This window comes from Ylistrum balloti, unplaced genomic scaffold (genome assembly GCF_031769215.1).
Source record: "Ylistrum balloti isolate Yb309-2 unplaced genomic scaffold, AGI_CSIRO_Ybal_v1 Utg370450, whole genome shotgun sequence".
In the NCBI taxonomy this organism is placed as follows: Eukaryota; Metazoa; Mollusca; class Bivalvia; order Pectinida; family Pectinidae; genus Ylistrum; species Ylistrum balloti.
In genome coordinates this window covers 2198738-2270826 of record NW_026782299.1, presented here as the reverse complement: position 1 = coordinate 2270826, position 72089 = coordinate 2198738, and the positions used below count along the sequence as shown (strand labels likewise).

At 35.8% G+C, this 72089-nt stretch overlaps 3 protein-coding genes and 1 long non-coding RNA gene across 4 annotated transcripts; 3 read left to right on the top strand and 1 right to left on the bottom strand.

Annotated features, from left to right (window-relative positions):
• Positions 1 to 2931: 2931 nt before the first annotated feature.
• On the top strand, positions 2932 to 3360 carry LOC132554953 (snake venom metalloprotease inhibitor 02A10-like). Its single transcript, XM_060219282.1, has one exon. It carries the CDS (start codon positions 2932 to 2934, stop codon positions 3358 to 3360), a length of 429 nt encoding a protein of 142 aa, XP_060075265.1.
• A 26090-nt stretch (positions 3361 to 29450) lies between these two features.
• On the bottom strand, positions 29451 to 30546 carry LOC132554914 (uncharacterized). Its single transcript, XR_009554408.1, has 3 exons — positions 30484 to 30546; positions 30058 to 30155; positions 29451 to 29577 (listed from the first exon to the last, which is right to left on the bottom strand). It is a non-coding gene; the product is annotated as an uncharacterized LOC132554914 (long non-coding RNA).
• A 4428-nt stretch (positions 30547 to 34974) lies between these two features.
• Positions 34975 to 53459, top strand: LOC132555025 (phosphoenolpyruvate carboxykinase, cytosolic [GTP]-like). The gene is made up of 10 exons (XM_060219362.1): positions 34975 to 35050; positions 46829 to 47089; positions 47702 to 47886; positions 48185 to 48388; positions 48828 to 49015; positions 49204 to 49417; positions 49843 to 50047; positions 50789 to 50892; positions 51264 to 51359; positions 52826 to 53459. The coding sequence occupies exons 1-10, from the start codon at positions 34992 to 34994 to the stop codon at positions 53284 to 53286; spliced, it is 1977 nt and encodes a 658-aa protein (XP_060075345.1). The 5' UTR covers positions 34975 to 34991; the 3' UTR covers positions 53287 to 53459.
• A 7832-nt stretch (positions 53460 to 61291) lies between these two features.
• On the top strand, positions 61292 to 62986 carry LOC132554913 (uncharacterized). The gene is made up of 2 exons (XM_060219244.1): positions 61292 to 61765; positions 62786 to 62986. The coding sequence occupies exons 1-2, from the start codon at positions 61292 to 61294 to the stop codon at positions 62984 to 62986; spliced, it is 675 nt and encodes a 224-aa protein (XP_060075227.1).
• Positions 62987 to 72089: the final 9103 nt, after the last annotated feature.

The following is a 72089-nucleotide window of genomic DNA, read 5'->3' as shown; positions in this document are numbered from 1 at the left end:
AGGCCATCTCTTTCATCACTATTTGACATTGAATCACTGTACATTGTACATATATTTCACCTCTTACTCCCAGAGTTATTGCCTTTTTCTGTCCCGGCCACGCCAACTCTTTCATCACTACTTGACATTGAGTCAGTGTACATTGTACATATTCCTCCTCTTACTCCCAGAGTTATTGCCCTTTGTTTTATCTTGTATATGGAGCTGGAGGCACTTTAAACCTATGTTGCCTTGGTAAGGTGTGAGGTTGATTACACACGAAATTTTCTAATAATTTTCTTTCCTATCTTTTTCTTTTGTGTGCTATTTTCATCACATTTTGTACACATTACACATGTTAGAATAGTGAGTATCACAGAAATATAAAGAATACAGGATTATCGCCTCATTAATAGTGTAACCAGCCTTTTATCAAGAGGAACTATAATTTGTAAACCAAAATCTTGATTTTCTTCTCTCATTTTCAGAACATTTTCTTTATGATCGAGATGATTGCTTATTACAATTGTATAACGTTATCTACCGTGTTATTTTAAACTGATCATGTGATCGCTTTGAAATTTACATGTTAGTGGAGTGTACGGTGGTAAAGATGTGAGATATGTAGTACAAAAAGCCCTAAAGTTGAATAACGATACAATAACACTTGAGGCGTCAATCGTTAAACTAGATGCAGTAACTCGATTTGTTCCTAGCCAATCAGTTGTCTAAACAAACGAAGTGTTTGCTGCATATTGTTTCAAATGTTCGGAAAAAAATCCACTGCAAATTAAATAAGGACATAACAAATTGCAGACACATCTAAGGCAAATGGTACGACAGTCGTAAATTGTTCGCTTATTGTGGAAGTATATACATTTTAATAGATAATGATAGATCATGATCGAACGTTATTAGTTGAATATAGTATGACAATTTGCAGAAAGTTGGTTAAGAGATTTCGTCTAAATTATCATTCCACAAGATATGAACAGATCTAACTTCGAGAATGTATAAATATTTGCTCCCATAATCACATGACATCACTAACCGACCCCAGGACAGATCCGGATGTTCGGATAAGGAAATAAATACATAAGGAAATAGATGCAAAACGTTCATAAAATTGTGTTAGATCGTAAGAAGTATACATTTTATGTATATTCTGATTGTTCTATGTCCGCCGTGACGTGATAATTACAATGACGTCATAATACCCTTTACACACATTTCGGGATAGCTCATATCTTTATACACGTTAGCAATGATAAAGCCTGCGTCCTCTTTTCTCTCAAATTTCACTTTTTTCACGTGATACGAAGCCTGATGATGGGATGTAAAAACAGCAAAGTAGTGAATACCTGCAGAAGAAGATCTCGCAGTTCGTCAGAGTCTCCAAGGTCAGTAAAATCAGAGGAATCTATCGGGCAGACCAGTCTCTGTTCATCCATTCGGATGATAGAAGTACATCCTTATATACGACCAAGCAGCCCGGTCCCACCTCGTCTCGCGAGGTCAGTCAGCAACACAACATTCATCGTCAACACCAGAAGTCATTCTGATCAGACATGCACATCAATCTCAGACAGTGAAGGCTTCTCCGTTGACGGAAGAGACAAAGTTAACATTCAGTGTGACGGAAGTGGAGAGGCCGGGAAACCATCTCCCGTGTTGGACGGCCGTCTGACCAGGACAATCATCCGACAAGTAGAGGACTACAAACGGTTCAACTACATCAACAGTGATCATATTTCAGATGTCGTGGAGATCTACAAATATTCCGACGACAGCGACGATGACGACGAGGTCCCAAACATGAGCTGTAGTGGATCGGATTCTGACCCGATGCTGGCCAGAGGAGATCGGACACCAGAAATGATCAGGAAAGTACGTGCGTTTGACAAGGACGTCAGCAGTCTTATGGTGGCACAGTCTATCCCTGGGTGTTCTACATCGGACGCAAATGTCCGTCCGAAAGCGGCCAAGGGAGTTCGTGAATGTTGTGACACAGACGCACAGAGCCAATGCGAAGACCTGTTTAACCCATCAAGTCTAGTCAGCTGTCCAAAACTTTCTTACCCTCAACTGACCGTGGCCGGAATGGGAACCACGGCGGACGAATGCCTCAACTCATGGGTGTTGAGACAGCAATGCAGAGAGGAGGCAGAAGGAAATGCATTTGATGGTGTGTTAAAGGAGGAAGGTGTGGGATGATGAGGAAGTGAACAGGAGGAAGGTGTGGGCTGATGATGTAGTTAACAGAAGGAAGGGAGGGGATGATGATGTAGTAACAGGAGGAAGGTGTGGGCTGATGATGTAGTAAACAGGAGGAAGGTGTGGGCTGATGATGTAGTTAACAGGAGGAAGGTGTGGGCTGATGATGTAGTTAACAGAAGAAAGGTGTGGGCTGATGATGTAGTAAACAGGAGGAAGGTGTGGGCTAATGATGTAGTTAACAGAAGAAATGTGTGGGCTGATGATGTTGTTAACAGAAGGAAGGTATAGGCTGATGATGTAGTAAACAGGAGGAAGGTGTGGGATGATGATGTAGTTAACAGAAGGAAGAGGTGGGCTGATGATGTAGTAAACAGGAGGAAGAGGTGGGCTGATGATGTAGTTAACAGGAGGAAGAGGTGGGCTGATGATGTAGTTAACAGAAGGAAGGTGTGGGCTGATGATGTAGTAAACAGGAGGAAGGTGTGGGGTGTTGATGTAGTAAATAGGAGGAAGGTGTGGGCTGTTGATGTAGTTAACAGTAGGAAGGTGTGGGCTGATGATATAGTTAACAGAAGGAAGAGGTGGGCTGATGATGTAGTAAACAGGAGGAAGAGGTGGGCTGATGATGTAGTAAACAGAAGGAAGGTGTGGGCTGATGATGTTGTTAACAGAAGGAAGGTGTGGAATGATGATGTAGTAAACAGAAGGAAGGTGTGGAATGATGATGTAGTAAACATGAGGAAGGTGTGGGCTGATGATGAAGTAAACAGTAGGAAGAGGTGGGCTGATGATGTAGTAAACAGGAGGAAGAGGTGGGCTGATGATGAAGTAAACAGTAGGAAGAGGTGGGCTGATGATGTAGTTAACAGTAGGAAGGTGTGGGCTGATGATATAGTTAACAGAAGGAAGAGGTGGGCTGATGATGAAATAAACAGTAGGAAGAGGTGGGCTGATGATTTAGTAAACAGGAGGAAGAGGTGGTCTGATGATTTAGTAAACAGTAGGAAGAGGTGGGCTGATGATGTAGTTAACAGTAGGAAGGTGTGGGCTGATGATATAGTTAACAGTAGGAAGAGGTGGGCTGATGATGTAGTAAACACAAGTAAAGTGAAGGAAGGGATGGGCTGGTGTTGTAGTAAACAGGAGGAAGAGGTGGGCTTATGATGGAGATAATGTGAATGACAGAAGCACGAAGCAGTAAGATACGTGTCTAACGAGAAGTTACCGAATCAGACAAGCATTGATTAAGTATATTTTCCTCCCTGTTAAAGTACCTAGTATTGGGATTGTGTAAATGATATACAAATATAACAATTCATGGTTTAAAAATCCTGATATATACTGTTTGTACAAAGTTAAAGGCAGTGTGTAACACTTCAAAATAAACACAATAATAGTACCAAGGCCCCTGTTTATAGTTATGATATTTATTGTTAATTATCATTATCACTAGTGGTGTGTCTAATAATTTGAGATATCGATGTCTACCAGATGCATACACAATGGAACCGTAGTCTACGTTTGGTCTCATAAAGAGTTCATAGCAAAACTTTTCTATCATCTCCCCAACCAGTGTGGGACACTAACTTTAGAATGAGCGACAATTTCATGTTAAATATTACACCTAGGAATTTGGTTGCTCAACAACTGAGACAGGTACACCCCAACGAGAGAAATTTGGATCGTCTCCACATTTGACAAAAATGCATACAAACTAATTTTGATTGGGAAAATTTAAATCCATTTTCATCTGTATAAATTTGGAGTCGATTCAAATATTGTTGTAGTGGTATTTCAATGGCATTCATATGCTTAGATCGTTAGCATATAATGAAGTCATAGACATAAAGAGCCCTGGGAGGGGATAATGTTTTCACAATACTGTTAATTTTAAGTCCAAAAAGTGTAACCAAGAGAATGCTGCCTTGATGTACACCAATTTCCTGCTAATGAATATCGGAAAGGGTCGTTCCATTCCGGACTTGAAATATTCTATCTGATAGAAAATGAAATAAAATTTGATATATTACCTGTAATACCTATCGTGCAGATCCTTCATTATGTCATATTTCAAAGTTGTGTCTAAAGCATTTTCCAAATCGAAGAAAACAATAACCAAGTGCTCCTCTAGAAAGGTCTCACGTACAAAGGCTTCAAGTCTAACTAAATTATCATTGGTACCTCGCTTAGATCTAAATCCACTTTGTATGGGTGGGTAATATTATGCAATTGCATTCCAGATACCAAATTAATCTTGAATTTATCATTCGCTCTAGAATTATACAAACGTGAGTGATATTGGGCGTAACTGGAGGGATCTGTCTTTATCCTGTTTGAGGATAGGAATCGCAGTTGCCTTTTCCCATGACTTTGTGACATCACCCGATCTAAAAATATAATTAAAAATATCAAGAAGATTTTGTAATAATCATCAGGTCCTGTTGCTTTTTTCAGGGATTCTCGAAATTCTAACATTGTGAATGGTAGGTTGTAAATTTCATTGTTTACGGGATAGAATTTCAATCAAGTTTTTTCTCGAGTGGTCTTAAACTTTTGAACGTTCTTGGAATTATTATTTGCAGACGAATGTTTGGAAAAAGCAGATCCTAAAGCATTTGCAATATCCAATTTCGATATGGCTAATTTAATAAAGGCTATTTTTTTTCAAATGAGCGGCGATGTCTTTCATCCAAAGGTAAAATCCTCTGTTCATTTATCCAAAGACGCGTGTTACTTGAGTTTAGGTTTATGTTAGACAATGTATGATAGAAAAAAATACCAAAAACGTGCCCCAATGATAACAACTGCACTTTCCCAAACGCGACAAAAATGCATTTGTATACGCCGCAGTGTGCCAGCACTAAACAGGGACGATTGGGGCCACAAACTCTCGCATATTTTCCACCGAGCGTTAAACAAAGCGCAGACGAATTGTCTATTTTATTGTGTTATCATTTGGCTGGTTTGGTCTATAATCTATTAAACTATCTCGTCACACTATTTTCAAACCTTAGTGTACATCGGATTATGTAGTACAGCTGAAAAAGTTGGTCGATTCCTTACCATCTAGTACAGAGCTAGTACCATCCACACTGGTCATTTGTCTGAAGTAGCTTTCTCCAGTATCCCACCCTCAGGTGAAAACGATCAAAAGAGTAAACGCACCGGCATAAAAACGCGCTATATGATAATCAAAATATATCTTATATATATAAGGCTGACATAATATGGCATGACATGACTTAAATCAAAAACAATTCCTAATTATGTGTTGACGGGCCATAATGAATGTAATAATAATAATAATTACAATTGCAATACTGTGACAAAAAGCATTGTTAACAATTATTTGTTTGGGGCTAACGCAACGAGCTCGTGCTATTTCATAAATAAATTGAAAATAAATTGGGCGGAAAAGGACGAGACCAATGTGTACTTTGAAAGCTGCAATAGGGATTTACAAGTGCACAATTATAAGACAAGCTCTACAATGCAGCAATACAATATATAAGTGTAGAGTGTCAAAAACGTCTGCACGATCGAATAGTCAGGCTAGGTCTGATCAAACAAAGGAACACTACCTCAAGAGGAAAATTTTCATATCCGTGACCACCTGACTCGCACTGCATTGCATCACGCAAACGTAGACACGTCGCTAACATTATGCAAAACCTCTCGAACAGCGCACGCTATGAATAGACCAGGTGCCCGATCTGGCTCCACAGGTAAGGTGGTTAGATAAAGATCGCTCCCCTGGACAAACGTATGTGTACCTTCATACAAGTAAACATCAAAGCTGAAAGAAATAATGCAAAAACAATTACAATTCAAGTGTAACTTTGTGACAATACTAATCTTGCATTGCCAAAAAGATAATCGCCTAACTTGCCAGTATGTTGCCCTTAACCGGGTTGCCAGTTCACCAGCTGCACGTGCACCTATTACCAAAACCGATGTGGAAGTTATTGTGCGGTCCATCGAAGAAAACTATTTCGTGCTCATTCCATATTGTCAACCGAACAAAACCTGATATCTAAACATGGATAAATCGAGCACATCAGACTAGCTTGCATCACAGTAATTTCAGAGAAGCAGTCAGTGGCGTTTAGGGGTTCTTGTTTTGCCATGAGGTCAAGACTGGGTCAATACCAAATTTTATAAAAGGATTTTGCGAAGTTTGCTCTGGCTTTGGCATGTTTGATAGGTTTTTGTTTTGCGATTTTAATCTCGGGTATTCTAGCTGAGTCTTAATCATAAACCAGATGAGAGATATTTGTCATAAATTCAGCCCACTGCTCGTGTTCCCGTGTATTAATTGGCACTGTCTTCCTTCTGGCAAGTTATGAAACTTAACATAGTCTTACACGTCTAAGAAATTAACTAAAAATCGAACAGCTTGTCACGACTATTGAACAGCGCTGGACACTGAACAAGAAAATGCAGAGCATTATCACCAGACTGTTTCTGACATAGCCTAGATACCACAGTCTCTCTCTCGGACCAATAAGATCATTTTCCATGTATACTGTTGGAAATCAAAACCGAACAACCGCAATGGATTGAGACCTTGTTCACTTTGAATAGAGTGATATGTTTATAGTGAATCTGAACTAAAAACGCATCTTGTGACATTTTGAAATAAAAGTCTTCGACAATCCTTCTATCAAAGTTCCGCTATGACGTGGAGGCAGAATCCTTCAAACACGTAGTCCAACAATATAGATGAAATCTCGAGTTGAACTTAAGTCGTAAAGATATCGTCAATTAAGCTTTCGACTTTGACAGGTATGTCTCCGGAGACAAAAACGCTCAACCGAATCGGAAAGAGAATTTTCCATACATGCTTATTACTCGCCAAACACAGTTTGTTGCAGAACGTGAATTTTCGACATCACCGTCCGATGACTTGTGTTGTTATGGGTGTTGGTGCTGTCTTTTCAAATCCTGAACACCTCCTTGGGGCATATCTCTGTGCAATATCAAGTTCTTTACGAGGGTGTTGAGTCGGTTCCGCTCTACAGAGAATACGTGATTGTACGAAAGCACATGACGTTTTCATGCTTCGGTCACTGTCCCAAATAATATTCGACCAGCGGAATGCGCTTTGTGTTACCGTTGTGTAACATTACCAGTGTGCTCTTTGCTACATTATAAGTCAAGCGTCACTATCACAAGAAAGCAAAAACAATGTCTAAAAGGTGCTGTATGTTACCAACAGAACAATCCACCAGTAGAGTGTCGTCCGATAAGAATATCGCTGATATATGTAGATCGTAGACGAAAAGATCATGCGGAGCGATCACGACCTTGACCGACGCCCTGTCCGACCTTGTATGGATTTCCGGTTTTGCCCTCGTACAGAACACATAACGCCACTCCTTTGAACGAATTAGAAAGTATATGCCAGATTTTGCCATTAATGCCGATGTTGTAGAGCTTACAAATAGAAGTCCATTGATCCAAATACTATTAAAAGCCTTTTCGTTGTCTAGAAATGCAGCATAGACTCTGGAATTTCGCTCAAGATGATGACACATGACTTCATTAACTGTAAAGGCTGCGGAAATACTTCCGCAATTTGTCGTAAAACCTTGTTCTAACCTGTGTGCAAAGTTCATGCTCGTGCACAAGTTTGAGATCCTGCTATACATCACCTTTTCACACAATTCTTTTAGATGTCAAGGTTACATCTTGATATTTGCTACTATCCAATTAATCTTTTTTCCACCTTTAAAGAGAGAAATGACAATTCCGCGTTTGAAGCATGGTGGATAATCTTCTATTTCAAAAACAAAATTGTACAAAAGATTTATCGCTTTTACCTGGTGTTTGACTCCAAATCAAATATGCTCAACTACGATGTGGTCGTGCCCTTGTGCTTTTCCATTGCTCATATCTTTCCAAACATTCAATACTTCAGCTTCCGTAATATGCTCCCAACAGACACTGTTTACGTTTTGATAGCTTTGGGCGTGAGGCAAACTTACAACGGAATGTATTTGATGATTTGGTGCTCTGCAGAATAATGTGACTTTACTGAGACACTCGCCAATTTACTATAGTGATCTCTTCATGCTCTTCGGTTTACATCCGGGTCACGAGATACACTGCCATTAATCCTTAACTCTGACGTTTCATAAACCTTAATTTCCGAGCTCTTATCGCTCTGTTCTGGCATCCCCCTCTGCGGCTGCTTGTAACTCCTGTAATTGATTTTGTTCATACCCCTATGCGTTTTTGTTTTTTACATTGCCGATACGACTCAAACTCCTTACCACGCGGTCTACCATCATCCGTAATGAGCGTTTTGTGCGCATCTTTTTGTGCAGCGTTTTGACATCATTACAACTCCAATATGGCTTGAGGTATGGCTTAAATATTTTCATTGGGAACGTTTCAAGCGCACCCTCGTGCATGATATTAACAATAATTTTAAACTACGCTTCAAGTCTAGTTACTGAACTTTTTTGCATCCATTGACTTTTGATGCGGCGAGCGAGTATATGCTACATCTGGAATACAATCACACAAACGTACAAGCAGATGGTCAGAAACGTTTAAGTAGTGGTCCTCCAGAATGGTACAATCGCAAACGCAGTTATTTTTTCAATGAGTTTATAACCAATAAGTGACTCGTGACCGTCTTTAAAGATAAAGGAGGTTGAGGTATCACCATCAGCTCATGCCTGAGAGTTCACAGGGATTAAGTTTCGTTCACATATAAAGCTCTGCAATATACGTCCCCTCACATTGGCTATATGATGATTTTTGCATCCGAAAGATTTGTCATTTTGGGCATTGAAGTCACAATGAAGAATAACATGCCATTGTTCTGAGTAGCGATCATAGAGATTAGCTACACATCTAAGAGTATCTGTATGTACCCTTAGAGAAACGTTTATAGAGGGCATAAACACTCCAATTATGAAGATGTGCAATTATAGCGAAGCTGAACTAAACAACATATTATTCTATCGTATTTCTTCACATTATAGCGATTCCTCCGAAGCCACGGTTACATGTTCTATTTTCAGGATCTGGTGGTATACGATTATCAATGACACCTTATGCTCTGAAACTACCATCAATGCTATTAAGAAAATCTATTTGTTCTTGAAGACGTCAAAGCTGATTAATTATAGCAATTTCCGTGTCATTTAGAAGTTTGGAGTGCCATACAATACACCTGTATGGTCCATGTAAGCAGAGTTATCATAAAACATAATATATATACGTAATAGGCGAGTTCCTTTCAGCGTCATAAAAATTGCTTGTTATGACGCGATTGACCATCAAAACGATCGCGTTGTTCCCACTCGCGTAACAACACATGATCAGACCAAAAACGAGGGCCTATCGCTCGATCAAAGTCCTGTTCGCGCAAATTAAGTCAGCCGTATATGTCGGTTTCTCACCATCCCAAAATTTTGTAATTCTCATGTATGTCACTTTTATTCCACCTTTTGCTGCGTATGCAACAATAGAATTGATCACTTCGTCCTCTGATGCATCTGCAATTATTCTTGACATGAGGAGCTGTTTTTTCGCGGTTTTCGTTTCACGCCGCGGTATGTTGCTGAATGTTTATCAGAAAACTCAATCTGCTGTTGTGTGTTGTATCCGAAAAAGGCTACATTTCGGTCTGTCTGACTGGACGCTTGTTGTATCATTCAGCGTGATAGACATAACTTTAGGGTGAGATCGCTAATGGTTGGCTTTTTGGCTATTTTTATTGAGAATATTGCCAACAGTTGCAGTATCTAAGTGAGCGATACAAGCTCTCTCGCTATTTCATATTGGTTATGCATTTTTCATTTGTACCTTGTTGGTGAAATTATTATGGTGCTCTTGTTTTTGACATTGCCGAATTTCTTCAAATTAAAATTCAGATACTTACCTTTTATATTACACTGGCTATATGAAAACTATGTATCGTATAAAAATGCTTTCATTTTTTTTAAATGATTAAAACAAAACAGCAAAAGTGTTTTCCACATTATTTGATTAATACAATTGGCAATCTTTCTTAACGGAAATAGACTTGAATTGATGTCCTTGAAAACTGACAAACCTAAGCAATCAGCAGTTTGATTCATTGTTTGGCTCTACTGTATCGAACTCTAAATTCGTATTTGTGGTATTCAATAGTGCCTGTAGTAAATCTTTCAACAATCCTACACAAGCTGAAGTCGTTAATTTTCTAATGAAGCATTCCATGATGTCTATGCTGATGAGCTTTCATCCATTCCATGTACTGGCCCAAATCATGATAAATAACGATTGTGCAATACACATGCCGATGTAACAAGCTTTGTTATTTATATTCGGTTGGGAGGTAAAACCTTTCAGATGACGGAACCAACCCTACAAGAGGGAAAAGAATTGGAGTATAGCTTGTCGATAACTTGGTATATTTTTTATCATTGCACCAGTTTTAATGCGAAGAAAAAATGCCATAGTTCTTGAAAGATATCCGCCAATTTCTTAAATGAGAGACACCGTCATCTGAAGGATTGTTATCTTCAAGAATTAATTCACAATGATGTGTCAAAAGTGAAAATAATTTTGTTTAAGATGGCCGCCATAATTAGTTATCCGTTTGACGTAACCTGCTTGCCACATTTAAATTCACTTTATTTATGGCACGGTTCAGAAAATACACATGTACTTGACGCTATTAAAAGTTATCTGATGTATGAAAATTAGGAGATTTATCTAATTATGGTGATGCTACATCTCCCCTTCTAGATTTTAACTTTTCGTTTGATCACTTTGGATTTTTTTTAGTCTTCGCTTAGGCTTCAAATCTACGGTCATTAACATCACTGACGAAACAGCTGCATGAAATAGAATCACTGACGAGTCCTAGAAGGACGAAACAGCTGTATGATATAGAATCACTGACGAGTCCTAGAAGGACGAAACAGCTGTATGATATAGAATCACTGACGAGTCCTAGAAGGACGAAACAGCTGTATGATATAGAATCACTGACGAGTCCTAGAAGGACGAAACAGCTGTGTTATGCAGTTTAATTTGTTATTTGGCTCTACTGTATCTCACCCTAAATTATGAAATGGTGCTATTCACTTTTGTATCTTTTGTACAATCTTATCATGCTTGGAATTTTAAAATCATGATAGATATTTTTTTTATTAAATACCTATTACAGCCTTTAGACGTTTTGATATCGTTTTATTCAGACAATGAATGTACTGTAACGATGTTTCTGTCCATACGTGTTGAATGACTTCTTCTAACTAAACATTAGCAGTGATGTTATGCAAAGATTTAATATCCTCGGCGCATAGGATGTGATGAGCCATTCACCGTTTAACATTTTTCAATGGACTGCATTGACCTTCTGTCTACTCGAAAAATTTTTATCGCAACACTTCAAGTCTAAAGACCCTCTTTGAAACTGTTGAAATTTATAAAATTCTAGGTTATCTGAAAGACGTTAGTCTATATTATTGACTATGACTAACCATTTTAATCTTTTGTGATAATATAACCATTTAAGCGTTTTAGCATTTGTCTTTTACTTTTTAGTTTGTTTTATGTGTTGAAAGGCCGTTGAGATTGTAATGATAGTAAGAATAGTAACATTTGGTGTAATACCTAACATTTTCAATAATATTCAGGACTTTCGACAAGTCATTCCGGGGTGTTGGTGTCATTTTCTTCCATGTCTTAACAATACGAGTCGTGTGTACGAATGCATTGTCATCTTAAAATATGTAGTTATTGTCGTGGCACTGACAAGCAATTACCAGTAACAACAATGAGGGTTCCCACACCGTGCCATTAAATACAACCATTTCATTAAACTCGGACGTATCCCTCGGCTGGGGTTTTGACAAGCAGAAGTCCATTCCTTACCGGGTCGTCACCACACCATAACACGATTTTATGATTTGGATTTCAGCGTTGCATTCATCACTATGTATGAATGATATTTTCCTCAAAATTCTTCACTGTTGTAACTATTCGATTTACTCCTTGTCAGAGATTTTTCTGTCAATATCACGAATTCTAATAGCCTTCCTGACAACACGCTTATGGAATTCTTCAGGAAGTTTTCTTTGTACAGTACGTTGGATACTTTCTGTTTTTGTTTCGATTGAAAATACTGCTTTTGTAATATAGAGATCGCTTTCTATCATCTTTAGCAATACCACAAAGTAACTTTTAAACTTTTAAATAACGCGAAAAACAGTTTGTAGAGGATGCTTGCTCCGATATGTTTTTCTTTCCGATTTCGCCTTGAAATAATGAGCAAATTACATTTCTTTCCGTTTTTCGGCCATTATTTTGACAGGACCAGCAGTAAACAAATCAGACGACTGGATACTTTCGGTGATTTACTAATATGACCTCCGACTTCAAAATCGCGAGAGTGTAAGAAGAGCGATAACTCTTACTAACCTAAGAGAAACAATCAAACGAACATTAAGAATAAACCCGGACGTGAAATAACGTCGGGAAAATTATACTCACTTTTGGCACATATCTGTACCATTTTTTGCTCTTGAGAACAGTTTTTCGTTCCGTTAGAGACAACCATCGAGACGAAGTTGTCTTTGCCCGTTTTCGGATGGGCCATACATACCTTATGCTTTCATATATGTAGAAAGGCAAAGATAACCGATAGTGTATAGGAAGTGATGAGCCATTCACTGTTAAACATTTTTTTAATGGACTGCATTGACCTTCTGGTTTTTTGGGGGGTTTTTTTATCGTAGAGTAAAATTATAGGTTATCTGAAAAACATTGGTCTATGTATTATACTTAATTTACCATTTTATTCTTGTGTGATAATCTAACCATTTAACATTTTTAGCATTTGTCTTTTACCATTTAGTTTGTGTAATGTTATTTCATTTCTGTATCGCTGTGTAATTCACCGGTTGATGGCCCAAATGACCTTTTATGTGTCGACAGGCCATTAAGAATGTAATGATAAGGATTATAGTTCCGTAAAAGTCGAGCATCATGGGAATATCCAGGCCATCAATATTAGGGATTTGTTATCATCATATTGTCAACAGCAGCCTGATTTTTATTATTATTCAAATGAAAAAGTCCAGCATGCTATACATCTAAGACAAATGAAATTTGTTTACTAACGAATCACTCATTATGGTTTCTCTCTGACAACTTCACCAGTACCTGTATATCTGCAGCGGTTATCCAAAATAGCTTTATACATACGATATATAGACCATAACTGAAGTAGAACAGAAGAGACAATTGTGCGTTCCATTGATGAAGCCCACAATACCAGATATGCCCACACTAACCTGAAGTTCTGTTGCAATGTATCTTTGTCTATCTGCATATGGCCATTTGTGTGACCCTCTGTTCCAAGGAGCCACACGTTTCTGTGTGACGGGGAAAACAAAAAAGCCCTCTTATTTATTGCTGGCGTGTAGTTTAAAAGCTCTGACAACGAACTTAAGACCCTTGTGATGAACAGTATCTAATAATTTGAGATATGAATGTCTAGCACATTCATACACAATGGAACCGTAGTCTAATTTTGATCTAATAAGAATTATATAAAGTCTTAGCAAATTTTTTCTAACATCTCCCAAACAAGTGTGGGACACTGCCTTTAGAATGTTCAGTGTTTTAAGATTTTAAGATATTTAATATGTGGAAGGAACGACAATTTCCTGTCGAATATTACACCAAAGAATTGAGGTTTGCTCAACAACTGGAATTGGTATACACACTACAAAGAGAGAGATTTGGATCATCGTGTTGTTTCTGCAAATGACAAAAATACATACACGTTGGTTTTGATTGTGATTATTTTAAGTCTATTCAGACATCGTTAAGTTTTCATTGTACATGAATAAAGATTATTTACGTTAAACCTGCATGAAATTCTAACCATTTGCTACCTCGCAATCGGGAACTAAGTCTGCGACATTATAATAGCAAATTCTCCCTCTAGACAGTTTTTGACATTTGCTAAGAATGTATACCTAAGGAAACAGTTCATATAAGACCAAACGATAAACTGTGGATTAATCCATAATTTAGAAAAGCTGTTCAGTTACGAGACCGTTTACATAACGCCGTCAAACGTGTTAATGTCCATTTCAAATATAGAGAAATTTAAAAGACAAAGAAATAAGGTCAATAATATGAAAAAATGTGTAAGAGAAATGTTTTATAATAGTGTTGGTGACATTATAGATAATCTTAATACCAGTGGTCCTAAGTCCTTTTGGAGATTAGTTCGCAAGTTATTAAAACAGACTGTCTCTCAGGAAGTCATTCCAACAACAGTTCATTCTGAAAACGGAAATGTTGAATGTGAGGATGATGAAAACAACTTAGTGGAGTTTGACTGACCCCTACGGGTCTCCATTACACTCCCGAATATTATTAACACATATTTTAGTTCTATATACAACATAAATGATATTGGCAATAGTCTCCATCTCCCGCGGACACGACACTGTATACCGCGGTACCAATATTTTTGCTTCGCTTACAAAATATATAGATTCCAGAAATGCTTCTCTACTTGAGTATATTATGGTTTAAAGTGATGAAATATGTGATTTTTGAAAATTTTGAAATTAAGAAAGTATATGGTCATGACACTATAACCCATCACATACTGAAATCTATTGTTTCATATGTCAGCCATTGTCAATCTTTTTTAATAAATTTAAATTTTACTAAGTTCAAATGTATTCCCTGAAATGTGGAAAAGGGTATTATTTTATAATTGTTCAAAAAGGGTGATAGACATTTAGTGTCAAATTATTATTTTAATATATACATTTATTTATGTATTTATGATATTGTTGACAATTTGAATAGTATTTCACGCTTATTTGCTGATGATACCTATTTGATATATTCTTCATTGCTTATGCTGATATTGAAATATCTGTCAACAGAGATTTGGAAAAACTTGAAAAATGGTTTTGATTGGCTTACTAAGTTTAATCCACAGAAAACTGATGCGTTATTAATACCCAATTCAAGAAATATTTTTTTGTCTTTACAAATTTCATTTGGTAACGAATCTCTTAATTGTGATGAAAATCATGAAGATTTAGGAGTAGTATATAGTTTAGGTGTAAAATGGTCATTACATATATCTGAAATTCACAAACCGTGCATGAAAAAGGTATCAGTACTTTGAAAGTTTTATTGACCAGGAAAACTTTGTTGAAAATATATAAAGTGTTTATTTTACCTGTATTGGAATATGCTAGTGAAGTTTGGGATGGCTGTCCTCTGGCAGAACAGAGAAGGTAACACGAGTAAATAGTTTTAAGGTATTGATTCACCGTAACCAAAATGACTTGTTACCTAAGCTTTTTGACGTTGGAAATCGTTCTCTAAATATTTTACACACATGATTGCGTTATTCGTGTAGTAGTTTATAATATGATTTGTATAAAGTAAATATTGTGAGCGATCCAAAATGCAATTCATTACTTCTTCGATTGCATACTGTATACACAACAAAGACAAGTTATGACAGATGGTATATCATGTTACTATAATATTTCTATTGATGTCATTCTGTCTGGTTTCTCAAACCTGTCTGATGAAGATAGTGAAAATATTTTTTCTTTTAGTTCAAACATATGTAAAAAATAGCCAAATCAATTCTAAGGTTTGTAGCATATTTATATATTATGTCATTACAAATCTATATCCTACACCTTTTTTCCTACCGCCCCCACCCCCCTCAAATTTCTTTATTCGTATATCTATATATTTGAGTAGAAGTTGTTATGTAACTTGTATAACGAAATTTGGAGAGATAAAGCGTTTTTTAAGTTGTGATAACTTGTGCCTAATCCTTTTTGTTATACGACAAATAAAATATGTTTCTATAAAAGTATTTGTAATCAGCTGATAATGGCAGCGTTCATAACAATGTTGACATCTGTAAAGATGCGCGTGTATTTCAAATTGTATTTTCGTTGCAACAGTGACACATCAGACACATGTTTTATCTCAAAACATGACAGTATATGCAAATTTAATGACACAACTGAAGGTTCTTCTAGTGCTAAATTGGCGCGCCTGGAAGATAATCAGATTTGTTCTTCATGACGCTACAGCTGATTTCGCTACACAATCATCGCGATAACTATGTATAAAATATGAAAGGTTGATATTTCTTTATATTCGTACTAAGAGTGTCCTCAATTTGTTAAAGTAATGTACAACTAAGAATGTGAAAGAAGGTATTTCTCCTACTGAAAACTTCATTATATACATATTTACAACGTATATTAAATGACCTGTTGATATCCAAGTGCGTGCAGATGAGGTAAAATGCTTTGTTTCAATAATTAATAACATGGTTTAATAAGAAAACCAACCCTTTTAGTGTGTGAAGGGATCTATATCTAGATACATTTGTAGGTCTCTGATCTGAATAAAGATAAAAAGGTTTTTTTTTTTTAATTTACAATGGAGTTTATGCTGTTTAAAAGGTACAAAAACATCAACAAAATACTTCAAATAAATAATATTATGACTTAATCTATGATAAATCGCAGTACTATTATACAAAAGATTAAAGTGACCAAATAATTGGTTCCATCTTTCTCTTCTATAAAGGATTTCCAGTATGGTGTGGCACCCGGTTTCTCTTATCCATGGGCTGTAAAAAACAGTTCTAACGAAACGAACAGTGCTAGATTCAAGATTCCGAAAACTTTTCATAAAGTTTCAACATTTGTTTCGAATACTTTCAACCCGTATCTGCTTCTGAAGCAAAATTAACAATCAGATGCATCTTACAGAAAATGGCGCATGCGCTGGAGATGCTCAAGTGTAACCTCATTGTGGTTTTCCTAGTGGCCATCAGAGTGAAGTGTATAACCAGTTCAGGGTTACTGTCAGTAAGTAGGGCATGAACAATTTGTTGGTAAGCATGAACAATAAAAAAGAGTATGATACTTTGTAGATCATTTTTATTGCCATTAATGCTAAAAGCACAGTGTATGTGTACTTTTTAGTCTCTGGATGAAAAAGGAGCTCCGACTTTCCGGCGACCACAGTGTCGTCGATAAAAATCACATGACTTGAAACATCAAACTTGTATTCTACTGTCGAATGCCTCTAGCAGGACACCCCTTCACCTTGTTACATCATACCAACAACGGGCAAACCAGAAAGAAACATCCTTAGTCGCCTCTTTCATGCAGTGGGATTGATAAGAGGATACAATTCTTACGCCCTGCCTGCGGCGCAGACCTCGTAGAGGTCGGTACCTCCTATAAAGGCTGGATAGCCCTTTGGCTGCTGTCTTCTACGCAGCCGAGGAAATTTCCTCACGTCAACGTCAAGAACCTTCCTGAAGGGAAGAAGGATTATAGACTCCCTTAGTATGTACAGGCGGCGAGCTTGTCTCGTGTTCTGGTCCTTCTCTCGCCGGATTAGGCTCCGGGTCAGCAGACGTGCTCTTTCTTGACAAGGTCGTCTAGCTAAGATCTTGCAGGACAAGAAAATCGTGGAGGACACTTGGTCTTTGTCGTCAAGGAGATTGTATTAAAGACACGAACGTGAATAGCACTTTCTAGTAATGATTTTGGGTTAGATAGAGCTGAACAATTAATTAAACTGCGTCACACCACTAGCACTCGTCAGTGGTGCCAAGTACCTAGATTTTGAAGCCAAGGAGGCGACTGAAGAAAATTAAAAGTGATCCAAGAAAAAGTGGAATTCTAGACGGGAAGGTGCAACAGTCCCATTATTAAAGATGTTTAGAAAAAAGTAATTATCGCCATGTCAACATTATGATAATCCAAGCTCAAGTTTTTTTTGCTTTTTATTTTTTCTCCAATAAAACGAGCAAAATATGAAAAAGAAAGACAACTTGCATGGAGATAAGTACATGGAGAGCAAGGCTAAGCATACCGAAGAGTAAGTGATTTCTACTTCATCGACGATACCCGCCATCTTTGTCAATTCGAGTAAGTAATGGCACGTTCTCAAATAAGAATATACAAGGACAGAATCAACAGACAAACTAATGAGCACCAAACACGTCCAGCTTTACATAGCATAAGAAATATAATATTTCTCAATGAGAATCATTTAAATTAACCTGCATCTTTTAAAAACATTTGTTACAAGTTTGTCAGTCAGTCGACGACTTCTTGCACAAAAATCGTGAAAATGAGAAAAGGAGGAAAAACAAAAAATATCCCAAATTTAGCCGCTTCATCCGATCACGTAATCGGGGCGGTGTGTACACTCCTGTGTCATCAAAACGAAAATCTGACGTTTAAACCATTTATATAAAATGGAATCTAATAGTATGGTGTTGTGAACATCATCTTCGGTGACGCATAATAAATAAATCTTTTCATCGTTTTATCCTACAAAAAGGTAGATAAGGTCTCCTTCAATATACTATCCCCCCAAATAGGTATCGAGACTTGCTCTGTATATATAATAGTACACATAGTTCGCAGAAAGAACATGCATCCATATAACTTCCATTGGGTCGGCCACACTTAGTTTTATCAATTAGTTGTGACAACTCAACGAAAACTTAATGCATACATCATCCGCATACACACACGGTACAATATCTAGCGCACTGCTGTGTGATCCTAGCTCTATTTTGTGTGGTTGGTAAAAATAGTTGACTTTCCCTGTATTACAACCCGTATAACATTTAAGTGTTCAAAATATACTCGTATGAACCACAGAAGGATAGAGCCGCACACTGTGCACAGATGTGTGATGACAAATCTCGTCCAGTTTTCCTGTATAACGTTGTACAATCCCACAATTCTATGTCCATGTAGAAGTCAGCACAATGGAAAATACATCCCGATCGGAACCTCTAACAAAGATAGGATTTCGAAGTTTCTTTTTGTTGCAGTGAACTGGCTTATCAGTCTGGAGTACATGTCTGATACCGAGGACTGCCCCTTCTCACTCAACTAGGATTTCATTATTAATTTTTATCCATGACGTCATTTCTTCGGACAATGTTGTGCTTCTATTGTTACGTCATAGGTGTATATCTCCGTCGTTAGGGAGGGTCGTGGGACCATCTGTGATGGCAGCAGACGGAGAAAACTCGGATACTAGCGATGAAAGGTGAGACGGGTAGTTATCAGATGTGTTCTATACATCGTTTTAGTTTTTGTACACATTCATTTTTTCTTGCTTTCACTTGCTTTTGTCTGAACCAGTAAGGTGTCATGGAAAAGTACAGCGTTCGCGCTGGAGCTCGAACTAGCCATCTATTGCTTACATTTCCTCGGCCAAAGGAGTTATTTCTAGCTGTATGATCAAATGTTGTAAGACAACTTGTTTGCTTTGACGAATCGTCATAGATAGTGATGTATTTTGTGACTTTCTATGGTGAATGGGATCAGCCATCATCCAAAATTACCATCGAACGCAATAATTATTTCTATGGTATCCGTTCCCAGCCACCATCTACTCTCTTCCGACAAACATTAAATATATCAAACACAGTACGATGAACCTGGACAGTTACAAGTATAAAACTGATTACATATAAATCAAACATAAAGTCCTTTACTAGACTAAAACTTTATATTACGGCGCATAATACAGTGTAATACATTTAAACAAATACCCAATTTAAGTTTCGTAAATGCTCACACTGATCAGTTAAACACGATTTTCACATTCAAAGAAAAAATTACGAGCATTCTCGAAAGGTTTTCTACATGTTTAATTTGGAATATCTTTAGATAAACTGGATAAAAAATCATTTAAGTTGTTGTATCGGTGTCTTAATTTAGTGAGGAATATATTAAAATAACCTTGGCATTGATGGGTGAAATCGCGTGTCGGGTTTCATTTAAAAACGCTAGGAAAAGTGAAGATCTAGGTCATTCCCTATTTGTAGAGAGAAGGGTAAAGAAGATGTGAACCTTATATTGAAGAGGTTAAGCAGTGCATGGCTTTTGCAAAATGGACAAAATTGCTGAAAGAGTAGTAATTCAATATTTACAAAAGGAACGTCTGGCACCTAAGGATATCCATACTGATATGATAGCACCACTAGGGAATGATACACCTCCATATGCTACAGTGAAAAGGTAGGTTGCAGAATTTAAGCGTAGCAGGCAGAGCCTTTGGATGACTCCCGCCTGGAAGGCCTGTCACTGTCACAACCTAAGAAATGGTCTTTTTAAACTGGCTTTATTTTGAAGTGTTCCATTGTGGGTATCGTCATTTATTCCAGGCGAACCTGCATCTGTTGAAATGACTGATAAAAACAGTGTACCTTTGACAGCTTAAAACCACGAAATAAACGGTGAAGGCATCTTTTGGTTCAATATAGTAAAAAATGCAGACTTATTACACTGTATTTGCCAATCTTCATGGGTGCTCCACGGGAGGTAACTCTTGCTTATGACAGAATTGATTCAGTGACCGAGCTAAAAATATCCTAAATACTGAGGGTCGAGAGTGTTCTAGTAAATTCTGTAACATGTAACTTACAGCGCACGCAAACTACTAATTTTGGAAGCTTTTCTGGAAAGAAGGTGATTTAATTTAATCTCTAAGTCACAGATCCGTCCATATCTCTAGATACACTCCTCCAGGTTGCGGGTGGGCTCGCTAGGGCGTGTGCTAATACCCTGTCCTCCCCGGGGTGCGGGTAGGCTCGCTAGGGCGTGCGCTAATACCTTGTCCCTTCGGGGTGTGGGTGGGCTCGCTACGGTGTGCGCTAATACCCTGTACATCCGGGGTGCGGGTGGGTTCGCTACGGTGTGCGCTATTACCTTGTCCCTGCGGGGACATAGGGTTGATTCAGATATTGATGCAAGCTTTATAAAAAGTAATGACCTACATCTCCGGATCAGGTCGTACATTGACCTAACTCTGGAATCAGGGATTCGATGTTAGTGTTCTTGACCTGGCTTAGCGTTTAGAAGTCAGATAACTTTTTAGGAGTCAGATAACCGATTCATACAATATTACTCTGTCCTTGGTACGTCCATAACATTCACAATTTCATATGTAGATTTCCCCATGTCCTTGTGTCCATTTGATTTTGAGACTGATCACAAAAAGAGTTATCGCTATTTTTGCCAAGAAATGTTCATTTTCTTTTCATTGATAGCAACAAACAGAGAAGAGAAAAAGAAGGGGAAAATATCCAACATTTAAAGAACAAATAAAAATAAAACAATGATGTGCGCCAAGATTCTTCTTGAATATCTTGTTGCGTTTATGGTGTTATGAATGCAATGTCATACAGATTACTACATGTAAAACAAAAGCAATGCTCATAAGAGCGGGGACATTCATGTCTTACAGATGAGAATTTTCTAGTTTTTGTCTTTTACGATCCTTGTTAGATATAATTATGACGTCACATTTAGATAATGAAATGACATCACACACTCACCGATTGAACTGTGACATAACAATGGAGACCACATATACAATACACAGAGCCGAATTCACGTGATGTTTCGCGTGGAAATGTCTGTTTTCTAAAATATTTGCCTGAACAATCGGTAATGTTATAGAAATTATCTTATATGCCTTTACATTTGATATGCGATTTTTAGCTCGTTAAAGGTTCACTTTATCTGGCAACTCTTAGACACGTTTCATAAATTCCATAAGAAATGAAAACTAGGGTATTATTCTTAATGTTGTGTACGTGTCCTTTGAACTAAGTTTACATTGTGCAAAAAAAAGTGTATATATTTATATATAATAAAATTAGGAAGATATACAAACGTGTTGCACTTTATAGTTGAAACACGGTCATAAAATCGGTCTTTGTATTGAATTTAAGATTTCTATTTTTTATAAAGTCATATATCAAAGTATGTAGCGCGTTACCCGTCTCCTTTGAAGCGAGATGTAGCTAGGTGTTAGGTATGTGTTTTGAGTGTTTACATCGAGCTTCCGTCTAAGGAAATCGGCAGGGTTAAATGTTTCCTCGTTATGTTGTGTAAATTTATTGACGTATATGCATGATGAATGCGTGTTACTTGAAGGACAACCGTCACTATCATTCATGGATCATTCGATCGACTTGATAACTGTAACAGCTGGCTATAGGAACGATCGGGTGATTGTTTCGGGAGTGTGTTGTCGTGTAATGTATACTATATCTGTAAACTGAGAACTGTAAACTAAGCACTGTAACACGTACATAATTAAACGATAATCCAAGTACATTAGCATGTCCAATCTACATACCAACACTCTTATCAAACGAACCACTCCGCTGAAAATACCTCTCCCTCCCTAACCTTCTCCGTGTCGAGATTGGTAGGCATCCTTCGCTCGTCCAAGGGTAGCCTATCCTCTACTGAAGATATGTCTTCGCTCTGTTAAAGGTCCCATTTCTCCCCTCCCTCGCTCTAATAAAGGTCACATTTTCCTCCTCCCTCGCTCTATTAAAGGTCACATTTCCCTCCTCCCTCGCTCTATTAATGGTCCCATTTTCCTCCTCCCTCGCTTTAATAATTGTCCCCTTTCCCTCCTCCCTCGCTCTAATAAATGTCCTATTTCCCTACATCCTCGCTCTAATAATGGTTACATTTCCCTCCTCCCTCGTCCTATTAAAAGTCTTATTTCCCTCCTCCCTCGCTCTATTAAAGGTCACATTTCTCTCCTCTCTCACTCTGTTAACGATCACATTTCACTTCTCCCTCGTTCTGATTAATGTCCTATTTCTCTCCTCCCTCACTCTAATAATTGTCCCCTTTCCCTCCTCCCTCACTCTAATAATGGTCCCATTTTCCCTCCTCCCTCGTCCTATCAAAAGTCCTATTTTTTCCTCCCTCGACCTATTAAAGGTCACATTTCCCTCCTCCCTCGTCCTATTAAAGGTCCAATTTCCCTCCTCCCTCACTCTGTTAAAGGTCCCATTTCTCTCCTCCCTCGCTCTAATAACGGTCCCATTTCTCTCCTCAGTCGCTCTAATAAAGGTCCCATTTTCCCTACTCCCTCGCTCTATTAAAGGTCCAATTTCACTCCTCCCTCGTCTTATCAAAAGTCCTAATTTTTTTTATAACTCGACCTATTAAAGGTCCCATTTCTCTCCTCTCTCACTCTGTTAACAATCACATATCACTTCTCCCTCGTTCTGATAAAAGTCTTATTTCTCTCCTCCCTTGCTCTATTAAAGGTCCCATTTCCCTCCTCCCTCGCTCTATTTAAAGTCCTATTTCCCTCCTCCCTCACTCTGTTAAAGGTCCCATTTTCCTCCTCCCTCGCTCTAATAAAGGTCACATTTCCCTCCTCCCTCGCTCTATCAATGGTCCCATTTTCCTCCTCCCTCGCTTTAATAATTGTCCCCTTTCCCTCCTCCCTCGCTCTAATAAATGTCCTATTTCCCTACATCCTCGCTCTAATAATGGTTACATTTCCCTCCTCCCTCGTCCTATTAAAGGTCCCATTTCCCTCCTCCCTCGTTCTATTAAAGGTCCCATTTCCCTCCTCCCTCACTCTGTTAAAGGTCCCATTTCTCTCCTCCCTCGCTCTAATAACGGTCCCATTTCTCTCCTCAGTCGCTCTAATAATGGTCCCATTTTCCTCCTCCATCGCTTTAATAATTGTCCCTTTTCCCTCCTCCCTCGCTCTAATAATGGTTACATTTCCCTCCTCCCTCGTCCTATTAAAAGTCTTATTTCCCTCCTCCCTCGACCTATTAAAGGTCACATTTCTCTCCTCTCTCACTCTGTTAACGATCACATTTCACTTCTCCCTCGTTCTGATAAAAGTCTTATTTCTCTCCTCCCTTGCTCTATTAAAGGTCCCATTTCCCTCCTCCCTCGCTCTATTTAAAGTCCTATTTCCCCTCCTCCCTCACTCTGTTAAAGGTCCCATTTCCCTCCTCCCTCACTCTGTTAAAGGTCCCATTTCCCTCCTCCCTCACTCTGTTAAAGGTCCCATTTCTCCCCTCCCTCGCTCTAATAAAGGTCACATTTCCCTCCTCCCTCGCTCTATTAATGGTCCCATTTTCCTCCTCCCTCGCTTTAATAATTGTCCCCTTTCCCTCCTCCCTCGCTCTAATAAATGTCCTATTTCCCTACATCCTCGCTCTAATAATGGTTACATTTCCCTCCTCCGTCGTCCTATTAAAAGTCTTATTTCCCTCCTCCCTCGCTCTATTAAAGGTCACATTTCTCTCCTCTCTCACTCTGTTAACGATCACATTTCACTTCTCCCTCGTTCAGATAAATGTCCTATTTCTCTCCTCCCTCACTCTAATAATTGTCCCCTTTCCCTCCTCCCTCGCTCTAATAATGGTCCCATTTTCCCTCCTCTCTCGTCCTATGAAAAGTCCTATTTTTTCCTCACTCGACCTATTAAAGGTCACATTTCCCTCCTCCCTCGTCCTTTTAAAGGTCCCATTTCCCTCCTCACTCACTCTGTTAAAGGTCCCATTTCTCTCCTCCCTCGCTCTAATAATGGTCCCATTTCTCTCCTCAGTTGCTCTAATAAAGGTCCCATTTTCCCTACTCCCTCGCTCTATTAAAGGTCCAATTTCACTCCTCCCTCGTCTTATCAAAAGTCCTATTTTTTTTATTACTCGACCTATTAAAGGTCCCATTTCTCTCCTCTCTCACTCTGTTAACAATCACATATCACTTCTCCCTCGTTCTGATAAAAGTCTTATTTCTCTCCTCCCTTGCTCTATTAAAGGTCCCATTTCCCTCCTCCCTCGCTCTATTTAAAGTCTTATTTCTCTCCTCCCTTGCTCTATTAAAGGTCCCATTTCCCTCCTCCCTCGCTCTATTTAAGGTCCTATTTCCCCTCCTCCCTCACTCTGTTAAAGGTCCCATTTTCCTCCTCCCTCGCTCTATTAAAGGTCCCATTTCACTTCTCCCTCGTTTTAATAAAGGTCCCATTTCCCTCCTTCCTCGCCCTTTTTGAGGAAAGCAACCTTACCCTTACTCCCTCTACTGCACTCTGCCTCCACTTGCTTTATCAAATTTCTCCTCTCCGTTATTGAAGGTTTTTTTTCTCCCTTATTCAATTACATGTCCCCTCCATTTCCCTGTCCAACATCCCATCCCATCTCACCCCCATCGCCGGCCTCAGTCTATCGTAGAATTCACACCACGTTTTCCTTGACAAAATATCAAAATATAGGTCAGAGTGGCCTTCGTTTGAAAGGAGACACACCGTCTCACAAAGCTGAACATTTATTCCTAGTATTAAGTTCCCGTAATTTATTGTTTAGGAGATAGAGCTTGAACTAGATAGTGGAAGGACGGACGGGCACATCTCAAAGATGTAATCCCCTCCTGTTCCCAGTCTGTACTAAAAAGAAAAATATCATTAATCAAACCATAAGAAAACAATCTTCAATACAGATTATTCTGTGTAAAAATAGTAATGACATCTAGGATATTCCTTACCTTTTTCAGTGAAAGTATGTTATGGTGTTACGATAAATATAGAAGTGAAAAATTCCAAATTGACTTATTTCATCTTTTTGTTTGCTTGTTTCATACTGTGAAATATTTGTACTAAATTTAAAAAATTAGAGTGATGTCCCTTGTCCTTTGTCAACGTACGAGTTTATCGACCGCGGACTTACATTTTCACAATTTTGTGTATATTGCCGAATGGATCCATGTTGTACAAGTTTGAACATTTGTTAATTTCTTAATCATGTTGCACTGATGGTTAAGATATTACTATTGACGTGCTTAATGACGAGAATCATTCGTCAAATGAACATTTTCCATCATATTCAGGCAGAATCCAAGCGCCATTTTGTAGCAACTTTTATGAACAACTCCAGGAATCTATGGGCACTGCTTAGGTTGGTCGACCAATTTGCTTGAACATTGGTGGGATATAAGGTTAATTATATGCAAAGCTGTCGGCAATGCTCTTTCCTATGGCAAATGAAAATAAATACCGTCTTTTTAATATTCATTGCGATGCCCAATACTGCCGGTGTCGACATAAATTAAGCCCAATTTTTTCTGAGTTATAATCAATTCGGAATGCCTCAAGATTCTACCTTATAATGTAGGGTCACAAGCATACAGAATTCCTCTTGGTTATACAATGTAGCTAACAAAACGAGATGATAAAATAACAAACTTCGCTCAAATATTTATATATTTTATTTAACAAACATAAAAATACATGTCTGCCTTGACAATGATTAAATGAAATTTACATGAGCAATTTATATAAAAAAATTATCACACTTTTTGGTTTCTTGTCACTGCATTTATAGTAAATAGGGAATTGACGGAACTTTAGTATATGTGTAATAGCAATTGTATTGAAATACATATACATGCACATTTGTATACATGGCATGAATCAATCAAATTAATTAATTCAACTGATGAGCTTAACACATGCTCTAGAAGTTATATTGGTACCATGGTTAGAAAAAAACTTATTAATTCGAAATTAATCAATTTGAAAGAAACTTTTGTTATTTAAGGTAAATGTTGGAAAGTTTTTTACAGTAATACAATAAAGAAAACAAATAAATGAAGAACCGACGATCATCCAAAGAATGACTTATATTTGTATCCAAACTCCTGCAGTTTTTTTTCTAAATAGTTACAACAAATTGAATTGAACATTAAATGTCTCTTATACAATAGAATCTAAATTTTTGATGAATGAAATCAGGCTCTCATATTATAGTTCATTTCAGAATGAATGTACTCATTACTGCAAAACATTCTCTTTGTTAGGGCATTTAGTTTTCCTATGTGCAGAACCACATATGCTACATGTATAGGATTTAACTTTCAGTCTTTTGTGTTTTTCTAGTTCAAATATTCTGTTTTGCTTTTCCATTATTTGTTTCAATGCTGCATTACCTTTATGGTTTGAGCTACGGAAATATTGTTTTGTGACAACATCATTGGCTTTCTCTAAACCCTGCTGTGTAAACTGTGATATTCCTCCATGCATCTCTATGAGCTCTGGGACGTGGTACCTGAGTAAGTGAATGTATGGTGTAATGTCCCTGCACTGGTAAGCCAACACAAACAAAGAACACCAAGCATCAACTTTTTCCACAAGTTCATTCACATCACACCTAGACTTGAGCATGGTGTTAATAACACTGAATTGATTCCAAACCTCCTGAATCTGAGAAGATCTTTCTTCACTCAATCCAAGGTCTTTGATTTGTAACTTGCCTAAGACAATTTCTTTATCTGGACCCTGTAAATCTGTATACTCAAACTCTTTGTTTTTATTGATAAAAAACACAAACTTAACTCCGATATTTTGTAGTACATTTTCAAATTGTGGTATGCATTTCAACTTTGTTTTATCAAGTACACCTGCGTTTAAACTTCTTTGGGATGAAATATTGTCTACAGTTCTTAACTCAGTGATCAGCAATGCCAAAAGCTTATCCATAATTCTCAAAAAAAGATGAAGTATGTCAACAACAACATCACAAAGAGGTATTTCTGGGAAAAGCGGGGGATTGACAACTGAAAATGATTGCCGTGGTTTGACCCGTGACCTTTTATGCTGCTTTCCTTGAGATACAAATTGACATGTATATTCTACCCTAGCACCCTTTTCCTTGTCAGTTAAAGACCAACATTTGCTCAAATCACAGCGCTCATTTCTTGAACAATTGCAGTAAATACAATTGTAGTTGGCTTGGATGGAAGACATTCCCAATGCCATTAAAAGAAATTTATAATCTCCTCCAAGATATATTTTCACATGAAAAGATCTTTCTCCAATATCCAGCTTTAAACCTTGAAGATCTCTGACCTCATTTCTCAGATCTGTCAATGCATGTCTTAGCTCATCATATGCCTCTTTAGTTTTTACTATTGCCAAGGGATAATTTCCTTGAACTGATACACACTTTGAATCATTCATCACAGTAAATGTAAAATTGACAAAGTTCATATGTTTTCCAACGCGAGTTCCATCTCCAGATATTTTTATTTTCAGCACATTTTCAGGGGCAAATTCAGGATTGTCTGAAACAATGTCACTGATAACGGCTTCAAGTCTGACCTTCAGAGACTGTTGTACACCTGACCCATCTGGTGTATCTCTTATATCAAACCCAGAGTTTAGATGCGATATATACTGGGAAAGCTTATAACTACGAGGTAGGGAATGGTACAACATGCTTATTTCATGATAAGCATTTCTTGAAATGTTAAAAGAATCAAGAACATATATGAGCATGTTTAGTTCCTCAATCTCATCAACAGATAAAGAGGTAGTGTCATCTTTTACTGATTTGTCAGAATCTACTAGTGTTATGACATTAGGTCTACCGTTGTCCCGCATTACATTCACAGATATGGGTTGGCAATTAAACTCTTTGAGAAATGACAGAGAGGTTTTACACTTTTGGGATTCAAATTTTCTAACTTTACTTTTGTATGATGGTGTACAATCGCTTAATTTCCTCTTCAAACCTACTCTTGGAGTTGATGTTAAATTGCTCTTTTCAGACTCTGACTGCTTTTTCAATTTTTCAATAAGCTTCTCATTTTCTGTGGATAAATATGAAATTGTGTTTTCAAGCTTACTTTTCTCTAACAAAATTTTATCATTCTCAATTGTTTTTTGTTCCAATTTTGCTTGTATTTAATGTCTATCTAACCCAACATTCCAATGGTACATTGCATTTTCCAATTTCTTAATGAACTCTTGGTGCTGCCTTCCACCCTTCTTGTGTTTCTGAATACTTGTGTTCCTTAATCTATCAAGTTCAACTTTCAAAAGATGTCTTTGCTTGTTATTTGCTATAAATGAAATATTCATTTCATCTTCCAACATTTCCTGATATCTTTCCATACATTTTCCTAAAGATTTCCCCCAAAATTCTCCACTTTTCAATACTTTAAAAAGAACTTTTTTTGGAATAAGCATATCTTTTGTATATGGTGAAGGATTTAATCCTTATTGTAACTCAAACTTAAAAGTCTGAACTAAAAAAAAAACTCTAGAGAATGACTGGTATGTCTATAACTTATCAGCATTTAACAAGTCTGGCCACAAAACTTTGTTTCCAGGGCTCACAACAAAAGTAAAACAGAATGTCATTCCTCTGTTTAAGTAGGTTTCCTCTGCATAATCTGGATACAAAATGTATTCTTTCATCGGCTTTCTTTCATGGACCCAAAACCTCACTGTGTCTGTGATGCCATAGAAATTGTCACCTTGCTGATTTATAATCCTGAAGTCCCAACTAACCCCAAGGAACTTTTCCAAAGCATGTCTATTTCTGATGCAGTAAACACGCTTTCCATGGGTCACTTTGTGTAATACTGCCTTTGATATTAACATCCCAACATCCTCTAGACTTTGCTCGTTGATAGGGATCCTTATAACTTTATGGGTGTCTTTCTTTCCACATGAGCACAGCTGGTCTTTAATTTGGATCTGTGAATGGGGAAAAAAGAAATATTTATCTATTTGTGATTCAAAAGAAAAAGTACCATGTACCCAAGGTTATTCAGAATCACCGTGTAAGACTCTCCATAATATTCTCCAAATTTTAAGTATTGTAAAAATCAAATAATAATAAAAAAAAAATTGACAAATTACAGTCCTCCAACGAGCATGAATTTATATGCATATAATGAATTTGTTTAATGTAGGTCAAACATCAAAAGGAGCTCACAGTGACCTACTTCTGACAGGTGACGCACGAGCTTGGCAAGGTGAACTCATAACCGAAGACAAGTATGAAGTTCCAGTGACATTTACTATAATATATAGGAGATATAGCCAGGACAAGCCTTTTTATGTAGGTTAAAGGTCAAAACGTAGGTCACAGTAACCTATAATTTGGTATACTTTCAACTCAATTAGACACTTTTATATATTACATTAAAATAGCTTCTCCCTCAGTAGATGTACCTGCAGCTGCTGTAGCAGAAAGCTGTTTATCATACATGTACTTCTGCTCTCCTTAATTGCATCCCGCTCTAACCACTCATCAAATTTGTGGGAGTATCCTACAAAAAGAAGAATTAATATCAGTCACATTTTGTATCTGACCCCTCACATGAGATAGATCAATACCAGGTGCAAGTGTTTATATCAGCAGCAATCATTTAAAACAATCAAAATCAAGTACTATGAGAGAGACTACCACTGGACAATCTATGTGTAAAATTGAAGTATCTATTCCAAATAAAATTACAGAAATAATCAAATCCTGATTTATAAATATATTTATATGAATTATTTTTTTGATAACAAATATACACATGGAAGGACACTTTTACTCTGTTACTAGAGCACTAGTTCAAAATTGTTTCAGATTTATGTCATTATGATTACCTATATAGTGGACTCTACTTCGTTGGTCATTTTGCTGTAATATCGTCACTGGATAGTAGATATCGCTGGACTTTGTCTTTATTCCAGATGTTCCAGATCTTGAACTTGTTGCCTTCTCACCTTTACCAAGTTCACTTAAGGAAAAAAATGAAATCAGTAACACCTTTATTTTAATCACTTACATGAATACACATGTTAAAACAATAGCTATCTTATAATATTAAAGGATGGGGTATTGTTCTGTAACACAGGAGCAGAAAAAATGGGCCGCCAGACCCGCGGGCTCAAACCCAGGACCTTCCAAACTACAAACCGATGCTCAACTTATTGAGCTAACTGGTCACAACTGATCTGCCCAGTCCAGTTTCACTACAGTACTATTTACCTAACACATTGAATTTTCCATGGAGTTAAAATTTAAACATCTGTCAAGATCTGATGCTTGTTATCAAGCGAAGTTAACTACTTATTAACTTTTAATTGATCTACTGATCTGAAAGATCCAATACTTAACATATATCCCCCTCCACACACACACCCTAGCCCACACCGTGGCATGTAACATGTAGGCCTATTATGAATTATAATTAAAAATGAATATCTAACCCCAGCGTCGACCACATGTAGATATGTGTGTATTGAAAGGCGAGGCTAGGTCTAAAGTGCTCTACAAGATGTATTATATATAATTACTGCAACATGGGCGTGGATCCGCATGTCAGATCCCTGGACCCAGGTAAAGGTAGGATTTTCAATATATTTTTAGGGGTGGCCATTGGGGTGGGGGTGTCGGCCTGAGGTAATCTTTCCTTGTCAGGACTCAGTAGTCCCACAGAAGAGACGTTCCGCAAACAATACCTATTACGGGAAACCGCTCCCTCAGGCCGGGCAGTATTTCCTGGGGTATGTAACTGGCAGTCACTGCACCAATCGGAGTAAAAAGGTAAACTTTCAATCGAATGGAGCTGAATTAACAACCGAGTCCAGTGGGAGGGATAAACTGTTAAATAATAACATCATTGATTACAATAAAAACGAAACTTACTTGTAATTACTGACCTGTCGGCCGTCTTTTGTGCAAATTTTAGGATCTCGTCGCAACCCCGCCAGTAACTCCATCTTCTTTTTTCTATTAGGTCACATGATTTAGAACAGGGGCGATAACTCACGCTAAGGACAATTATTTCACGACATGGTATGTTTGTTTGGTTTTTTCTCTCGGTATTTTTAGTAAAAACATCAAAATATTAATTCCCCAAGTACAATAATAGGGTTTCGAAAAAGACAACTCTGGCAGAGATTGCTCGATAAGTGATTGAAAGCTGGTCAATCTGAATTCAATAATTATTGTTACAGAATTTAAATGACGATATTAACCAACTTGTCAAACCGGTAAACATAAAATGTCCGATATTTATCGATTCCATGTACCACACATATAAACACGGACATGTTTTGAGTAACAGCTGACTCAATCTGTTTTTCACTTGGTTGGGGACGCTGTCGCTTTTAAACCAATCAGAATGCTCAATTCTCACACACCCCATACTGTTGTTTGCTCGAAGGCTGGCGGTGTATTAGACAGTCCAAAGTTCACACAAACATTATACATGTACATTAAGAGCCAAAACATTCCTGAGAACATGGATTTTATTTATAACTACCGACATCAGCTTATTATATTAGCTATTATTTTTTCTCTGCTTTTGTTTAGAAAGGTTTGGAAACACACCCATAGCCCTGGCTATTTATGAATCTTGTCAGAAGTGTTCGTTCATAGAAACTAGAAGCTAGGTACTATTTTTAGAAAAAGTAAATAAAACAAGTCCCTGTGTAAATCAGAGCAACAATGATGCAACATCATAAATTTGTTTACGTGTAGCGTTGCCATTCCCGACGATGAGGTACATAACTTGAAATAGCAGGTTAATATCGTGGTACCATACATATTGGCCACGCTCTGGTAAACAATAAAAAGTACAACAAAGTCAACATCACGTATGTATAACAGGTCACGTCGGATGCAGATTACTGATGACATTTAGAGCGTGTCATGCAAACTGTAAACAACGCATTGTAAGATTATGAAAAAAGAGTACTTATGAAGAAATATAATTGCTCGAAGTTCTTTATGAGAACTAGGCCTTTAAAGGTCCTCGTATATAATGCCCACCAAACAAAATGGGTATCTAAATTGACCCGTCAGGTAGCATCTCAATTATGTCCAAACAAAACATGTATACCCTAAGAGATTAAGGTAGCTGGACTGGTTTTACATTTGGCCAAACTCCAACCCAACCCCCCCCCCCCCCCGCACGTCTTCCCCTTCAATCCCGACCCCACTGTCATGTCCCCTTTATCCTCACCTCATATCAAAGATATCCTATCAAAATGATTTACAATGTGTCTTTATGATCACGGATGCGATAAGCAATTCACAAAACAATTAATTAAGACGAGTTGTTTATGTGGGCGTTGTCCCTATCAACCAATCAGAATGCTCGGTTTTCACACACCCCTACACCCGTCCGTGTCGTAGATATGTGTTTTCTCCTTGTCAGTGACTTAACGAGTTTTCTAGAAGTACGTATGTTTGTATGTACACAGAAACCGGATAGTGTGTTTACGGTCGATGGAGACGTCGGTCGATAGTCCAAAGTCCACTATTATGTGTGCTATTTAGTCATGCATGATATATTTATCAAACGTTGTAAGAAAACTAGATTACCTCTCCGTTCACTCCACGTGACTTTGTACAGATTTCGAGTGTGGGTAACGGTATATAGAAATACATGTACATAAGCTACATGGTTAGGATTCTATATATGCCCCGCCTTTGTGTTTTGTCTCTACCTCATCTCAGCTTAAAAATAGCTTCACTTGACAATAAAAAGTGCAATAAACATCCAGTATGTTATAAAAACTACATTGAAAATATTATATTTGAAAGAAATATCTACTAAAATATCATCAGACATATCAATGATGAAATTTCCTTGCTGTTTTTTAAATTTAATCTTGAAAAGAAATTGCTCGTGACTCGTTAACTTATTGGTTATTCCTGCCACAAACTTGTCTTCAAGGTACGTAATATATGTTATCAAAAACACCTGGTTTACTTCGAGTCTGTTCCATATCACTAAGTACCGCCTAGATGGTTTCGTCTTGACATTATGAAAAAAATCCTATTGTGACAGTGTCATTTTTCATTGTTTGGCCGAGTCCGGGATGAACTGAAGGGTTACTTTGACAGTAACGGAACTTGACGATGATAAACCGGACAAAGGGTCAGTCACGTGCAGATGCGTGGTAGTAAAAAGTACCGAATCATGTGATCTCCATCTATCGTACTTTAAACAAAGTTCTGTGTTAATAAAGTACCATCTCATTCATATATATTCATTATCAAGTGTACGATACAAGTATAATGTGCTAAGGTCGTAAGTCCGATCTCCTCTTATAACAACTAGATATATGTAGGGGTGGAAGGGACACGAGATAAAGTTCTATCACACTTTATCTCTGGGGATCGATTTTCTCACAATTTGTCTCTGGGGATCGATTTTCTCACAATTAGTCTCTGGGGATCGATTTTATCACTCTTTTTGATTTGGGGATAGATTTTATCACACTTTGTCTCTGGGGATCAGTTCTATCACACTTTGTCTCTGGGGATCGATTTTCTCACAATTTGTCTCTGGGGATAGATTTCACCACAGTTTGTCCCGGGGGATAGCTTTTATCACACTTTGTCTCTGGGGATCAGTTCTATCACACTTTTTCTCTGGGGATCAATTTTTCCCTTTATACAGAAAGACGGTAGGTTTTAGTCATTATTGTGAAAATGTCTACCATCTCGAAATGAACGAATGAATTAGGGACGTATGATATAAATCAACATATATCAGACATTCCTGGTACAATACATACGTTCCTTGCTGAATTGAATTTGTAACAGTTCTAAAATATCTATGTAATGTACAAACAAGATGTGGGTTAGATTTTTAAGAATCACACACGTCCACTAAGTATGTTTTGTTCTGTACTTAAAGAAGTTGGACAATAATGCAATTCACTTTTTTTCATTGTTGTTGTTGTTGTTTGGTCCTAATTGACACCGTGCATTTATTGATAAAGACACGATGGCCGACTTGCATTTATTTACCGACTCTTGAAAAATAACACTCGCATAAATTCCAGACTGACCTAGAAACAGTTTCGTGTAGTGTGTTTACTCTATTCTGGGACAAAAACAAGCACGTGCGGGTTATTTCCATCGTGACCTTGTCCGTCACGGGGGATATTCCTGTCTATACTGACAGTACGCTCGCTACAGTAAACATTCATTATTATTAAGGAGTGACGTCATTCTATAGATAGAATACATGTATATAAGGCAGATCGCGCACTTTGAATTGCATCAGTTCAACAAAATCTCCGAAGCTGTAAGTGCTGACGATATACAGTCTACTTAATGCACATTTGTATTTAGAGAATACTCAGTGACAATGGTGAAGACAGGAATAGAGAAATCTTCAACGACTAGTCCTAGCAAGGGCGAAGAAAGGTAAGATTTTTTTTATTTCTCTTGGATTTATGTTTGTGAATTCGTTTAAAATCTCATTTCAGAAATACATCTGTATTAGATAAATTAGATTTTCATTTCAGAACTTCTTATCATAATTCTGTTAGATTTCTATTGTTCTCTCTTTATCACAGACTGAATTCGTCAGACTATACTATCAAGCGTGTTTACAGCTGATGTTGTTTACCTGCTACGTTGGAGGCGTTGTCCCTCTCAACCAATCAAATCGCGCTATTTTCACACACCTCCAAATAGTGTCTAAAAATAGTCTGAGGTTAATAACCTTTCTTTAAAACTGATTGACAGACCATGCATCGAGAAACAACTATAATGAACTAGATTGTAGTTTTGTCCTTTACAAACAAAGCGTAAATATAGACAGAGTTTCATTTAATATAACATAACAGCGAAATATCGGGGAGCGGGCAGCCATCGTGCGGTGTTATAGCAAAAAGATACTACAATTTAAGCAACACGGAACAAACGATCGGTCACTGAATTGTCAATAAAAAAAAAGAAAATTTCAATCACAAACTATATATCATCAATACGAATCACGTTTGTGTTGTATTCTTTCTGAAAAATGTATTTTATTGCATTTTAATGACAACAATAATACAACAAAGTGCATCGGTTAGTGTATTGCGTCATACAATGTTGTCATTTACTCAGAAGACTGGCATGAGACGACCAATCAAATGTCTCCATGATGACGCAACCGTTTCTTTAGAAAAATCCGCGTGGTCACGCTATGGCCCACCTTTATGTCAGTGGTGACATGTTACGCTTATATTAAAGAGTAAACAAAAATTTTAATACCCCCTCACTTCCTGATCCCGCATAAAATACACATATTGTTTACCTTATAATGTTTTACAGAAATAGTCGAATAGATTTGCCTCTTCATCGGACTTACAAACCCCTGATTTTATGAATACACTGGAGTGTTTTAAGTGCTGAAAAGAACCTCAAAAATAGCATGATATACTTTATGTCTAGCTTGAAATATAGTTTCCTAGAATGTTCATTCTTAGCGCATGTCACACGATTTTGAAAACGCATTTTTGACATTAAATGGCCTGTTGTGTCATGTCATCAATTTCATTCATATGTAATAGCACTATTATGACGTCATAAAGGAGTTACTCTTGATGACGTCACATAATTGTCTGCGAAAAACGTAAACGTAAAATTCACCTCAAGGCCCGTAACATCTTAAAGTCGTTTGGCGAAGTCTATATCACATTAGCATGAGTGTAATACCTGCCTGCATGATAAGAATTTTTTCTCGCATGCAGTACGTATGTGATACGTACGCTCCGTATGTTCTTTCGTAGTGCGAAACAATAACACCAGTTAATCGGTTACAGTGATTTCCGGACATTTTTGTTATCTTCTCGAAACACATGTGTATAATTGTAGATTTAATCTTCCTGGAACATATATGTATATGTACTGTGTACATTTGTTGTGTCGTGACCGTTGTCTCTGGTAATATTAATAAACAATTCTGACTATGGAAATATGTAGTTCTTACCTGACAATGTTTTATGTTTGTCTATCTGATAAAGTCATGTCTTGGAGAGATATTAAATTTATCTAGTTCAGTAATCGCCATCTTGAAATTCATGCACGCCTGGATTTTATTTTCAAGTGTTACAAGCAATATGTACAATAAAAGAGTTACTGAAAACTTATATGAAAGGGGAACCACAACTGCAACTAGGGAACATTCTCAAAATTCTTAAGACTTAAGAAAACATTTCTTCAGTCAACAAACTGTAAGTTCGTTGAACACTTTGCCCCAACAGAATCTACTACAGTCAAACAGTTTGAAATTTTGTCGGATGTACATTGAGAAGTTAAACAAAATGTTAAGGTTAATTGAATTCGCGAAATTAGAAACAGAAGTATTGATGAACAATATTATTTCAAGTATAGTTAAATATTGTCCATTATGTATCCTAATAAATCCTTATAATTGTTCTTAATTTATTTTCTGGACTCTTCTCGTGCGTAATTTTTTTTTATCTAATTACTTTATTAATTCTAGACACTGATTTTCAAATTTTCAGTTTCATTTTCGTGAACATTGGAATTAGCTGTCGTGGCTGTTACTACAAAATGAAAAAAAAAATACAATTTTGATAGTCGTGTGAAAAGTCGCCTAACTATCTTCAGCTTTAGGGAAATATTTTCTTTGTTATTTACAAATAAAGCTCGATGAAGTGTTCGGCTTGAACTAGAAAGTTTGGAAACGCTAGATCGATATTCGGCAAAAAAATACCTGTTTTCAATTCACTATTCTACACATCCGAGTTACAAATCGTTTAATTTATTTTAAGCAATATTCCACCGAAAGTAACCGGCTTCATGGTATCGGCCATTAAGAAGTTCCAGTTTTTAAATTGATATTATACCTATATTTTTTTCTTTTTAAGTACAATAGAAGTCAAGTTTCTGAAATACTGATTTCCATGCGACATCATTTACGTTGACTTTAATGCACTGAAAACATCGCCATATCATTAACGTAAATGACATTGACATATGACACTTCACTATTATTGCTCTCGTTTTTCATTTATATACACTCGTTTTCTTCAAAAAGATATATAATATTATATCAGAACAAACGCGCAGTAACTTTAAAAGAATAAAAAGATATATATTGATATCAGGGTACAATGCGCGTAAAACCACAGAAGAAAAACTATAGGTTAATTTCCATACGCACCTGTTCCTACAACCAGTGTGTACCGGAAGTGAACTCTTTGTGCTGGTGATGTGTGGCTTGGGTTTGGCGTAAGCAGTGGCTGGGTTGGCACCTGAAGAATATCTACTCTCTCTCCCCCGCATCCCTCGCCATGGTTGGTTTCCGGAGTTTATTGAGGTAATTCATTCTCGATCTCCTCTACGTTTTAGTTTTAAACTTTTCATTTCATATTTTCATACAATTTATGAATGACGATCAGCTGAGAAAGGTGTACACAAGTGACTATAAGTTTAGTAGAGACACGGACCGGTGCTCCGGATTCTCCTTAGCACTACAAACTTTGCTCCTTTTCTCCATGAAATGTGTATTTTAAGAAAATTGGTTTTATTTTGTGCAATCGTCTGAAATACAATCGATAATATATATTTTAGTTTTGTGGGTTTTCTTCTAATAATTCAATTTGAATTTCATAAAACAAAAAGGCATAAAAATGTGAAACAGTATTATTATGTGTTACATGAGTTAACGAGCAAACCATTATCATTGTAAATCTAAAATGTCTTTTTTCTTGTTCATTTAAGGGAAAAATAAGAACAAGATTTAAATTGTTTAAAAGATCATGTTCATGTTTGGAATACTGACAAAATCTAAAGATGATAAATAACTTCATATATTCATGCAGTGTTTCCTGAAAAGGGAGAGGTCAGATGCAAACAGACTTGTTTCAAATTTCAGTATTATTTAAATTTATAGTAGTTTAAATTTAGAAATTAAATGCACTTTCCGATTTGTGACTATTTCAGCTCTGAACGTGAGCGAACACGTGTTTAACCATCAGTAATAACAGACTAAGCTTGATGATAAAATTGAGATAACACATACTTATATATGTGCTATATAATCCTGATATGGTAAAGGTTCTCTTGTTTAAGGCCTTGAGTGACCCAGGTTTCATGATAAGCTCTATGAGGTCACCAAACAGCCACATATGAGAATTCCATGTTGAAATGTGTACAAGCTGATTAATTTGAAGCCTTTAAATATATATTCTAATGTGCCAACAACTGCCTACATTAAACATGTAACAGAATTATTTTCCTTTACTTAGAAAACAAAGACAGGTCATTCAGCTTGATTGTTGTACTGAAAAATTTTACAGCATCCAATTGTTAAGAAACCCTGAAACGGAATCTAATTATTTATTTTAAAAATTCATTTGTGCTTTTTATTGATTTTTGGTCTTTCTAGAGAGAGATATCATTATTGCTTCATCTGTATCTTGTTTAACCCTTAAATGTACTACTTGTTAGAGATTTAAATGTAATATGTAAGTCTCTGGGTAACCTTGACTTGACATCATGTAGACATGATAACTGCGACCGCTATATTCGTGTTGGTAGTCATTCTTGAGATAAGCTAATGCAGAGTGTTCTTGAAGCCTTGTCAGATTTATTTTGACCCATTTTTAAACTTTTTGATGATAACTCACTTTATGCTGAACTCAAGCAAATTACTTGTGTTTTTTTCTCAGTATTATTATTTTTTTCAATTTGTTACCAATATTTTATTTTTACTTCAAGGGGCATGAATCTATAAGATAAGGTCAATTTTGTGAAACTAACAAGTCAAGATTTGTCAGCTTAAAAAATTCAAATCAATTCAAATTAATTTTAATTTTTTCTAGGTCAGCTTTATCAAATTGAAATTTACTGGTTTTATAATTGATTTACATTTTAGTTTGATAGTTGTAACAATAAATCTGTGAAAAAGAGGATGAAATGGAATTATTATTATCATACTTTCAATTTTGAATTGATGCTTTAACCGAATATGTTTGAAGTCCAGTTAAAAATTGTTCAAAACATATTCTTGAAGAATTTGCTATAAATCTAGATGTATTTTATATACATAAGGGATTGTTAGCATAAAACTAACAAAGCTTCTTTTTCAAGACAATTTCTGATAAGACTTTGAAGTAGGTCAGTTGATCAGCTGTTCCAAGTCATACAACAGAGGTCACCCAAATTTTGTCAAACAGATGATTCATCGTTTTCAATTGTCCTATGCCGATTTTAACATGTAGGCAATGTACTTTCTGAAGGAGTAACATGGCAGTTTCAGATTAACCTCTGAAATTGTAAATTTTCCTGTAAGCATGCCTCCTCCCCTCTCCTCTCTTCCTAAGCTACCACGTTACTAAAGAATCTTAAAAATTCCCACTTGTGTAATGGGCTGAACACACAGTGTTCCTTGTGAGTGAAGTTTAACTACAAGTTCACAACTTATGATAAAATATGATTATTTCAGACTGTCAATGCCATTTTAATCAACTCTAGTTATGCACAGGATCTCTCATCCTCAACACAACGAATACATTAACAGATCATTTGCAATGTACGCAGAACTTACATGTATATGGTCCGTAGACAGACACTTTTTGTCTAGTGCTTTTATAAGCTATGAGAGAGCAGATCGATGTTCACTGAATATCCAGCTGTGGAAATCTTTTGAAAGTCATATAACCATAATGCAAAATGCTGAACTATCAATATACTATTCATGTTCGTATTTCAACACAGCTTTTCATATATTTACGTACTAGCATGTTTTCTACGTCCATTGTATGGTGTTAATAATATATCACACTTCCTACATATGTATGTAGTAATATTGAACAGCCATACAGTGTAGTCTCTTCCTTTTGTGATATTCTTATTCTCTGTTTGTTAATTTTTAGTCCAGTAAACTAGACTGTATGAATCCTTGTGTCCAGTGTTTAGTACAGATGGTTTGTTAAATCTTCTTCACAATGAAAATCACAACCACTCCTTTAGCACCCTACCATTATCATATAATGCTGATACAAATTAAAGGTTTAAGATTTTGTAAGAAATTTGATCTAATCTAGTTGATATATGTTTACATAAACTAGAAACACTGTGTGCAGTTTGTCATACTGTAACTGACATTGAAAACTTTCTAAACTCTCTTCTGAGTCAGAATTCTAATTCAAATGTTGGACATTAAACAAAAAGCATGATTAAAAAATGGTTCCTTGGAGAGACCCTCAAGGTCATTCTAAAACAAAATCAAGTGACAGGTGTTTTTTGTCTAACATACATTCGATGTGTTTCTTTTTTGTAGCTGACTCATGGTCTTAATAGCTTTTAGTAGCAGAAACTTTCAGCAGGCTACCGACGTAAAATTTGATTCTGTGTTCAATGTTCTCTTTCAGGTATTTTTATTTGGATTATTGCAGTGTCATCAAAACTCCTATTATATCGGATGTTGAGATATAACTAATATTGGCATATAGCCCAAGTTTTCTGTGACTCCTAGACCATAAATGAAATGACAGACAGATGTCAGGTCACGGTTTGGATTTGGGGAAACTTAAGTAATAGTCAGCAGATGATAGTATCACAGAAAAGTAATTAATATTGTTTCATAACTGTACATCAGCGCACTGCATGTACATCTTATGTAATTAACTTATTCATATGAACAATATCTTGTTTTCCGAAAATGTACACACAAGTTGATAATATTTAAAACACCCAGAAATTATCAGTGTTGATTCCTAGCTATTTCTTTGAGCACTTCTCACTTTATTGTTAGTAGAAATCCAGATTATAATTAATTCAAGTAATTAGAACAGTCTTCTATGAGATTTATATGCACTGATTAAAATCTGATTACCTTCCATGTAACTTGGTACTTCTGATTGTAACATAGGAGGTTTTTATAACTGTTAGTTATTACATCCCCCAAACAAGGTCAAATCACCTTATTTAGTAAAACCGTAGGTTACAATTAGTAAAAATTACCCACTAACTGGTGACACTTGTTCTTGTTGCGATTGATTCTCCTACGGTTTTATATTTAATATTTCGTTAATCACCCTGCATACCTTTGGTATCCAAGCTCAAGTGAAGCGCCTCACTGAAGAAACCTCTTACCTGATACTGACGTTGGCTCTATTTATTTATTTAATCTACTTATTTAGTAAAGATGTACTCGGCGCAGTTGGTGTATAGTCGTTACTGTATAAAAATTGGTATTATTATATAAATACTTATGGTTTTGAACTATTATTTTCATTCTTACATCTCCCTTTGTCTAACACATTTCTCACAAACTGAAGGTCAGATTCAAATGAAACTACACATAAGTGTAGATGGTTGTGTGGAGTGATAATCAACTTCCGATTATTCTTTTTTTTCATTGGACATCAAATTTGTTCACCAGAGATTCTGATTGGCCTAAAATATAACAGACTGTTACTCCGTAACTGTTGGTCTGATTGAAATGAAACTTGGTGTGAATATTGATCACCATGTCAAGATGTGTTAAAGATATTTGTTCTTAAATTCATAATGGCTGCTGCAGTCACTGAAATTTAGATATTGTCCAATTTTGATGAATATTACTACAATAGGTGTGATTTAATGTAAGGAGCACAAAAGTGTAATAAGTTTTTCAATCGAGTAACAAACATGGCCACCACAAATATTAGAACTTTAATATTGTCATTGGTGTTTCCCAATAAGGCTCTCCCAACTCTCCTCCCGTGTATTGATAATCGCTTTATAAGTGTATCATGACACTTAAAAGCAATGTGTTGTACAGTAGTGTCTGCTCAAGACTGCTGACTGGCCATAGCTTTCATGTGTCACGCATGACTGACTCTAGTGTAACTTGCAGTAGCCAAGATAGATTAAATAGTGAATAAGAATTACTTCTATATCAATTAGCATTATCTGTGACAGCAAGGGTAGTTGTAAGGATTTATGTAATGGTCCCTGTCGCAATTAAAACTTATTTTGCATGATATGATAAAAAAAATCTAGAAATACATTTAATTACGTAAATTGGTATATATTTATGTACCTGTACATAACCTGTATCGAGATAAAACATAGTGAAAAATATTGTATCTATACTTTTAAAGATTACAGTACAGAAATTCCCTACCTCAGCAAACAGTATTATGTAACTAACAGTACAGAAATTCCCTACCCCTCGTCAAACAGTGTTATGTAGTTAACAGTACAGAAATTCCCTACCCCTCAGCAGACAGTATTATGTAGTTAACAGCCCAGAAATTCCCTACCCCTCGTCAGAAAGCATTATGTAGCTAACAGTACAGAAATTCCCTACCTCTCGTCAGACAGTGTTATGTAATTAACAGTACAGAAATTCCCTACCTCTCGTCAGACAGTGTTATGTAATTAACAGTACAGAAATTCCCAACCTCTCGTCAGACAGTGTTATGTAATTAACAATACAGAAATTCCCTATCCCTCGTCAGACAGTGTTATGTAATTAACAGTACAGAAATTTCCTACCCCTATTCACACAGTATTATGTTGATAAAAGTACAGAAATTTCCTACCCCTGGGCAGTTTTATGTAATTTACAGTACCCTCGTCAGACAGTATTATGAAGCTAACAATACAGAAACACCCTACCTTGGCATACTCATTGTGCGTGAAGTGGTTGCTACAACAATGTATATATAATCACTGTGAATTATTGATGTGCACCCACTGAAGCTTGCCATTGTTCAAGTCGTTAGGTGCATGATCTGCAGGTCACATTACTAAATTGTCTTTTGCATGTTTTTTTTACATGTATCTGCGTGAGCTAATTGTTGTCTCTCTGGTGCCCTGGTTTATGGACGAGCAGCCTCAATGCTTTCAGAGCTGCCTTTTTATTTCAAAGCATTGAAATCTGAAAAGCGCTGAAAACCACATGCAGTATGTTTTTGTCTAGGAAACCTGTTCTCTTATTACGGAAGTACTCCCACTATTTCTGTGATACGTCCTCTGTAGTCTGTAGTATATTGAATAGATATGTACAGAGCTCATAACTTTATCGAAAGTTTTCTAATAACTTTTCATTTGTAAATAACTTAATATAGGAATCAAGTATTATGCAGTAGATTCTGTTCTGAAAAGCATTCTTCAATCATTCATTTTCTGGCTGATGTGGAGAAGATGTAAATTAAAATATGAAATGTAATCCCTTCTGGTTGTTACCATTTATCCTAGCAATTCAAAATAAAAAGAAACACTGGTAACATACAAATTCTGGCTTAAAGAACAAGGAAGTAGCTTTTGTTTGTAATCCATGAAAAGATCAGCAGATATGTGTGGGCTTATGACAAGGCATAGGTTAAATGCTTTACGACTAATGGATCTTTATGGGACAAATTTGTCAGTGGTGTGTTAGGTACAAAGTTTAGCATCTTCATTCATCAATGAGTCCAATCATGGTAATAAGCCCACCTATTGCATTGCAGTTCATATTAGTTAGGAATTTATGCTATTTCATAGGCCTCTGATAAGTCAACGCGAACTTTTAGGGAGAAGTAATAAGTTTACACTTGAATTTATAGCAGGATAAATAGGGTAGTATCTAGTAGCTACCCTGACAGTAATATTAAAACATACCCTGGTACATGTATTTAACAAAGAGGATTACCAGTTATTGTCAATTACAGAAGTTGTCTCCATTAAGCTTGGTATTTGATAGTTTATGGTGTAAGAAGTTGTTAATCTTGAGCTTAGATCTTTGATGTACTATATTTTCATGAAGTTTCTTCTTTCAGCTGTAATAATGGAAAATTCGGTTAAAGTGGCCTAAACACTCAAATTTTACCGCATAAAATTATGCAAATGTATTGCAGTTGTTTGTTAGATGTTAGATATACAAATATAAGTGTAACTTGAGTGATACTGTATGGATAGTGTGGTGCAATTTGCTGTTTCATCATCCATGAAGATGAGAGAAGACAGTGAACATTTAAAAGCCAGCTGGACTGATACAGATAAAACTACAAATATGTAGCCTGGCTGTTACAGATAAACCAGCTGGGCTGTTACAGATAAAACTACAAATATGTAGCCTGGCTGTTACAGATAAACCAGCTGGAGTGATACAGATAAAACTACAAATATGTAGCCTGGCTGTTACAGATAAACCAGCTGGGCTGTTACAGATAAAACTACAAATATGTAGCCTGGCTGTTACAGATAAACCAGCTGGACTGTTACAGATAAAACTACAAATATGTAGCCTGGCTGTTACAGATAAACCAGCTGGACTGTTAAAGATAAACCAGCTGGGCTGTTCCAGATAAACCAGCTGGGTTGTTACAGATAAACCAGCTGGACTGTTACAGATAAACCAGCTGGACTGTTCCAGATAAACAAGCTGGACTGTTACAGATAAACAAGCTGGGCTGTTACAGATAAACCAGCTGGGCTGTTACAGATAAACCAGCTGGGCTGTTCCAGATAAACAAGCTGGACTGTTACAGATAAACAAGCTGGACTGTTACAGATAAACCAACTGGAATGTTACAGATAAACAAGCTGGACTGTTACAGATAAACCAGCTGGAATGTTACAGATAAACAAGCTGGGTTGTTACAGATAAACCAGCTGGAATGTTACAGATAAACTAGCTGGACTGTTACACATAAACAAGCTGGACTGTTACAGATAAATCAGCTTGGCTGTTACAGATAAACAAGCTGGACTGTTACAGATAAACAAGCTGGGCTGTTACAGATAAACAAGCTGGACTGTTACAGATAAACAAGCTGGGCTGTTACAGATAAACCAGCTGGACTGTTACAGATAAATCAGCTGGGTTTTTACATATAAACCAGCTCAAATGTTACAGATAAACCAGCTGGGCTGTTACAGATAAACCAGCTGGACTGTTACAGATAAACAAGCTGGGCTGTTACAGATAAACAAGCTGGACTGTTACAGATAAACCAGTTGGACTGTTACAGATAAATCAGCTGGGTTGTTACAGATAAACCAGCTGGATTGTTACAGATAAACCAGCTGGACTGTTACAGATAAATCAGCTGGACTGTTACAGATAAATCAGCTGGGTTGTTACAGATAAACCAGCTGGACTGTTCCAGATAAACCAGCTGGGCTGTTCCAGATAAACAAGCTGGGCTGTTACAGATAAACCAGCTGGGCTGTTACAGATAAACCAGCTGGGTTGTTACAGATAAACCAGCTGGACTGTTCCAGATAAACCAGCTGGGCTTTTCGAGATAAACTAACTGGTCTGTTACAGAGAACTTACATCTTGCATGTTGCAGAGCTCTTCATGTTAATTGTATCTATCAACATTTAGTCCTTGTCTGGTGATAAGCCCACTCATATATACGTTGATGTTTGGTAAAATTATTTACCAGTGTTACGATTTCATTGTCCTATAATAAGCCCATCCCTGAAGTTGAAATGTAAAAGTCAATTGTTGATCCCCTGGGCTTATTGGAGGATAGATAAGGTAACCTGGACAAATACATGCAGCTTATCTTACGGGGTGATTTCCTTGTCTCATGCTAGAGTTGAGACAGGGAATTTTCCTGTCAGGATAAGACGGAATTTCTCTGTCAGGACAGTGACATGGCGTCCCAGTAACAATTCACTGACGTCACATCAATAATTAAATCACATCAATAATGCAAAGCATTGGGACGACGAAAACGCATACGAGTACCTAATAAAGCTAGCCTCGGGAAAAGATGTTTATGTTGCCAACTCTTGTGTTTGCCATCTTAATCATCTTTCCCCTCGGGTTGAGATCGGTTATTTTACCTCCAATGTCGTGAAACATTATGTTATTCTCTAACTGGAGACAACAGCAGATTGGTGTTGGGCGAAGTTTTGGTATTTTACAACATTTGATATATTATAACCAATAATTTAGTGTGTAATTAGGGAGATCTTTCTTCTTTCAAAGATAGAACCTTCTTGTAAATTTTGTTTTATTTTTAAGACAGTTGACTTAGATGGACTGTTAAACATAATAATAACTAGTAGGGTCTTTAGTAGTGTAGCATTATCTCAAATTATTACACATCAAGAGGGGGCAAGGTGGGGAAAAAAAGTCAGATGATATAAGATCACAGATCGACATTAAATGTCATAAGGATCAATACAGAACTGTTTCATTATTGTACCAAGCACCTAAATTTACAAAAACAAATCCAATTTTATCTTTTTCAGTGTGAAGTTTGCATCACGGCTTATAAAGCATACCACATCCATTCCCCAAACCAGGAATGGCTCTCACTCTGTTCCAAACATCCTCTACGGAAAGTGGAATAATCTACCCAAGAAAGTCCAAGCCTACGTGGACCATAATGTGCGACTATGCCAGCCTTCTTCAATCCACATCTGTGACGGATCGGATAGTGAGAACAACCTTCTCCTGTACCTCCTCCAGAGGGATGGTATGATCAAACCACTCCACAAGATGGAAAATTGGTGAGTTTCATGACCTGATCCGTCCAACTTTTTATATATTTCAAGAATATTTATTTTGATCACTGTTTGCGAGTAATTATTGCCTATTTTCAAATTTGAATCTAAAGATGTGATATTTATATATATTTTAATTTTTTATATAAATTATTGATTTGGCGAAATAGGACTGATCAGCTGCCACCAGATTAGAATCATCAGATAACATTTAATTAGCATTAACAACAGATGTTCAAAAATTTTATAAATCTATTCTGATATTAAAATGTTTCGAGCAAACAGTCTAAGTTCTGCTTTTAGAGTTTTGTGATGAATTACTCATAAATATTTCTTGGAGAATACATTATCAAGTCACCAAATCACCTCAAAACAAAATTATCACCAGATTCAATTCTTATTGTCGTAATTTATTTCCTGTGAAAAGGTTCAGGGGTCAACTGCCTGACATGCTTACATCTGGGCCAATAAGGGTTTGGAATTCAAATAAATAGTTTTGTACTTGTTGTAAAACAAATGAAGTTTATGTTGAATTTCTGTATCATATTTATTAAATTTATTAGTATACCATGTGATCAGTCTTTGTGTATATGTAATGAAGAGTTATCTCCCTTATAGTTGGCTAGCAAGGACTGATCCTGCTGATGTTGCTCGCGTAGAGAAGCTGACGTTCATGTCAACAGAAAATGAGCGTGACACAATTCCAGTCCGTAAGGAAGGGATTTCCGGTACATTGGGAAACTGGATTAGTCCGAATGACCTAGAAGAGGAAATGGAGGAAAGGTTCCCTGGTTGTATGAGTGGTAGGTGACTCTATAACATGTCTTCTACTAGTGATATCATAGATGTAGCACTATTCAAATTTATTTTCTAATAAATCAGCCTGTAATTTGTCATTCTATGCATCACATTGTTAAGAGTATGTCTCATATACTGTGTAGCCATGAATGAAAGCCTTAATTAACAGGGAGTAATTGAACGCTGTACTTACAGTCTATGGAACCTTTAGGGGTATTGTGTTTAATAAATGCCACTTCAATTTTGTTGATCTTGTATCATTTTATCGGAAATAAATATTTAAAATGAAAACTCCTACCACAGGAAGGACCATGTATGTGATCCCATTCAGTATGGGGCCGATTGGCTCACCTCTCTCCAAGATTGGCATAGAGTTGACAGACTCAGCATATGTTGTGGCTAGCATGAGGATCATGACTCGTATGGGTGCCAAGGTGCTACAGACGCTGGGTGACGACGACTTTGTCAAGTGTCTGCATTCAGTAGGCAGGCCTCTCCCCATTTCAGGTAAGCCTGCATATTGCTTCTTTCTCATCAACTTTAAGAATAGAGAAAAACTTTCTTTTATTGAATAAAAGAGTTGTATGATTTCCTTCCTCGACACAGACAAATTCTTGAACATGAAAAATATTTGGAGTATAAACCTTTGACTTTTCAGTGACATATTTCCTCTGTAATATGAGGACATCAAAAATACAGGTACATGCATGCATTATCTTAAAATGACAAGTTGACAGAAAAAGAAGAGTTTAAGCTGATATTGAATTAGAATCTTTTTCACAGTTCAATAGAAAAAAAAACACCACTGTGACAAGTGAATGCCTAACTATTTAAAATTTATATTTATATATAAGTTTATTTTCCCTAAAGCATCACATTATTTTTTAAAAGGGACATGACATAAATGTTAGATTTTATACATATTGTTTTCCTCTACTTTTTCTAGAGCCTTTAAAAAACAACTGGCCTTGTGACCCTAAGAAAACCATTATTGCTCACTTACCAGCCAAGAATGAGATCTGTTCTTTTGGCAGCGGATATGGTGGAAATTCACTCCTGGGCAAAAAATGTTTTGCTTTACGTCTTGGCTCTATACTTGCCAAAAGAGAAGGCTGGCTTGCTGAACATATGTTGGTGGGTACTGTTAGTTTGTTTTTGTATTACATATTAGACAAATTTCATATTAAACATATTAAAAAACAGGAATTCCAGTTTGTAATTTCAAAGAATCTTTACTACCAGTGTTTTGGTACAAGTTTGTAAAATATGGAAATTAAATATTTTGGGAAATGGATGTTTTGATTACTTTTTTTGTTTTATAGATCCTTGGGATTGAGAACCCTAAGGGAGAGAAGAAATATATCGCTGCAGCATTCCCGAGTGCCTGTGGTAAAACCAACCTCGCTATGATGAATCCCTCCCTCCCAGGTTACAAAATCACATGTGTTGGTGATGATATAGCATGGATGAGGTTCGACAAAGATGGCCGCCTTAGAGCTATTAATCCAGAGGCAGGATTCTTCGGTGTGGCACCAGGTACAATTTGTCGAAGATTTTCCAATTTTTTTTACCTTAATGATATAGGTATGATAAGTAAAGATGACTTAGTAGAAATGCAAAGAATCACGATATAGTTATAAATCTGTCTACTTAATTAGTATTTGTAGAAAAGACTTCCCAGCTGCTGTCATATTTGAAGTTAATGATGAAGATCAACATAAATATTTCTATACTGCAGTATTGCATGTTCATTCTATGATTCATTATTGTTGAATTATTCTTTTCCTTACCTAGTGTTTTTGAGAAACCAGCATTATTCAGTCATATACTGTTAGAGTTATACATACTGAGCTGATAAGACTTTATTTTATCAACGTAGTAAAATAGATTTCTATGAAGGTGACTACCTTTTTTTAATATTTTCAAACTTTCTTTTCAATTTATTAATATATTGATTACAGGAACCTCAATGAAAACAAACCCAAATGCCATGGAGACAATCCAAAGCAATACTGTGTTTACAAATGTAGCAGAGACTTCTGATGGTGGTGTATTCTGGGAAGGTATGGAAAATGAAACAGACGATGGAACTTCTGTTACCTCATGGCTCAATGTGAAGGATTGGACACCAATGGATGGAGGAAATGCTGCTCACCCTAACTCCAGGTACTGTTATTTGTCAGGATTGACTTCTTAACTGAGTTTATTTCCCTGTCAGAAGGTCATTTTAAGATAGGGTTTTCTAGTAGTAAGTGATGACTACCTCACTGATCAATATACAACAGGTCAATCACAGGCAATTTATGTAAAGTGTCTGTCTCAAGGACACAGTCAAGGTCATGATCTCAGCTTCCTTAGAAACACTTAACGGGCCTAGACAAGATTGAACCTATAGTACATTAGTCAGATGCTCTACAGATAAGCTGTTGCTGCCCCTACTTAAATGCTCTACAGACTAAGCTTATGCACCCCCGTAATTAACTAGAATTACTTGAATTGTTCGGATTTAATTATTTCGTTTTGGTTTGACTTTCTCATCCTTGTTTTATCAGAGTCTCCAGTTTTTCTTGAGGGTACTACTTGATATAAAACACATTGACAAATTAATATTATTCTGATTCCTCCCATATCCATTGTTTGCATTTTTAGTTTCACAAAACGTTTTCTAAACTATAGCAAATAAAGCCTGTTGTTTCACCAATGTTGGCTTCCTTCCTCGGTGTTAAATAACAGTTAGACAGGAACATAACCAGACGAGTTGTTTCATTCCCTGTCACAATAACCACAGATACTGTTATGTACAAGTCTATTAATATCTAATGCATCAAACGAAGCAATCATTCACTACAATACATTTGGACTTTAATGATGAAGCTTGTTAACCAATGATAACCACATGTTCTGTAGGTTCTGTACACCTGCTGCCCAGTGCCCTATCATGGACCCTGCCTGGGAGAGCCCTGAGGGAGTCCCTATTGATGCCATCATATTTGGAGGAAGACGTCCTGAGGGTAAGTAAAAAAACCTGATTTCTATACGATTAATTATCAGTAAGGTTTAAATTGAAAATGAATTTTGGAATCATTACATTATTCTTAATATATTGTTTGCTAGGATTAAATGTGTATTAAATTGTGTTCGTTCACAAGTTTGAAATCAAAAGAGTGAAATTGTTAGCAATTATGACATCACTGTTTCATAAGATTTAGAATATGTACATATCTTTCTTCAAAAACTTAATATTGATGTAGTCAGAAGTGATGTGTGAGCATTTTGGACTCACTGAATATGAAACATGGTTCCAAGCATGTTTTATTTATACACCAAATATTTCTTAAGGTAATTTATATAAGGAGTAATGAAAAGTGTATGTGTGTTCCAGGTGTACCACTTGTGTATGAAGCATTGAGTTGGCAGCATGGTGTGTACATTGGTGCCTCTATGAGGTCAGAGGCTACAGCTGCTGCAGAGCATAAAAGTAAGTACCATTGTGAATATTCATAAAAACATACCATTGTAAATATTCATAAAAACAAATACCATGGTGAATATTCATAAAAGTAAGTATCTTTGTGAATATTCATAAAAACATACCATTGTGAATATTCATAAAAACATACCATTGTGAATATTCATAAAAGTAAGTACCATTGTGAATATTCATAAAAACAAGTACCATTGTGAATATTCATAAAAGTAAATACCATTGTAAATATTCATAAAAGTAAGTACCATTGTGAATATTCATAAAAACATACCATTGTAAATATTCATAAAAGTAAGTATCTTTGTGAATATTCATAAAAGTAAATATCTTTTTGAATATTCATAAAAACAAATACCATTGTGAATATTCATAAAAACAAGTACCATTGTGAATATTCATAAAAGTAAATATCTTTTTGAATATTCATAAAAGTAAATATCTTTGTGAATATTCATAAAAGTAAATATCTTTTTGAATATTCATAAAAACATACCATTGTAAATATTCATAAAAACAAGTACCATTGTGAATATTCATAAAAGTAAGTATCTTTGTGAATATTCATAAAAACATACCATTGTGAATATTCATAAAAGTAAGTACCATTGTGAATATTCATAAAAACAAATACCATGGTGAATATTCATAAAAGTAAGTATCTTTGTGAATATTCATAAAAGTAAGTACCATTGTGAATATTCATAAAAACAAATACCATTGTGAATATTCATAAAAGTAAGTATCTTTGTGAATATTCATAAAAACAAATACCATGGTGAATATTCATAAAAGTAAGTATCTTTGTGAATATTCATAAAAGTAAATATCTTTTTGAATATTCATAAAAACAAATACCATGGTGAATATTCATAAAAGTAAATATCTTTGTGAATATTCATAAAAGTAAATATCTTTTTGAATATTCATAAAAGTACCGGTAAGTATCTTTGTGAAGATAAAGTGTAATTTGTTTTAAAATAAAAGTAACATAAGTCTGATAAGTCACATTGATAATATATCATATTTCTGAAGATTGTCATGATAAGAAATGTAGGCTTTATGGGAAATCATTTTTATTATGATCTTTGAAAAGTCAGCTGTGTTATACAATCAATTAATTTTACACCAATGTTAAAAATAATAAGAAATAACATTCAAAACATTTGCAAATAGATATATTCAGGTCAAATTTTCTTTGAAAAAAATGGCTGAAGTTGTTGAACTTATTTCTTTTAAATTTTTCAATGCTCTAAAATTAATCATGCTTGAGATGCAGCATCTGTTTTGTTTTCATTTTCAAAGTTGTCAGGAAAATATGCTCTATTTCAAAGTGTTGAAAACTACCTTAAAACCTTTATGTTGAAACATTTCAACCAAAATAGTTTCCATACGTAGACAAATTTTGATAAGTATGATAGTTTCTTTCATGGTTTCTAAATATATTTTTCATTTTACAGGCAAAGTCATAATGCACGATCCCTTTGCCATGCGGCCATTCTTTGGATACAACTTTGGTCACTATCTGCAGCACTGGTTAAGTTTCCAGGAAAAACCTGGCCTCCAACTGCCAAAAATCTACCATGTCAACTGGTTCAGGAAGAACAAAGAGGGCAAGTTTATCTGGCCGGGATTCGGGGAAAATGCACGAGTGTTGGACTGGATCTTCCGTCGTATTGATGGAGAGGACTGTGCCAAGATGTCTGCTGTAGGTTACATCCCAAAAGAGGGGTCAATTAATATGGAAGGTTTGAATGAAAAAGTAGATATGGAGGAATTATTTCACCTTCCAAAGGACAGCTGGCTGCAGGAAGTTGTGGATGTTAAGAAATACTTTGACGAGCAAGTACACGAAGACCTTCCTGCAGAAATCACAACAGAACTACAGAGTCTAGAAAAGCGAGTGAAATCTATGTTGTAAAGGCTGTCTTCATTTAGGTCTTGTTACACAATATTTTTACAAATCAATATGCTGTGGTTTATAGTACTCTGGACTTTTGTATTGAAGTCTATAAACTACGAAGCAAAACAGTGGCCTACTTAGTGTTACTGTATCATGGTGTCATTATAATGTGGAGTGTGGTTGATGACTAACAGAAGTTATTATATGGTTTATGAGTAGGATTTCATCGTCCTTTTGTAAGGGTTATTAAGATATAGTGTTAGAGTACTCAGGGCATTTCCATGTACAGAATGTCATAATGCACAAATATTGTAATATACAGGGTGACATAATATACAGGGTTTCATATAACACAAAGTATTCAAATCAATTAATGGCCTTTATCAGTTTACACCCTTAAGTAAATTCAACCCGTTTGTAAAAGTTTTGCCTATTTCATTTATTATTGAAAAGCCAAAATTGCATGATAACTGCTGATTATATTGTGTTTTAAACTTTTTCAGTATAGTTTTATAATTATTCATGATGAGGGAGATAAAATACAATTTCATTCTTAAGTGAACGAGTAACGAAATCTTTTTTGTAGTATTTTTAGTCATAAAGGAATTTTATTTACTTTCATTTAAAAAGAATTTACTTTTTTGGCTCCACATGTTCTGTGCATTGTAGTAAATCTGTATATGATGTGGTTTTAGCTTAATTAATGTCAGTGTTAATCAATTTAGAATTGCATGAACCTAATTAATTATCAATATTATAAATATCTATTCCATTATATTTCAGAAAATATATTATCAATTTTAAATATTGCTTAAAAAAAATACAACAAGGGAGATAACCATGCTTGTTGACATCAGGAGAATTTACATATGGCTGACCATGTAACAAATGCAATTTGTTCTGTACCTCAGCTATATTTTTTGTTTTCAAATTTTGCAATCAAGTCATGAAATTCACTCCAATTTTCAAACTTTGTCATTCTCAAATGATATTTTTTTAAAATGTATTTTTGTATTCAAATAATTGTACCAATGGAGAGAAAAATTATAAAAATGAAATATATGGATAAATTTGAAATGGATAAAAGATGTGTGACTGTATTGATTTATATGTTTAATGTTGTACACATTTAATCTAATTTTTTAGAAATTTATAAACACTTTCAATATGTGATGTTTGTTTTTATAATTATCTTATATGCTAGAATTTTTAAATCTCCATTATTATTTTTTTCATTAAATTACCAGTGCATATTCCTATTTTTCAATTTCTTAATGCACTTTTTTGTTATTGCAAAGTCTTAATAAAAATTTCATGTTTTCATAAAATTTGTCAAATTAAAATTTCATTTTTCATAAAGTGTTCTTCATATTTGTTAAACAGAGAATATATTTTTCATTCAAGATTTGTTCTATTTATTGTCAGTCATGGTTTTAGTGTTAGATATATCTTAAACATTCCCTTTTGTACTCTCTACTTTTAAGTTGATATATTTTACTGGGAATTTGGTAACAAATCCACAATCTTATAATTTTGTTATTTATTTTGTTATACATGATACAAGTTGGTATTACTGATAGATTTTTTAATTACCTTTTCATATCATGTTCATTCTATTGTTTTCATTGTTGAAAAGTAAACAAATTTTACACATTTCAGGTGTGTTTCATGTAAATGTTATGGTTTTAAAACGACTAAAAATAGATTTCTGACATGTTGGAAATCTTATGTATGATACTTGCTCTTGTGTAGCAGAATATTTCTTAAATAATGAGTGTAGACCAAAGTTTCTAAATTAAGAATTTCCTTAAATTTAAGTGACACCTACATTTTATAAAGTTAAATAGGCCACTGAATTGTCTTTTAAAATCTTAATGATGATCATGAAAACACTCTAGCCATGATTTTACGATCATAAAAATTCATGGTTTTCTGTGTTCTTGCATTATTTCATTTTGCATGTTTTAAAGATATTCTTTTAATGAAAGTTTATATTACCGTAATTTCAGAGAGACACTCTCTGGATCTAATCTGAGGGAAAAGAAGTATTCCCAAAATTCCAGTCATGTCAACCAAATCTAAACACATTGTTTTTTTTTCTCTATTTTTTATGAATACCCGGTATTTTGTTATCTGCTGTCCAGTATTTGTCTGAAAGTTTTATTTTTCTCAATGTTAGAAATAGAAAACATTATATGTTGATTAGTTTATAATTGTTTATTATTTTAATTATTCTAATTATACAATCATTTATGTGATTTTTGTAAAAGTTGTATCAATTATGCAAGGAAAGATCATTGTTGGATGACTGTGTAAGGTAAATATTATTTTGTAATTTGAGTGGATAGCACCACATGTTTGACTGTTGTGATGATAAAAAGGATGAAATCCAATTACTAGACTAATTGTTTATATTATCCAATTAATTACTGATAAATATGTTAAGATCACAGAATAATATAATGTGTTCATGTGTGAGCTACACTATTTAGTAAAAAAATCAAGAACATTCTGATTTGATAAACTCATTTATTTAGCTGAAATAATATTTTCACTTAACAAGTATTGCATTTGTATTCAATAATGCGAATATCTAACACCCACATTGCCATATTTGCCATAAAGCTCTTTGTTGTTAATATCATTTTCAAGCCAACAGGTTTTTCTGTGATTAAATTACATGTATATAAAAATTCTAAAAGAAACTATCTTTAGTGTAGTACATATATTCTTGTAATTTTGTTTTGTGTTCTGAAATTTATCTTAAAAACAATTATAAGTTAGACATATATTTTCAGTTAATCATATGTTAAGTTCTACTATACATTTATGGCATGCGTTCAGCTGTTAAGACTGTAGGCTATGATCTGAGGTTTTCTATTAAGGTTGGAGTTATCTCCCTTTCTTTTACTATGATTTGTCAAAATATATTATAGATGAGAGTGAAGGAGTGTGTGGGTGTGTCTGAGGGTACTTTGTAGATAAGGATGATTCAGAATCAGTTGGTCTTAAACCGTGTACATTCTATTATGTTTAAATGTGCAAAAATATGCAAAATAATCTAATGTTTTATAAGTAAAATTTTTTGTGAAACTGTTTCAATTGGAGAAGGTTTATTGGACGCAGTCATTTTATTAATTTTGATTGAATGGATATTTTGTGCAATTTGATGTTTTAAATGTGATTATTATTTCCAGTTTAAAATTGTGATTACTTTAATTTAAATCTACTCTTAACTGCCGTATAAATTTTGTTTTTAGATTTATTCTATTTGTTTTGGCAATTGCTTCTGTGAACGTAGTTTAATGTGTATAGTTTGTGATCCCTGTTAAATCAAGGACTTGTATAGGTGTTTGTTTACATAATACTGTACCTCTAAAGCTGTCAATATATGTTAAGAACCACCAGTGTAATATCCATGAAGAATAATATTCTGAGCAGAGAAATGACACTGAAAAAAGACACAACAATTATTTTGGTTTATAAAATTTTGTTAATTTGTCGATGAAAAGACAAATATGACAACAGTCAGACTTGTATTTAATAATTATGTCTGAGAATTTTGGAGTTTTTAAAAATCTATTGTGGTTCTTAACAATTTATATATGGTCAGATTGTTCTGAAACAAGCTGTACAGTTCTTTCCAAAATCATGTGATAAGAATTCAATTTCCAAAAGTTTAAATTTGTGCAATGATCTAGTGGTCACAAGAATGCAAAAACTAATCCTACATTTCATTTGAAGGGAGATAGGATTATTCTGGAGTGTTGGCCATCTTGAGTCGAGGGATCTCTGTTAAAGGTAGCAATTGCAATAGAACTATATTGAGGTATTGAGGTATTTTATATATGCTTATTTTGATGGAGTCACTTTAAACAGAAAAAAAAATTAAAAACAATTTTTAGAAAATATTCTGCTTTTTTGGTTTATTTTGCTGATACCCTCTCTCCATACAAACTAAAGCTTTGGATGTAGGACCAAAATGGTTACACTCTGCCATTACATCCTAAGTTCATCCATGACTACAGTCAAACTTAAGAAGTCAATGCTGGATAAAGGATTTGAAAGGATTAAAATTGTGACATCAACCTTCAACATAAGGACAGAGAAATAACACTAGATACTGACTTACCTTCAGACAGCAAAACATATTGTTGCCAAACCATTTTATTTGAACTCCATGATGTGACTGTGGTCTTGTCACCTTTAAAGGGTAAGACGACAATCTTCCAATGGTTGAATGGACTGCCAAAGGAGTGACTGAATACCTTAAATTTTGGAGGAATGTAGAATGTACCCAAATTTTTGGTGTTGAATTGGGGTTATTAATTTTGATTTCATTCCAAGTGTTAGGAAGTGTCAATAGCTTATGGCATGGTGAAGGATTGTTATCCATTAATTGAAACATCTTTTTAGATAACTATAAACAAGGAGTTCCTGATACAAGTATATGACTATTAGGTTTATAGGATAAAATAGTACAACTTTTTCATAATTATTTTTGTGTTAACAAGGCTTACCTCTGATAAAAACATTAGATACTATTCTGCTCAAGTTCAAGATGAAACAGAGCTCTGATATTTTGCCGGCAGGTACCTAAGGTGATCTGCTTTGCAATTTCTTCACTTAAATTACCTTGACCCCATTTATGTTAAAGAGGTTAAATATGCATAAAATTGAAAATTTCTCAAAAATCAGAAGTCTCTTGGTGGTGAAAGCTTACAGAAAGGTACCTGGAATTAAGTTTTCTCTAATTAATTATATATCATCCAGGGGTGCTTTGGCATCGCGAACCCATATAATGGAAACTGATTGTAGGTGTTTCGTGAAGGTTCTATCTACGATAAAGTGGCGTGGCACTAAGAGGAGAGCCAGACACTATACTACAGTGTACCTCTGTTTTGTAGGTGTCCATTTTCCATGTTTATCCTCGGTTAATTATTTCCATTTAATTCAGTATTAATGTAAGTTACCCTGTAAAATCTATATGCAACCTTCGAATTTTCGAATGGTGAAAACCGCCTAAGAGAAACAATGAGAAACGCCAAACCAAAGTAAACTTTGTCAGGTTTTCGTCTTTTCGTTTTGGCGCTTTGTCTGATTTTTATGATGGTTTCTGGTGATTACCAAGACTTCGTTTAGGATTCGCTTAGATTGAAATACGCGTTCTGTGTTCTGTACATGTCAGCTAGTTTATCATAAGGTCACTTAGTCATGGATAGTACATTTCGTTTGTTATACTGAGCTAACTGCATAATGTGAACTCATTTATGTCGGTTATAAAGCAGAGAATGGGCTGGCACGAGGACCGAGATTTAGGGAAAGTCTGATCACATTTCGCTGAGTAAAGTGTCAAGATCTTCCAACAGACCATTGGCATACTCATCAGAACTATATATGTCTATCTTTTGGCTGGTGTGTTTTCATACGAGGCTGAACTTAACAGGCAAGTCAAAAATGGCTTCCAAATCCTTCTTTTTCACTGTTAGATGATCCATTTCTAGATATCAACACCACTTCTTTTCCGTCCACTGGTGTTTTCACGTCGCAGTCTGATATCCAAGGACTAGTTATTGTCAAGTATTCCGTGAAAGATGTCACAGATGGTTTCGAGAGATACAATTTAATGAATACTACCAGAACTTTTACGTTCGACGCAATGATAGCTTTTGGAAAATATTATATTCCATGTAACGTACTCCAATCTAAACTCTGTTCCACGAACTGGTTTTAGCCTGTGACAGACAAAAAATTAACCCTGTCCACCACACATATTTTCCTTAGCTTATACTACGGTGTGATTTACTCATTTGTTAGTAAAACCTCAGGCTAAATACGATGAAAAAAGACAAAACCGAACACTCAAACTTCATCCATCCTTGAATCGCATGGACCTCTGAGTTACAAGAATCACACGCGAAAAAAACCTCATTTGATTCTTGGTTTTTTCCCCTCATCTTCGTTTATTTATTTTCAATGTTGCAGATCCTTATATATAGCGGTATAGTAACAACATTACACACATGCTATTAAACATCGTTATTAAGAATACAGTGATTGCAGCATTTTCTATTTTCCCTCTGATGGTGCTATAACGATATGATCATGTACCGTGATGGTAGTAGAGACCCCAGATGGTGCCGTAAGGTTGTGAACATTTACTGTGATGGTAGTAGAGACCCCAGATGGTGCCGTAAGGTTGTGAACATTTACTGTGATGGTAGTAGAGACCCCAGATGGTGCCGTAAGGTTGTGAACATTTACTGTGATGATAGGAAAGACCTATAATAATTTATGTCTTTTCAATGATGAAAGACGAAACTAAAATGATATATTTTTTTCTTTTTTTTTTTTTTTAAGTACTGACGTTGACGTGTGTTCGATACCCTTTTCTTGCTTCCTTTTGTGGAGTTGTCAACGAGGGCTTGCGATGTTTCGGTTACAACTTTCCCGTATATCACAGGGCCCGAAACTCACCTTGCAATGATATAATGTCCCACAGAAGGTAGGGCGTTATAACAGGTAAATCGTCCTACCTGTCTGGAATCCCAGCTGACATCTGTCACAGCTAAGTTAAGTGATTGAAGGGCGACGAGCAAGGCTTCATGGAATATTTCATCCAGGTAACTGGAGACATTACAGCATGGTATCACTCCACGGGAGATACCAGGTGATACAACACATTTACTCGGAAAACAATGCATGACGTCACAAAAAAATACTTTCTTTAAATTTTCTGCCAATACATTTATGACTACAAATGTTTATAGGTTTTGTCCACGGTTCCCGTCCCTTCGATGAGTAAACCGAGGGAAAATAGCTCTGACAGTTCATAATTTGTGAAACTGCAACATCACGTTTTAAATGTTACACTACCACTAATGGGAATGACCTTATTTTCTATGTTGTTTTCTGTAAAAATCACCTCCATTTTTTTACTTTGTAGTAGAAATGATACAAACACTTTATGTTTGTTTCCATAAGATATTTGAAGATAATTTGCTAAATTAAACTTAAAGACAAAAATAAATGAATGCTCATTAATTCGGTGTGGCTGTTGTATAAATATTTAATGTCGAATTTCGTTGGTGTTTTGATATTTTGAAACAGAACGACCAGATTTATTTTTACAAACCCTGCAAACAAAGTACTGTGAAAGGGAAATTATTTTTGACATTTCTCCTTTGTCAAAGATTCACAAAGTACCGTTTTACTTTTCATAAATAGAAAGAACAGAGTAAAATTATAACCAATGAAGATTATGGTCGTTGGGAATAATTTACTAAATCGGATTTTATAACATAGGTAAAATAAGAACATTTTTCTATAATTGGAAAAAAACACAGGAAAAACGTCAGTTTAGTTAGATACATCTCCATGACTAACACGTATTGGTCTGTTTCTTTGATCTCGGAATAAGTTACGAAACATGTGGAATTCATTATTTAAATTCACTCCGACTTCTATTCATTCTATGACTGCGTTCTTGACAAGATTGGTTGAAATTAAAACATACTTTTGAAAGAAACACATTCATCAGAACTTTCTTAAGGATGATAATTTAAAATGAAACAGTTCTTGTGCATGCCAATCTCTGTCTAAATCTTAGAATGTCGTAGAAACGATAGTATGTCTTTGTTTATGACAAGATATATCAGACAGAGGAGTGTCTATTGACTAATTAGTATAAACAATATCGAGAGCATTAAAGTATTGTGTGTCACAAACAGCATGTGTGATTATCCTTGAACGATGAAATTGTTCACAGAACATATTGTTAACTTCTGTCCCATCGATTACTTTACATTAAAGTAAGTGTTGTGGATGTCCTCTAAGAATACTGCTAAGAGACAAGACATTGTTAACATACATAGAAAACTCTACACTCCACATACAAAAATATCTTTGTCACATCTTCTAATGGGTGACGCCTTGAGTAGTGAAAACAAAGAACAGCACGTGGTCCCATTGAGATATCTACTCCTCTCCTGCGTAGTTTGTTAATTTTTATAAGGTTCCAAATATGATCGTCACTTTAAAATTTTGTGTAGCGGTCATCTGTGCATGGACAGTGACTGGTCATCCGGCCAAATGGTCTCAAACTAACCAACTTTCGGAAAAAGAATACCAACTAGAAAATATTGCATTTTCACCGGATAATTTTGATGGTATGGACAAACAGGGTATGATTTGGTCCGGTTTTGGACAGTCCCGACCAGGAAAGGATTTTGTATACAATATAGTGGAGAATTCGGACAGACGCGGAACACGGCAGAAGAGAGCTGTCCGAAAGTCTACGGAACCACTGAAAAAGTCCCACCGAGGTAAAGGAACTTCTCGACACAGCGGAACAACCAGCAGAAAAGATGAACGGAAACAGTCAGTTCACAACAGACCCAATATGTTACCCGATCATACAAATGACGAGATGTTTAAACAGTCTCTTCGACATGTTCTCATCCTAGGCTCAAAGAAGCCCGCTCCCACGGGAAAACAGGTCAGGAAATATACAAAAATTTATATGTCTAATGCTTGTTTTGTTTATTCACTTTTCTTGAGCAATGATTGTTATTGTTGTTATTTTAATTTATTTGTTTGTTTGCTTGAACTTCCTTAGAGTTTCTGTCTATATATTTATGTATTATTGTAACTAAAGCACGTGTTATTAATTTAAGAGAGAGAGAGCAATTCACTTCTGGACAAAGTCAAGTGGTGTGGATCTAAACTATATTTATAACATTTATCATATTCATAATATATCATATATTACATTTATCATGAGCTTAAGAAGCAGGAAAATTAATTAAGTCTAAGTTAAGCTTTACATTAAAAAACAACTTTCTGAAGCGTGATTCATTGAGTTTTTTAGAGTAAAACATATTCATTGTCCCAAATTTAAGCAGAGGATTAGGCACAATTTATTTCAACTTATGACCGCCATTAAGTTACATACCATGTGCGAATTAAGCGTTAATGTCTGGGCAGCTTTTCGAAATGTCTCAAGTTCATTAAATGATGGTAAAGGTGTACATCTAAACATAACTTGTACACACGACCGTAACTCATGTGTGTCGAGATCGTGATACCACATACACTCGTCATAGAAAATGTCTTCGCGTCTTTTTGTACTCTCTATGTAATTTATCTCGTAAAAGAAAACGCATGACATCACATGATTACATTATAACGACTATTGTCAAGCCACTTCGGTCAGAGGTGCATCGTAAAATGAAATTACCTACGAGATGAAGTTGTAATTATGACATCCCTAGCTGAAGACTTCTCCAGGCAAGGCTACATTGTACATAGGGACTCTATATTGTTATAGAATGAAAGCACTACCAAAGATTGGGCTCTTTTGATGAGAAATAGAATTTTCCCAGTAGCCAGTACCATCATAATACTTCACTGTAGTATATCAAAGATTGATTATTTTTCGATGCAAAAATGGCAATGAATATATATTTTAAATATTTTCTCATTTTCCGTCTTCTAGTTACAGATCGGTAGAAGTGAGAAAACGCCCAAACGTTCCAACAGAGGTAGCTTTTCCATTGTTCCCGACAAACCAAAGCCCAGACGATATCCTTTAAGGCAAGGCTGGAGGTCAAGGATAAGGTCAAGAGGAAGGGCAAGGTCAAGGTCGGCATCACGCAAATCTAAGCAAAAGAGGGTTATAAGGAAAACTGTTCGCAGAGGATTTGTAGTCCTGGACTAAAATGTGGCTTGCACGCTCTTTTATATTTAGAGACAAAACGGCAAATTTTGAAGATAAAATATTGTACAAGTGGAACCCATAATCCTACAAGTGAGCTGACGTGTTTTTGTAAAGTGGCTTATTGCTTAATAAATCGTGTAGATGAGACACCAATTAATATCAGATTCTTAATTAAGGGAGTGTACGAGAGAAACCATCACGTGAATGATTGATTACTGTATAGGGACACCTGTCATATGCTGTTTTGAAAGCTTTCAGTCAAAATACGTTAATATGAATGTCGCCCATAAACAGAATGCTACATGTACTTACCAGTATGTATCCACACACATAGGTAATAGTTTGCTCGTCTAATGTAGAACGTATTTTATGTAAATTAATATTTCAGATTTTTTTCGAAAATTTATTTTATTGTTTTCAAATTGATGTCTTACATACTGTGACGTATGACATCAAGTGGAAAACCACACGCGTCTTTCCGTTTTTCTTTAGTGTTTGTTATTATGTATATAGCGGCCAAAGATAGACAAAATGACAAAGGCAAGGATATGTGTCTGATTGTAAATATTGATGTCCTGGAATGTGACAGTTTTGAGTAGCATGTGATTGAAACAACAAGGAAATTGATATTGGATTGGGTATGTTAATACTACAGGGACTTGAGAATTCGATACACTCTAGGAACATATTGGATTATCACGATCTGTTTCGAAGTTTGTTTCAAATGACACTATAGAAAGGTTGTATAACACGAATTATAAAGTTATTTCAACATCAATATCCATAATCATCGGACCTGTAAATTATCTCCCCTTTTTACTCTTGTGACACCATGAATAATAATTACATCCCTTGTCTGAAGTCCCCCTAAAGCTGGATTTTTAAATCGTATTTTTCACGAAACATCACTGATGTACATGTTACCCACACACACCAAGTTATGCACTAGCGCTCATTTTTTGACGAATCCTTCTAAAGTTTCAATCCAAATTTTGAGGTGCATTGAAAGTAAAGCAAACACTCACAGAAAATTGCGCATCTGCTTTTTTTTCTATTCGCTTATTTTTATGAAAAATGTTTTCCTTGTATCACTTTTACTGAATCATGACGCGATCGAATTCGCTTACGTTTATCTGTTGAGAGTTGTTTTCTCTACTTTCTGTTCGAACACTCTATAAACAAATTGATCTATGTTTAGGTGAGAAAAGAGTTGACCAATGTCGACGGGAAGAAAGGGACATAACTCGTCCATCCTAACCACAGTTACAGTTATACACAAGTCAGAGGGAAGCTATTCCCGAAAACACTTTAGAAACTTAAGCAATATCATTATATAGTCAGTGTCGATTTGAATCTACATAGATGACACAAGTCAATTTTTTTGGTATTTTTTCTAAGATTGAATTTTAATTAAATAACACATACGTAGGTATGAACATTTTTGTACATATGTATACTGCGAAAATACATTTTACATGGTTTTAGAAAAATTGCTTAGAGTTCTTAACAAATGTGACTCTTACTTTCGGTTTCCTTTTATAATGGTCCTCTCTCTGCTTTGTTATGATAAATACATACATAAAGAAGAGTCCGAATGGTAATGAAGTGATTCCTCCAAAAAGAGACAATCCGAACGCCCAGCTGAGTGATCCACCGACAGAATTATCTGCCGATAGTAAGATAGCTCCCAGCACTGTTGAAACACCTGTAAATGAAATGTGAAAACTGAAATACACCTTTTGACAAGTTTTTGTACAAAATACTTATAGCTCAGGAAACAATTTGGTATTTCACGTATAAAACCAGAGAAACTTCACTAGAAAAACAAAAACACAAAAAATTAACGCCTGGCACCTTTATCGTATCTGTGTAATGTTGGGCTCTAAGCGTCACCACATAATAGGGAAAGCCAGATAAGACTTTTATAAGGCAGAAACAAACTTGAATTAATTATGTCATAACTCCTATCTACTTAATTACTTTTTTGTATTTAAAATTTGAAGTGCAAAATGGAAAGTTATTTGACTTGATAATGTCAACTTAATTCCAGAGTTATAACCATGAAACAGAAAATGATAAAACCAAACGTACAGAACCCTGACTAAGAGCAGCGAGAATAAATAGAGAGAAATATTCCTGTCAAAGTCAAATAAATGGTTCCAGTCCTAGGAAACCTGGGAACCTTGTTTACAATAAATGGTTCCAGTCCTAGGAAACCAGGGAACCTTGTTTACAATAAATGGTTCCAGTCCTAAAACATCCTGGTCTTCGTGGGTATTTTTACTGTTTCTTTTCTGTGTACCATTTTCGTATGTCAGGTCTAGCATTATGAGGACTTTGGCAACATATTAAAATAACAATCAATTTGACACATTTGTGGTGGAAGTAGAAAATATATTGCCTATGTCTTCACTTTTACACACACTGTTGATGGTTTTGCGTTCTTCAATATCGTTTAATGTTATATGGTTTATCTTAATTCACGTATTTTTGCCCCATATCGAGATTTTTTGTCGATTATTAGGTTGCAGTATTAACTAGAGTTGTCTCCCTTGCTCTATGATACATCATGTAACTTTGTCGATGAACCGGCTCGTACCACAGGGACTTGGCACGAATTGTCGAACCATATATATGTATGGACCGTGCGTCGGAAATTCGTGCCAAATTCCTGTGTCTCGTACAATGTAGTTGTCATACGACTTTACACTTCATAAGAAACTCCTTTAAAAATGTGGTGCGCGTCCGTGGATGATAGGTACAATTGAAACTTTATGTTACAAATTATGAAAAAAACATGTTCACTCCAGTTGTGAAAAACACACACGTGATCAGCACATTCTCATGCTGATTACGGGTTAGATACAGTATTAAAAAAACTACATCATACAGTTTTTTCCACGACTAGGTGTCTGATCTCTCATTTAAAATAAGTGATGATTGTTACGTGGAATGTGGGTGTTTTTCTTTAATTACATGTAACATATCTCAACTGTATGTTTTCTGCTGACTTTAAAATTTAGTTTAGTGTTTGAGATTTAAACATCAGTAGAGGTTTAGATGACTTATTATGCATATGGAATTTGTAATACGCTTTATAACGTAATATTCTGTATTTATCATATGTATGTGTTCAAGAAAACCGATACAATCGATCTTCTTATTATGGGCTTTGCTGAAAGGTTTTACAATATCCGTAGACAACTGTTTAGCCAAATTCAACTTTCGACCATAATAGTTATGTGTCACTGTCCACTTGGCGCTTAATGTTACAGTGGTGTTAAAGCGGTTTTTTTTTTGACGCCAACGAAATTGGAAATAAAAATTGGTCGAAGAATTACTAGATTGAGCATCACCGGAAGTCTCCCTTTCATCAATGGACATGTATGTTTGATCGTGCTCGTGCATATCGAGTGGTCAGTGTTTGATGTCCATTTGGTCAAGAGAAACTTGAGTGGTCATCAGTGAGAACAGACGTTGGTAAGTGCACTTGCAGGCATGTGCAATTTACCCTGCTCTCTACTTGTATGTTGAGGCCAAGCACATCGATATAAACGTTTTTGTTCAGAGGAAATACATAGCCATGTTCACAGAACCGTAATTGATACAAGATATGCATATACGGTTGCTCTATTTTATTAAATTGTTCATTGTCTGAATTTATTGACAAAAAGTTAATTTGCCGTCATGGCCACGTTTCTTAGAACGGGTTAAATGGTTTAAAAACACCTCGGAGGCTGTTAGAAATTAACTTTGCTCGTCTTTGTATACACATGTACCGTTCTGAATCCCATTTAGCTTGACCAATGGTCAGATTGCAGGTGGGAGGTAATTAAACATGCATTATGACTACTTACTGGACACTAGAAACAGAGATCCGATAAACACTGCCATGTTTTTATGGAACCTTTTGCTGTCGTGGAAAGCAAAAATAATGACTCCGGTTTCTGCGCATGTCTGAAATATGAAGGCCAGTAGCTCCAATGCTTGTGCCGCTCTGAAAGTATCTACAAAAAAAAATATATATGAAAATATAATGACGCGAAGATTAGAAATTTGAATTTAACTACCTGCCTGCTACACATCTAGCTGTAAAAAATCGAGTCATCTCATTTATATAGATGTTATACAGGTGCCGTCTGTGACAAGGGAGACAGAATATATGATTTATAGGATACAAATGTACTATGTTCATATCATTCGGAATGTCTCTTCCTGTCTCTTCTAAATTACATTCGTGGTTATATATTCATATGTCATACCTGTCAGACTTCCGGAATCCCATGTGACACACGCTGTGGGACCGGAAGTGGTGGTGCTGCATTCAGACCATACTCCATAGAAGTAGCCAACAGTTACCAGATTGGACCCACGATCATACGTAATCCAGTAAGGTGCTACCATCCCAAGAGACTGCAGAAAGTAACAGACGAAAGACAGAAACACACAAACGGCAAGACATCTTCGGTCAGTTACGTCAAAACTTGAACATTTGTTCTTAAGTGATTCCGTGATACCCATTCCGGAAGTTTAAAATGTCAAAAACTTAGTTAAACGAATCGCTGGTTGTAAAGTCCCACATTTGTTAGACAGTCGTGTAGTATTGTATGAAATATTAATGATTTCTTTAAAGGGACACATTCCCTTGTAAAAGGACCGTTAACATTGAGAACTTGTCCTATAATCCAGATTAACTGTCTCGATTATGGCTCTTTAACCGAACCAGCCATTTAAGATTTAGCGTGTTAATCGTGGTATAAGAATCTCCTAATATAATCCTATATAAATATGTATATGTCTGTGTACTTACGCACCTGATGTTGGAAAAGAAAAAGCATTAATAAATTAATCGGATAAATGAATTCTTTGTATGGATATTTTCTAACGATTTAAGTAGATAATTATCGTTTATTTGTGTAACTTTACTGTTATAAACTTCCGGACACCTTTAAAAAGAACATATCACCAATATTGACATTTAAAAAAATTCTTTCAAGAAAATTGTCGATATTTGCAAACGAATGTAATGTACAAAAATCGGAAACTTGATCCAGAAGAAATGCATACCTGAAATTATCCGACATTTTAATGGCGTAACAGAACTCTCTGCCAATCAGAAAATTCGACTTTGATTTATCTCAGCAAAGTCTCGATGCCGAATAGCAGCAGGTTTTTGATTGGACAATGACAGCTGGTACATACAGCTATTGTAATTTGTTAAAACCTCCCAGACAAGTCAGCCATATGGCTATTTAACGGACGATTTATCATACGCTGATGGCTGCCTTCAACACTCCGTTAGATCGAGCTTGAAACCTGTGGGGACTGTTAATAGTTCGGAATGTAGGGAGCCCGTGTCTGTCAGCGGTTGTATAGTTACACGTTATAATGTGAACGACTATGACAGAAACCTGTGTTTACATGCAAACTTGTTGGTGTTTAGACGATATTTACACAACAAGATGTCTTTATTTATTTCTAGAAGGCAACATCTGTACATGTACACTAGTGTAAACGATGAATTAACATATCTTCCACATCAGCCTATTGATATTTATACACTTATTTACACGATGTTTGTTACGGTCTACTTTACACGATATTTACACAATACGCTATATCTAAACATCTATTACACTATATTAACGCACGGGCAATACCTACATATACACGACCCTCGATAGTTATAAACCTCGTGACATTCGACCTAGTTTACATGACATGCTTCATAAATGTTCATCTTCTATATTAGTATTTACACGATATTCACCAATCTATTTCACAAGATACCGTCACTGGACAAGGAAGACACTTTGTCATCGTAAATATAAGGCACATGATACCGTCACTGGACAAGGAAGACACTTTGTCATCGTAAATATAAGGCACACGATACCGTCACTGGACAAGGAAGACACTTTGTCATCGTAAATATAAGGCACACGATACCGTCACTGGACAAGGAAGACACTTTGTCATCGTAAATATAAGGCACACACTTTGTCATCGTAAATATAAGGCACACGTCACTGGACAAGGAAGACACTTTGTCATCGTAAATATAAGGCACACGATACCGTCACTGGACAAGGAAGACACTTTGTCATCGTAAATATAAGGCACAAGTGCCGTCATGGGACAAGGAAGACACTTTGTCATCGTAAATATAAGGCACACGATACCGTCACTGGATAAGAAAGACACTTTGTCGACGTTAACATAAGATAATGCCTTATCGTCAAAATTGATTTACACAAGATGCACAATGCCATATTGACTTCTGTTCTTATAAAAAATGACATATTTTTTTCTGTGTGTGTGTGGGATAGACAGAAAGAAAAGAAAAAACGATTATATAGATTTTATATTGATTCAGTGCCGACTACAAACAGTTCAGAGTCAGGTAGTATTAAAACGCTTTGTTTGTTTTATAAACTTTTGAACAGATCTAACAATATGAGTAAACTTCACTGTCGTCCCATAAGATAGTTTCTATAGTAAAATCTAAGTCTAAATCATACAAAGTATCAAACCATATGCGTCTACAATTAGAAAATAATGAACATGTAAGGAAATAATGAATAATTTTGCCTTTTTTAAGGTGGAGCAATCGCAACATCAGCACAGAAATAAACTTTTGGTTAATATAAAATTGGAATAGGAATGTGTATATATGGTAAAAAAGTCGAACTTCTCACTCCTTCACTTGTATTCGTTTTGCATAATACGTAATCTGCATTTTGTATCGACAGGAACCGTAATATTTGAAAGCTATACTAACGAGGCGGTATAAATGTACTGAGTGTTTTTTCATTATAAAAATACCCATGCTTATGCTATGTTATACTGAGTGTAGCATTTCTATGGGATTATTAATACCTTCAATAAAATACATATATAGCTGTCATCAAGAGCTAATATCTTAATCTTTCCTTCTGCCAGATTTTGGACGGACCAACATCAGAGAATTTTTGTGTAGCATATAAGAAGTCGCAATAGGTACAATAACGTCAGATAATCAATAGGTTTATTGCCGAGTCCGTGATATCATTAAGTATCCTATTGTTTCATTACAACCTACTGTTAATCGAAAAGATAAAAGATTTCCATAAAATATGGTAACACGAGTACCGGACAGTTAGATAAAGATCAAAGAGATTCCAGCCAATCCAAACGAAAGCCGGGTCAAGATTGCACTATCAGATGAATTTCCAAACTCTAGAATGTACCTTTGAGTTCTGAGCCTCAAATTACGGCAATCTCGTAAGCTGTCATAAAACTTGATCGAATACACGCTTGACACTTATCACAATGAGAACACATGACTAAAAACAACAGCAGGTCACGTGGTTTGTACATAAAACATAAAATCATTGATAATGTTAGATGCTACGGTTTATAATTGAAATTGTATCAGTATTTATTCTTACGATATACGTGTATTTCCCTGTTCAATGAATGATACGTCTGCACGTGCACGCGCGTGATGTTTTATTGCATATAAAACATCAATGATGAGAAGCCCTTTGTTGTGAATGGAGCATTGAGTAAGTGTCAAGTGTACTTGACGAAGACATGTGTCTTTGACGACACACTAACAACAGAGTTAGATGTGCAATACGTCAACATTAACGCAGTATCTGATCTGCTTTGAGTATTACGTCATCAGATCTGTCAGTCATGTCCAACATCTTTGAAATAGCCTTCACACAAAAACACTTCATAACACCAACATAAGGAAAGAAAGAGTCGACAGAGAATAAAGAAAAATGGAAAAATATATATGAAAAAATATCAGACCCTTCGATGTTCTCATGGAAGTTATCACAGAAATTGTTCATAAGATAGTCACGTGTCAGCGGCGCACGATACAAATATTGTTCTTGCCTCGCCAGCGTTTCGTAATTCGTGAGAATTGTATGGGTATTGGAATCGTATTGTGTGGTTCAGAATGGAATCAGAGTAGAATAAGCATGGAAACAAAGTTGGGTCATATGCTCATTCCTTTACTAAATGTCAACCTGTGTGTTACCTAGATAACCACACCATAGAATTATGCACCGGTCCCAAGATCTAACATAAGGGAAAGTCGTCTGAATGATTTAAATGAAATTAAATGAAATAATGAGAAGAAATGTTCAGGCTTCTCTCATGAAAGTGTCTTGATTCTTAAACGAATGGAGGTGTTAGAAAAAGTTGTTGTAACACAGCCAGTAGAATATTAGAGTGTGACGTTTCGGTGACTACACGGTCACCTTCATCTTATAACACAGCCAGTAGAATATTAGAGTGTGACGTTTCGGTGACTACACGGTCACCTTCATCTTATAACACAACCAGTAGAATATTAGAGCGTGACATTTCGACGACTACACGGTCACTTTCTTCAGAATTAACTTCTTTTGACATTACAAATAAAAAAGAAAACAAAAATGGAGGTATACATTTGTAATTTGTTGATGGTAATGATAAATCAAGTTGTGATATTTGACTATGGCCATTTTTTGTTCCTTTCTGTGCAGTGGCCGTTCTTCTTTGATGATTTGAAGGCATTTTCACGGAGAAGTGTATCACCAAAAGTAGAGAATTTTTTCAAAGCGTTGTCGCAATATGAATTAAAATAAAACTTAAATAAAATACTGTATTACCCACAGTGTAGAACCTTGTCTTACTTCAGTCATTTTTATCAAATACGATCAGTGTAATTTAGTAACCTCTTGTAAAAGTCCTAGTTTTGTGTCTGAACGTGTGTTCATCTGGTCCCGGTATCATTTATGTAACATGTAAGTTCAGCTTTCCCCACGGATTCTGCAGACAGATTGCCAGGTTCTGCTCATTTGGTGTTCAGATTCTCCCAAAGAATTCTGCAGACGAATTTCCAGTTTTATTTCAGGTTATCCCTGATAGATTTTGCAGGCCTCCCTCTTAGTTTATTTTAGACTCTACAAGGTTTCTGCTAATGACAAATCTTGAATTTCATTTCAGATGTGTTGTCATGATTTTCTTCCTCTGTTGTCTTTCCTTCTTTTCACCTCTTTTAGTTTAATCTTTTTCTTCGGTAAAAGAATATCATTTTAGCGACAATTTTTCATAAGTTCCATAT

Excerpts from the sequence above, each read along its gene's own strand:
- LOC132555025 (XM_060219362.1), top strand. The coding sequence starts at position 34,992 with ATGGTGAAGACAGGAATAGAGAAATCTTCAACGACTAGTCCTAGCAAG. Across the intron at positions 47,090-47,701 it reads CTCCACAAGATGGAAAATTG|TTGGCTAGCAAGGACTGATC; the intron begins GTGAGTTTCATG and ends TCTCCCTTATAG. Across the intron at positions 50,048-50,788 it reads GCTGCTCACCCTAACTCCAG|GTTCTGTACACCTGCTGCCC; the intron begins GTACTGTTATTT and ends CATGTTCTGTAG.
- LOC132554953 (XM_060219282.1), top strand. The coding sequence starts at position 2,932 with ATGAGGAAGGTGTGGGCTGATGATGAAGTAAACAGTAGGAAGAGGTGG.
- LOC132554913 (XM_060219244.1), top strand. The coding sequence starts at position 61,292 with ATGATCGTCACTTTAAAATTTTGTGTAGCGGTCATCTGTGCATGGACA. Across the intron at positions 61,766-62,785 it reads CCGCTCCCACGGGAAAACAG|AAAACGCCCAAACGTTCCAA; the intron begins GTCAGGAAATAT and ends GGTAGAAGTGAG.